This window comes from Arvicanthis niloticus, chromosome 5 (assembly GCF_011762505.2).
Source record: "Arvicanthis niloticus isolate mArvNil1 chromosome 5, mArvNil1.pat.X, whole genome shotgun sequence".
Taxonomy (NCBI): domain Eukaryota; kingdom Metazoa; phylum Chordata; class Mammalia; order Rodentia; family Muridae; genus Arvicanthis; species Arvicanthis niloticus.
This window is the reverse complement of record NC_047662.1, coordinates 11,496,684-11,567,968: the sequence shown is the minus strand read 5'-3', so window position 1 is coordinate 11,567,968 and position 71,285 is coordinate 11,496,684. Positions and strand designations below refer to the sequence as shown.

The 71,285-nt window shown below is 47.3% G+C and overlaps 2 protein-coding genes and 1 long non-coding RNA gene across 3 annotated transcripts in view; 2 read left to right on the top strand and 1 right to left on the bottom strand.

The window, feature by feature from the left end:
* Window positions 1–17,018: 17,018 nt before the first annotated feature.
* Window positions 17,019–23,117, bottom strand: LOC143442290 (uncharacterized). The gene is made up of 3 exons (XR_013110332.1): window positions 22,426–23,117; window positions 20,713–20,967; window positions 17,019–18,187 (listed from the first exon to the last, which is right to left on the bottom strand). It is a non-coding gene; the product is annotated as an uncharacterized LOC143442290 (long non-coding RNA).
* A 307-nt stretch (window positions 23,118–23,424) lies between these two features.
* On the top strand, window positions 23,425–48,137 carry Lrrc38 (leucine rich repeat containing 38). The gene is made up of 2 exons (XM_034501672.2): window positions 23,425–24,067; window positions 46,951–48,137. The coding sequence occupies exons 1-2, from the start codon at window positions 23,425–23,427 to the stop codon at window positions 47,202–47,204; spliced, it is 897 nt and encodes a 298-aa protein (XP_034357563.1). The 3' UTR covers window positions 47,205–48,137.
* A 22,428-nt stretch (window positions 48,138–70,565) lies between these two features.
* Window positions 70,566–71,285, top strand: part of LOC117709474 (preferentially expressed antigen in melanoma-like protein 1) — a 2,496-nt gene continuing 1,776 nt past the window's right edge. Inside the window, exons 1-2 of the mRNA XM_034503875.2 lie at window positions 70,566–70,858; window positions 71,156–71,285. The exon at window positions 71,156–71,285 is cut by the window's right edge and continues 437 nt beyond it. Coding sequence (XP_034359766.1) covers window positions 70,566–70,858; window positions 71,156–71,285 — 423 coding nt within the window. The remainder of the gene's footprint in view (window positions 70,859–71,155) is intronic.

Sequence of the window (71,285 nt, the reverse complement as noted above, 5' to 3'; positions counted from 1 at the left end):
ATATATATATAAAGTAAATAAATCTTTTTAAAAAATCTCTTTTCATCATAAGATAAAATTGTATACATTTGATCATGTTAAGACACAGAAATCATGGGCTAGAGAGATGGCTCAGTAGCTGAGAGCACTGACTGCTCTTCCAGAGGATTTCAGAGTACCTGGGTTTAAATCCCAGCACCCACACTCCAGCTCGTAACTGTAACTCAGTACCAGGGGATACGATATTCTCTTCTGGTCTCCTTGAGCGCTATATGATATACGTGTGAAAATAGTAAAATAATTTGTTAAAAGACACGAAACACCGTCAATCTAATAAAATTTTCTGCAGCTTTTTTACTTGTTTGCTTGTTTACTCATTTATTTATTTGTGTGTATTGCTGTCCACGTACCTCAGCATGCCTGTGGAGGTCAAAGGACATCATTCCAAAGCCTGTTCTGTTCTTCCACCATGGGGTCCTGGGGATTGGACTCAGGTTGGTCAGGCTTGGCAGCAAGTGCCTTTAACTCCCCCCAACCCCTCAGCCATCTTGCCTGCCCCTTGGGGAGGGCTCCATTGTTTATCTTTTTTGTTTGTTTGTTTTTGTGTGTTTGTTCGAAGCAGAGAAGGCTGCGTACCTCAAGTTGGACTTGAACTCTTGCCCTTCACACATACCTGGTGTTCTGAACTGGTTTTCATCCTGTGCTGTGGGTGGCTAGCATTAGAACACAAGAAAGCCACTCGGAGACAGGTTAGCCCTTTGTCAGTAACACGGCAGGGTGACAGCTTTACCCCAGTTACATTTCTTACAGTTACATATCCCAGCTACAGTTACGGCTCGGTGAGTGTGTTTATTGCTGTCTGAAGCTTCTCATTCCTCTGCTGGACAAAATAACTGGCAATTTCTCTTCATCTCTCTATCTTTGCCCCTCCTCCTCCCTCTCTCCCTCTCTCTCTCCCTCCCTCTCCCTCCCCCTCTTCCTCAGCCACTTTCCTTCCCTCCTTTCCTTTTTCTTTCTCCTTGATTTTTTTTTCCCAAACAAGTCTCTCATGTAACCCACATAGCTAAGAATGACTTTGAACTTCTGATCCTCCTGCCTCCGTCTCTGGAGTACTGGGATTAGAGTGCAACTCATAAAGTCTATTTCCTGCAGTGTCGGGGACTGAACACAGGGTTATATGCATGTTCGGCGAGCATTCTGCCATTTCTTCTGAGATAGGTGCATGCATGCATGCATAAATATGAGTGTGCGTGTGTGGTTAGCTCTGGAATTCACTATTTAGCCCAAGCTGGACTAGGACTCCTGGCAATCCTCCTATCTCATCACTTCTAAGTCCTAGAATTATAGATTTGAGCTTAATACCTGCCGTCTTCATCTTCTCTCCATCCCTGCTTCCCTCTCTTCCTCCCCTCCTCCCTTCCTTCCTCTTTTCCTCTCTCCCTTCCTTTCTCTTTCTTCTCCTTTCTCAGTCCCTCTCTTTCTAGGTTTATTTCTGAGACATGTCCTTGTTTTTTGGCCCAGGTTCGAGTGACCCTCTCCCAGTGTCTGGAGCTGCAGACAAGCCCAGCTTTTCCCTTTAGCCCAGCACTGGCTAGTAATCCAGGCAGGCCAGCTCTCTCATGTCAGTATTGCTCCATCTGTGTCCCATTACAGGGCTTAGACCTTCCTGGCACTGAAGGCTGTGAAATTCTAGACCTGAACCAGCCGGAGTAATTTGTCTCTGACGTCAGCAGTTGATCCTCCAAAGCCCTGAAACTGGGGAGGAAGCAACTGACATTTTCTCTCTCAGTTGGAGGTGACGAGAGACATGGTTCTGGGAGCAAAGAGAGAGGGAATGCTGTCCAGGCAGGGTGCCCGTGGCATGCTGCCGGGGAGGTTGCTTGTCCCTCAGTATTTGCAGGTCCACACACCTCCAGATGAGCACAGTCCTCTGTGGAGTTTTGAACTGCACAACTGATGTCCTTATTTGTATTTTGCTAATGAGTTAAGACCTCCTCCTCCTCCTCCTCCTCCTCCTCCTCCTCCTCCTCCTCCTCCTCCTCCTCCTCCTCTTCCTCCTCCTCCTCCTCCTCCTCCTCCTCTTCTTCTTCTTCTTCTTCTTCTTCTTCTTCTTCTTCTTCTTCTTCTTCTTCTTCTTCTTCTTCTTCTTCTTCTTCTTCTTCTTTTTGGTGGAGAGTGGAGAAACACTGCCACCAACAACTTAAGGCTGCTTCTGAGACAGAATTCAAATCTTATTGCTTTTCAATTAAAAATGGCACACGTCTATAATCTTAGCACTCAGGAGACTCCGCCAGGAGGGTCTAGGATTCAAGCTATCTGAATTTCATTTCTGCTGTTGTGGTAAAACCTTCAGACAAAAGCAACTTAGGGGAGAAAGAGTTTACTTCAGCTCACAATTCGAGGGTACAGTCCATCCTTGTGGGCAAGTAAGGAATTTCAAACAGCTAGTCATATTGAAGGGATGACATAAGCCCCATTTGTCTCCATTTAAGGACCAGGCCTGATTTCGAAAAGAAGGTCATAAGGCACCAGCCTCAGGAACAGACCACAAGTCCCAGGAACTAGGCTATAAGGAACCAGCTCCAGGAACAGATCATAAAATCCAGAATCAAGGTCATAAAACCCCCTCCCAAAGAACAGCCTGAGGATAACCACAAAAATGGGGAAATATCTTATCTCAGAATGGGCCGTGGGCATTGGGCAGCCCTGTCTCATCACATGGTTGACCATTCATGACATAGGAATGTAGACCACTGATCACCTGTGACCCTCAGCTCCCCAACCAATGAAAATTTAGATTACCTAATCCTTCTAGAGAGTTCCCCCTGCTTCCTTACAAGAAAGCCTGCATGCCTTTATCTGGGGTGGCCATTTTGGAGAATGGTTGACCCCTTGCGTGCTGGTGGTTTCTGCAGGATAAATGCTCTTTGTCTTTGCATCCTATCTGAGTCTGGGGTCTTCCTTCAGCTGTTTTCAGAACTTTACATCACATCCACAATCAAGAGTAGAAAAAAATTGAATTCATGCACGTATGCATGCATGCTTGCCTGCTTGTAGTCAGCTAATTCTGCCACTCACACAATTCAGGACCCCCTGCCTAGGGAATGCTGCTACCCACAGTGGGTGGGTCCTCCCACACCAAGTAACTTAACTAAGACTATCCCCTGCAGACATACCCTCGTGGACAATTCCTTTTTGAGACTCCTTTCCCAGGTGCTTGTAGGTTGTGTCAACTTAACAGTTAAAGTTAACCAAATACAACACAAGGCCATCCTAGGATATATAGTGAGACCCTGTCTCACAAGGGATAGGGGGAGGGTTATTATCATTGTGACTGTTGATTACAGATTTCTGGAGACACAGGGGCTAGAACTGTATTCCTCTTGGTGACAAATTCTCCTATCCAGCTAATTTGAGACTACCTTATCAAACATTTGCTGAGCCACAGACTCAGCCTGAGCCTCTTAGGAGAACGGAGAGAAATGAACAGTTGCTTTGAATTTGATGTGAAACATTGACTTTTTGTGTGGCATGTATGAGGACCCTCTGTGGGCTCAACAACTCCAAAGAGAGAGAGGCAGGCTTGTTCCCATTTAACAGAAGAAGCATCGAGTCCTGTAGCAGTGGTTCTCAACCTTCCCAATACTGTGACTCTGTAATACGGTTCCTCATGTTGTGGTGACTACTGCATAACTGTAATTTTGCCACTGTAATGAATTCTAATGTAAATTTCTGTGTTTTCCAATGGTCTTAGGTGACCCCTGTGAAAGGGTTATTGACCCTCAAAGGGGTCCCAACCCATAGGTTGAGAATGGCTTAGAGGCTATTTGAGCTATATATTCAGTCCCTCGGTATTGTGGACGCGATACATCCTCCACGGGTGCAGGTGTTGGAGCTTAGCGCTATGGATGGAGTTGAGAGTGTAGCCCAGTTGTAGAATGCCTGAGGCAAGGAGAAGAAAATATGCCACATCTTGAGCAGCCCACACCTAGGTCTGAATTCTCACTTTGCCAATTCTCGATCACCATGAGTGTGGAGAAGTTTCTTACCTCCGTAAATGTGACCATCATATTTAAGATGGAGGTCCTACCTAACTCACAGGACTCACAGGATTGTGTTTACAGTGAAGTTAGATGCCCTGAGGACACACACCCCTGCTGTTCCAAACTTAGAAGCCAGTCAGTCAACACCTATTAACACCGAAACTGTCCTACCACTCAGAGAAACAACTCAGCTATTTTATTTTTTTCATGTGCGATTTTTTTTAATATAAGAAAAGAGATCAGTTTCCACTATAAAAGCAATCATGTTTCAACGTTTGCCGTGGCCCCAGCTGTAATTTTATTCTATTCAAGAACCTGAGAGTATTTTGAGGAGCCATTTGAGGGCAAGGGAAATAATGGAGAAAATGATTTGAACTATAAAAATTCCGATTTTCATCCAAGTGTTTAGGACTCATCCCAGCAGAGAGGGAAAGTCCCCTCATGTCCCCTCAATGTCCCCTCTGTTTGCTCATTCCTTATGTGGCCCATCTTTAGCCATATGATCTCTCAGAAAGAGTTGGCTCGGACTCCTTCCTGGGTTTCATCTGCAGAAGTCTGCTCTTCAAAGACTGGGTCTTGTTTCAAGGCTGCAATTAAGCTTCCTGTGCCCCTGCCTCCAGTGCACATTGTCATTCCACACAGAGGCCCTCCCGGCCCAATCTCCACACTTCAAGGGATTGAAAGTCACCGTGGCTCTGAGGCAAGTGTCACCTGTGGACAGCTCCTGAATAACTAATCAGCAGAAGGAAATGAAGGATCTCAACACACAACTCATCTGCCTCAAACGGGGCTTGTGATTAAGCTGGGGAAGAGACCTGGATTCATGTGTGTGTGAGTGTGTGTGTATATATGTGTGTGCATGTGTGTGTATGTGTGTGAGTGAGTGTGTGTGTATGTATGTATGTATACGTGTGTGAGTGTGTGTATGTGTGTGTATGTGTGTGTGTGTGCATGTGTGCGAGTGTTTGTGCATGTGTGTATGTGTGTGTGTGCATGTGTGTGTGTGAGTGAGTGTGTGTGTATGTATGTGTGTATACGTGTGTGAGTGTGTGTATGTGTGTGCATGTGTGCGTGTGTGTGTGCATGTGTGTATGTGTGTGTGCATGTGTGTTTGTGTGTGTGTATGTGTGTTTGTGTGTGTGTGTATGTGTGTGAGTGTGTGTGTGTGTGAGTGTGTGTGTATGAATGTGTGTGTATATGTGTGTGTGAGTGTGTGTGTGTATACCTGATAAAGCAGTCATTTTTCCTGTTGCTGTGATATTTGACAAAAGTAACTTAAGGAAGGACGGGTTTATTCTGGCTCACAGTTTGAGAGTCCGGTCCATCATGGGTTGGAGAAACCATGACAGAAGTCATGGAAAACACAGCAAGGAGTGTTGGCACTCAGCGCCATCTCTCCATTCATTCAGTCAAAGACCCCAGCCCATGGGATGGTACAGCCCACTTTTTAAGGTGGGTCTTCATATCTCAAGGAACCTAATTAAGAAAAGCCTTCACGGCACGTCCTGATCTAAATTGTCCCACTCAACGCCCCCCTCCCCCCCCCCCCCGTGGGTGTACCTGGCCTGGAAGCTTTCCTTATAGATGATTCGAGATCCTGCCAATACAACAGTCAGTCACAACCAGATATGCTGAAAAATGGGTGTGAAATTGTGTGGCCCCCTTTCCAGGACACTTCACACACCCGATTTGTTTCCACCCTTCACTAGACAAAATCCACCGTCTTTGGAGGTCATTTGCTCCCTGAAAATGAGACAGCAGACTTCCTCTCAGACACAGGCACGTCCAAATGCAGCCTCGCCAAGCTGAGTCACGTGGACCTAGCCGAGCGTTTCCACTTTAAGCACAGTGCCGATTAAGTATAGTTCCGTAGTAATTGCATGCGCGAGCTACTCTTTCGGAGGACCCAAGTTTGGTTCCTATCATCCACGTCAGGCAGTAGCTCTGGTCCCGAGGAATCTGCTATCTTTGGACTCCACGTGCACCTGCAGTGTTGTGCCCATTCTGCCCCGCCCCCTAATTAAAATTAAATATTTAGAGAGGGAGGGCAGTCTATGATAAACTAGCCCGGTCAAATCAGGGCTTAGGGGTGTTGAGAAACATGGACTCACGGCTATGGCTTAGATCTTCTGTTGACTTCTCTCCCGGCAACACCATGTATCTGACCCAGAGCTGGTTCAACGCCTCTGGGCACACAGGACTCAGTAAATGCTTTCTACTAGGCTTGCTTTTTGCAAATGCGAAATTCGCTCCTTTGTTGCACCGAGTTCTTTCTTTGAACGGCCTTTGTCTTTTCTGTGTCCCATTTCCCCTCCCTTTTGCCATCTCTGCTTCCTTCATGAAAACCCAACGGTGCCCCATCTTTCTGGGGCAGGGGATAATGGTGGTGTGGGTTTAGGGAGAGAAGAAAGAGATATCGGCACACAAGAAAAGCTTAATTAGTCCAGTCTTCCTGTTAAAGTTTGGATAGGGTTTGTTCCCCCAAGTCCATGTTATGATGTAGCGAGGGGGCCTCACCAGACAATATTTGGACCCTCTGGCTTCCCAAATTATGAGCCAGACAACTCCCATTATTTTCGAAATTACCCAGCTTCGTGCATCTGACTTTAGCAACACAGGATAGACCAATGCACCTCTCCTTAATGCCCCTTTGAGGAATGCACGGTCTCCTTGGTACTAACGAAGGATTTACCGCAAGGAGGCAGCTTTGCATTAGTCATGTGACTTGGAGGGCCATGGAGAAGAGAAAGCAGATGCAGAGGTGCCTCCTGGGACATCCTTGAATTAAATTTCCAGCACCTCAGACAGAGGTTGTACTCCTGTTCCTTCCCCTGCTTAATTTGACTATGAGTTAGAAGTTAATGAGGGGAGGACTGTAATGAGCTCTTCTCCCGGCCCTCTTCTGTTTTTTTCCATCACCAGCTGGGTGTGTGATTCCGGTACAATATGACATTGCCTGGAAGTAGAGTCACGCCCCACAGGGTCTCAGATGCCAGGTGTGACTCCCAGGCCTCTTGCACTTCGGATCCACTGGTAATAAATCTGAGGTTTCTGTTTCCCCAGGATACAGGTCCTTTAACTATGCATTTCTCAGCCTCCAGCATAGTAATGAATAAACCTCTGTTCTTTATAAACTACTCAGTCTTGGGTATTCTGTTAGAGTAACACAATGTAGCCACTCTGTGGGGTAGTGGCCTGCTGATATGGGTCAATTCATCTGTCCACCCAGCATTATCTATAGCTCTACTTCCAAGGGATCTGACGCCCTCGTCTGGCCTCTGTGGACACTAGGCTCACAAGCAGCACATAGACAAAACACCCATACACATAAAAATAAAGTAAACTTGGAAATAAATAAAAGCTTGAAATGTGCCATCTGGATGGTATTCAAATGATCTGGTTTTGCTAAGCCAAGGCTGAACAACAACTGTAGGTTGGCCCCAGGTCATGACTTCAGCAAAAAATTAAATAAATCCATTCTATGAGGAATAGTTCGGAATACTTAGAATGTGCAATAAGAAATATTATGCAAGTTATGATTATATTGAAATCACATGTTATGTATCTTTCTGATCAGAAAAGCCAACAGTTATGTATGCATGCATAAAAAGAAAAGCCAGGAAACACTTATCATCAGCACATTGCAGGTTCTGACCAGCGTTCAGCCCAGTGAATAATATGCATCCAAGACGTGCTCCCCAGTATGACATTCTCACTAGAACAACCATAAATCATCACTGGGACATAACAGGGTGCCGCAGCCCTAAGAGCCAAGAGGAGCTGGTAGCTTATGGGCAAAGTAGGTTCTATTTATTTCCATCTGCCAGTGAAAATGAATTCATCTCCCCACTCAAGGGACCAGCCTGATATGTGGGTTCCTCCTCAGATCTCCTTGCCTCTCAGAGAGCAGTCTGGGAGCCCAGCTATTTAAGGTTTCAAAGATTAAACAAAACCACTGCTGCTTGCTTCTCTGCCAGAGTAGGTTGCTGGGAATTCAAAGCAAAACAACTCGGCCCCCAAATAACCCATGAGTTGCTTCTCTGAGAGGTACATCATCTTCTGGTGGGAGCAATCTGATTGGATGTTCATGAAAGCATCAGCATAGTGTGTTTTCCCGATCGCACAGAGCAAATCCCGCTCAGAACTTTTTTCTCGGCCAGGCAGTGGTGGCATACTCCTTTAATCTCAGCACTCAGGAGGTAGAGGTAGAAAGATCTGTGAGTTCAAGACCAGCCTGGTCTACAGAGTGAGTTTCAGAATAGCCTACACAGAGAAACCATGTCTTTAAAAACAAGACATATATATATGATTTATTGTGAATGTATGTATTGTGGGCAGGGGTACATGTGCCATGCATGGTGTATGTGTGGATGTCAGACGACAACTTGTTTCTCTATTACCCTGTGGGTTTCCAGGCATCAGAGTTAAGTTACCAGCCTTAGTGGCAGGTTACCTGCTGAGCCATCCCACTGGGTCTGAATTTTTAAAAAAGATTTCTTTATTTAGTGTGTGTATATGTGAGCATGCATGCCGCATGGTGTGAGCATGGAGGTCAGAGGACAAGCTGTGGCAATGGGCTCTCGTCTTCTACCATGTGGATTCTGGGGATCCATCTCAGATCGTCATGATTGTGGGCAACTAAGTGCCTTTACCCACTGAGTCGTGTCACTGGCTAATCGACTATTCCTTTTGAGGCAAGAGTTTTCCTCAGTGGTCTTCCGGTCTCTACCCTCTTTAGAACTGAGCTTACAGGGGTTTTTGGGAATACCTACCTGGCTTGTTACATGCTGGGCACTCATGAGGCCGAGGCAGGCAGAGCTCTGTGAGTTCAAGGCTAGCGTGGTCTACATAGTGAATTTCAGGACAGCCAAGAACATATAGTGAGGCCCTAATTTATAAACAATAAGCTCTTATAGACTAGAGAGGAAGGGGCTGGGTAGGACAGACTCAGTTTCTCCACGTTGTTCTTTTAAGTTGAAAGACCACTGGAAGTCCCTTCACACGGCAGGGATAAAGTCCTGAGAAGCCAAATAGCTTCTCTCTGCAGGTGTGTCCAGCCGTGACCTTGACCCTGGCTGCTATCTGACTTAACATGTTATAAGGAACCATCTAGAATTGAACCCAGAGTCAACCAGTGTCCCTTCATGACCACCGCCTGGAGGCTAAAGTGTGATTGTGTCTTCACCAGTGCAGTGGAGCTGAGCGGTTCTTTTCCCCTTTGAAAGGGAACTCGGCTTTCCATAGCCTGAGTTCTGCCACTTGGGAGAGATCAAACTGGGACAATGAGAAACCAGGGAACAGGACGGGGAAGGACAGAGAAGATGAGAGAGCTGAGGCTTTGGACACTGCCAGGAGGTGGGGTCTGGAACAGGGAACCACTTAGCAGATGCGAGGAAGCTACAGAGTGGGGGCTGGTTACTTGGGTCTATTGTTATTCAAGTGTTAGTGACAAACTGCATATATTTTAATGATTTTAGGCTACAGGATGCTACTTCTAGAGTTTGACACCAGAGACTCCGCCTGAGTTCCCAGACTAAACATATTTTCTCTAAGACAAGGGTCTTCACTGAGCATGCGCAGTAAACCTCACAGAGTTCTTGGTTTGAGGTTGAAGAGCATGCTCGCATGCTCGCTGCTCTGTGAGGCTGGAAGAGCACCAAGCATTTGGAGATGGATGGTGGTGAGCAGGACAGGCAGCAGGATGGGTACAACACACACACATACTGGTGCCCAAGGAAGCCAGAAGAGTCACCTGACTTGGGTGATGGGAACCAAACTTGAGTTCCCTAAAGGAACAACTTTCAGCTGTAGACCGATACCCAGGGTATTGAAGGTTGAGCACAGATGGAGGATCTCTTCCAGACAGAGATGTGCTCCAGAGAGAAGGAAACTTCACTCATAACGGCAAAGAGGCCCAACAATGTGACTCTTCCTATGGGCGGATCACTAACCTGTAAAATCAGTGCTGAGAAATGACCCAGGCTTCCCCCTTCCCCGCCCTTGTTAGCGTTTCATGTCTACGTCTGTTATAGGAACCAGTGCTATGAAGTGAATGTGTTCTCCCAATAAAGCCTTATTCCTGACTCTCTCTGGCTTGATTCTGTCATCTCTTCCTGTTTACTGTTATCCTGACATGATGCCATGTGCCATACGTGTCACAGGCAAAGGGACCCTACTGTCACCAGGGACTGAAACAATGGGGCTGGCCAGCTGCTCTGGGAACTAGATATGGCCACAGAGCATTTACAGAAAGCAAAGGGATGGCAGGCTTGGCTTTGATGCCTGGGTGCAGCTCTTTTAATTTCTTTTGTCTCTTCTGCCCCACTGAAGCTAGTCCTAAGCCTAAGCCGCCTTTTCTCCTAGCTCCGAGCCCACAGAGGTTCAGTAAATTGTATCCAAATGTTTCCAATTCCTGAATTACCTTAATATCAAAAGGGGCCGGAAGGCCCAGGTTTTGAGTCCCAGGACCCACAAGTCAACTTAGAACTTTCCTCAACTCCAGTTCCAGGATATCCAGCGCTCTCTTCTGGCATCTGTGGGCATTGCATGAATGCGATCCACAGACAAAAGCAAAAACAAAAACAACAAACAAACAAACAAAACACAAAAACTGTGCAGTGCAGTCAAAACACACAGTTATAAACTAAAAATGAATAAATTCGAAAAATTTAATAATAAGATGACAACAACTTCTCTAGGAGTTTAAAAATAAACAAAACCCACGCACGGTGGCGTGTGCCTTTAGTCCCAGCACTTAGAGGCAGGGACAAGTAGATCTCTGTGAGTTATTGGAGGCCAGCCTGGCTAAAGGGTGAATCCCAGACCAGCCAGAACTACATAGTGAGACCATGAGTCAAAATAAAATAAAATAAAATAAAATAAAATAAAATAAAATAAAATAAAATGAGAGAAAGAACAGAAGAATGGATATACAGTGTAACACTAAAAGGCTTGAGGGCTCAGTGGGGCTCATAAAGCCTTGTTTAGAGAAAGCACCAGGATAGTCAGCCGGATGCAAGATGACCTAACTGGGTGCAGGAAGCACAGAGCTCCCCAAAGCCGCAGTGTACATGCATGTGACTGGGTGAGGTAAGGACGTAAGAAGAGCTGAGGACTTGGTCCACAAGTTCAACCCCATGTCATCTCCAGCCCCTCCCTGTTCCTTTCCCTCAGTTCATGGTTTACCTGGACATCATCTACCTGAAAGCTATCTCTTCACTCTGAACCTGTCATCTCTAGCAAAGGCTACTGGCTGCCTAAGTCAACCGTGTCTTCCTCCTCAGGTCCTTGGCCTGCCCCTTTCCCTAGTTCCTCTCAAATCAAACATGGCCACAGGCCACCAACAGAAAGAGAAGAGAGCAGGCCGGCTTGGGCTTTGGTGCCTCGGGTGGCCCCTTCGGTTTTTCTCATCTCTTCTTCCTGCTGTATGAGCAGGTGCAGCCCAGCCTCATCCAGAAGGTGAAGAAAACATCTGAGGAGATTTACAGAGATGGGTGGGTGGATTCTGTGTCCTGTGTGAATGGCAAAGGTTGTAAGGCTGCCCAAGTCTGGAGCTTATCTCCAAGGGTCTTGTAGAGTGAAAAATTATAAAGGCCTTTTTATGAAATATGTGTAAATTCTTTCGCCTTAGACCTTGGGCAGAAAAGCACCTGCCAGCAGGTTTGGGTCCATCTAATTAGTTACAGAGGAGGGGGAGTTACAGGACAAAGGCCTGTTAAGAACATCCCAGAAACTGACTGGCCAAGAGAGGAACTACACCCTGCCCCCATGGTATGGCCTGCTAGTGTTCAAAAAAAAAAAAAAAAAAAAAAAAAAAAAAAAAGTAAAACAACAAATCCTGTGCACCCACGTGAAAGTTCGTTTTTTCCCCACCCCGCCCATATATAAGTGCTAGACCACTGAGCCACGAGGTCAGTCCCTCTATCCCCTATGTGAGATATGGGGATATGGGCTGGCCCAGAGCTCTGATTTAATAAACCACCTCATGTGCTTTACAGCAAGACGGTCTCTCGTGTGTCCTTTGGGTGCGTGCTATCCTGTGACTTAAGTGGACCCCCTTTCTGGAGAGTCCCGGACCTTTCAGTCTCTCAAGAGCAGTCCACATCTGAGTCTCTCTCTCTCTCTCTCTCTCTCTCTCGGAGGCATCCCCTTTCCCCACACCTGAGTACACCTGAGAGAGAGAGAGAGTATGGAAGCCCAAGAACAACCTCAGCTCTCTTCTTCAATAGCCATCCAGCTGACCAGGAAGCTCTAGGCATGCCCCTGTCTTTACGTGCCTCCCCATCTCTGAGATTAAAAGTGTACACCACTGTGTGTGGCTTCCCCGACCCCTCGACATGAGACAGGGTTTCATCGTGTAGCCCTGGCTGACCTGGAACTCAATATGTAGACCAGGCTGGCTTGAAACTCAAACTCACAGAGATCCACACTTGCCTTTGCCTTCCCGGTGCTAGGGTTAAAAGTCGGTGAGACTTTCCAAACAAACAAACAAACAAACAAACATGCTTGGCAACCAGACTTCAGCATCACTGAGTGAACCGTTTCTCCCAAGCTCTCATTTCTGACTTCCCTAGTAAACGAGCTCTCTTTATTATAGCAATCCAACCTTACCCTTAATAATGTCTGTTAGCATTCTGTCTAGGCTCCGCCCCACAGTTACCTGGCAACAGCCAGGTGTGCCTGACTCACTATAAAAGGGGCTGGCTTGCCCCCTCCTCTCTCTTTGCTCTCTCTCTCTCTCTCTCTCTCTCTCTCTCTCTCTCTCTCTCTCTCTCTCCCTTACCCTCTCAACTCCCCTCCCCATGCCCTGAATAAACTCTATTCTATATTATACCATTGTGTGGCTGGTCCCTCAGGGGGAAGGGATGCCTCAGCAAGGGCCCTTGGAGGCATCCCCTTTCCCCACGGAGGCATCCCCTTTCCCCACACCTGAGTACACCTCCATAAAACATATCCCCTCTCTCTTTTTCTTTTAAAAAACACATCAATGTCAAAAGTGCTTGGTAATGATCCTGGCTTGGTCTTTTTTTATCCACTGCAATGTACTTACTGTCTGAGGGAGTAGCTGACTCTTGTGCCAATAAGTAGAGAGTCTGAACGCCTGCATTAGACTTGTGCATTAGGCTGTGTGGCCTTGACCATGTGGGCCTCAGTCTCCTCACCTGTAAAATAGGGAGAACAGCTGGACCTGCTTTGAGATGACTGCACTTAAAGCACTATATACTGAAAACCCATAGAGCCACACCCAATATTTTAAAAGTGCTCAGTTAAATGATAAAAATGATATTTTCCTGATCAAAATGACTGTTTTTGTTTGTTTGTTTGTTTTGTTTTTCGAGAAAGATTTTCTCTGTGTGCTCTGCCTGGTCCTGTAGCTGTATGTAGACCAAGCTGGCCTTGAACTCACAGAGGTGCTCCTGCCTCTGCCTCTCGAGTGCTGGGATTAAATGCCACCACCACCTGGCTGATGGCTATCTTATTTAACCTTCATTTTTGTTTTATATGTATGGGTGTTTTGCTTGCATTTGTGTTTACCATGTGCATGTAGTACCTGCAGAGGCCAGAAGAGGACGCCAGATGCCTCGGAACTGGAATTAAAGATAGTTGTGAGTGCTGTATAAATGCTGGAAATTGAATGTGGGTCCTTTGGAAGAGCAGCCAGTGCTCTTAACCACTGAGCCATCTCTCAAGTTCCATGATGACTATTTTATAAAGGAAGTATCATGTTTTCCGAAGCCTCAGGGGTCTTCATGAATACAGAAAGGATGTCATATGAAATTAAAGCGTCAGGTAAGGTGTCCTTTACAGAGCAATTTTCTGTTCTGTGAACTCAGTGGGATGGCTTTGGAAAATGCATGCAAATGTATGCAAATCACACACGGATTCACATAAAGTAGTCTGTGGGTACCACCTCCGCATTTACTAGAAAGAAATCTGGTGGCTTTGTACCATGCCACTCTGTGTTCTGTCAGGTGTCTAATCTGTCCTCTCTGAAAAAATGCACCTGGGAGGGAGAGGCGTTCGTGTGGATGTGCGTGGGTCTGAGGCAGAGGGGTTGATGACAGCAGCTTCAGAGCTGCTTAGCAGTGAGATGGAGCGGCAGGTCCACGACTGTAGACTTCAGTATTTGTGCTGGCAAGATGGCTCAGTGGGTTAAGGTTCCTGATGACCTTAGTTTTAGTCTCTGGGACTTACATGGTAGAAGGACAGGATTGACTCCTACGGGCTTTCTTCTGACTTCCACATTCCCACAGTGATACCAGTGTGCCCCCACACTGACACGTGCACACATCCATACAAAATAAATACGTAAAATAAAATTTAAATTATTCATCGGGATGTTAGAGTGAGCTGGTTTTGGCAGCTGCCACCTTATAATCACCAGGGTTGATTTGGCTGATCTGGTTAATTAGGTGGGTATCAGTGCTCCCCGAATGTCCCTCCTCCCAAAGGTGAGTGCTCCATGGAAGAGAACATCCCTTCTCAATAAAGGAGGGTGGCTTCTTTTTTTTTCTTTTGAAGATTTACTTACTTATTTTGAGTATGTATGTTGCTCTCTTCAGACACACCAGAAGAGGGCATCGGATCCCGTTACAGATGGTTGTGAGCCACCATGTGGTTGCTGGGAATTGAACTCAGGACCTCTGGAAGAACAGTCAGTGCTCTTAACCACTGAGCCATCTTGCCAGCCCTGAGGCAGGTGGCTTTTTGGTGCAGGGTATTCAAGTAGCTGTGCTCCCCAGCTACCGCCAGCAAACAAGCTCTCAAGATCCAATATTTAAAACCTTCAGCCAGACAGGGTGGTATACAGCTTTAATCCCAGCACTCAGAAGGCAAAGACAGGTGGATCTCTGTGAATCTGAGGCCAACCTGGTCTACATAGTGAGTTCTAGGACAGCCAGGGCTACAACATCAAAAGACCATGACTCAACAACAAAACAAAGAAGGGAACAAAATTACTAATAGTTTTTTCATATAAATGTATATCTCAAGTGTGTGTTTGTGTATGCCTTTACGTGTGTGTGTGTGTGTGTGTGTGTGTGTGTGTGTCTGTGCATGCATGGAAGCCAGAGGTCAGCATCAAGTGTCTTCCTCAGTTTTGTTTGTTTTTTGTTTTTTTCCAGACAAGGTTTCTCTGTGTAGTCCTGGCTGTCCTGGAACTCACTCTGTAGACCAGGCTGGTCTTGAACTCAGAAATCCGCCTGCCTCTGCCTCCCAAGTGCTGGGATTAAAGGCGTGCGCCACCACTGCCCAGCTCTTCCTCAGTTTTTACAACCTTACTTTGTGAGTCAGGGTCTCTCACTGAACCTGGAGCACACCAAATGTCTAGGCTATGTGGCCAGTGAACTCCGGGAACATGCATGTCTCTTCATCTCCAGCGGTAGAGTTACAAGCACGTGCCACCGAGCTCGGCTTTTAAGTGGTGCTAGGGATTTGAACTTAGGTCTTCCTACCTGCACAGCAAGCACTTCACCCACTGAACCATTTCCACGGCCCTAGCTGGGCAGCCTTATGGAAGGTGAAGGTGAAGGAAGGTGGTAAGAGACAGGGTTAGCACAGAGCCGTGCTGCAGTCTGGGCAGCAGGAACTTTCAAAAGTAATTCAGTCTTCAAGTACTTTGTCCAATTATCATTCCAGACAGCAGGCTCATTTGTTCCAGCAAGCATGCACCGGTTCATTCATTTGACAAAGATTCAGAGAGCAAGGGCTCCCCATCAGCTCTCTGCAGGGTTCCAGGACATAAGGGCAGAGAGGACACCGTTGTCATTTTTTTTTTTTTTTTTTTTTTTTTTTTTTTTTTTGTTCACACTAAAAGGAATCGTTTCTTACTGCCCTTGCTCACAGGGACTTCTTTTTTATCTCAGAGCTTAACCACCCAGAGCAGGAGACAAATGTATCACCCAGAAACACCATGCACAAGTCAGGCTTGGCAGCCTAGACAACAAGAGATACAGAGGTCTGGCTGTACTTAGGAAGGTCAAAGCCACACAGAGGAATGCATTGAGTCTCAAGGATGCTCAGGAGCCTGCCAGGTGGGCTGGCAGAAGGGATGCTGTGTACCGGGGCACGGAAGCATGAAGCTACACGGCTGTGTGTTCCAGTTGGGAAGGCTGGTCAACGGTGTCAAGATGTACCTTTCCCTGGCACCCCTGGCTCTTACAAATGCTGGTGACATTTATGGGGCCCAGGTGCTTGCTCCTCAATTATGGTAAACAGCAACTCTGTGTCGTTTGTCCTCTGCTTCTGCCTATGCTTCGTCGCTTCAAGGAGACTGAGTCACTGGGAACTGGGGCTATCTGTATCATCTTTGTGCCCCTGCCTGACAGAGATCCAGGACAGTGCCTTCCCTTGAACTCTGGAGTTTGCAGAACATGTAGCAGAGGATAAACATCCTCCCACCTTCATGATGACCTTCTTCACTGAGCAGCCCCCCAGTGACCAGCAGTTGAGTCTGTATATTAGTATCTCACTTAAACCATCACCTGTGAGGCACATACTGAGTCCCCACTTTACAGAGGAACTGAGGAAGATCTAGAAGCAGCTTGGGAATGCTGACTTTGGGACTGGGATGATGACTCAAAGGGTAAAATGCTTGCTCTGCAATCACACGTACCCAAATTTGTATTTTCAGTACCTACATAATAACCAGATATGACAGTGCATCCCTGTACCCCTAGGATGAGGGGTGGGGGAGCAGAAGTGTGGAGAGAGGACGTGATGGCCAGCTAGTTCAATGGGATGATGACCTCCAGCTTAGGGAAGAGACCATCTCTCAAAAACCTGTAGTGGAGAGTGAAGGAGGAAGATACAGAAGGCAGCCTCCAGCCTCAACACTGTCATGCATGGGTCAATGCATGTTTGCACATGAGTAGCACGCTTGCAGACAAACGCTGGCTTTGAATGCAGGGCCGAGGCTTTGGGCTCTGCTTTACCCAAGCTTACCATTCTCATTTCAGTTTACTTTGTAAAACTGTATGGACTTGATTTATTTGTGTGTGTGTGTGTGTGTGTGTGTGTGTGTGTGTGTGTGTGTGTGTGTTTGTGTGTGTTTTACCTGCATGTATGTTTTACCTGCGTGCATGTTTATACATGGTGTGCATTCAGTGTCTGTGGAAGCCATAAGAGAGTATCAGATTTCCTGGACCTGGAGTTGGGGGTGATTGTGAGCCACCACGTGGATGCTGAAAATTGAACCCAGGTTCAACTACTGAGCTACCTTGTGGCTCCTTTCCTAAACCCCAGAACCCTTTAGGATAGGGCTGTGTCTGCTCCATCCTTGTACCCCACACCTCGTAGAACACTCGTTCTTCTAAGAAGGAAAATCCAAAAGGTCTGGGTGAATTTGGAAAGTCAAGTTTTCTAAAGTTAAGTGCAGGTTAGGTGAAAGACAGACTGGGAGGAGACTTTGAAGGTTTGTGGAGGGTGGAGTAACCTGTGGTGTGCTGCCTGCTTGCGATGGAACTCTTAAGTGTATTTGGAGGAACCCTAAATTCCCAGGCTACTGCTGGGGTACAACTCGGTGTTCTGTCACACACACACACACACACACACACACACACACACACACACACACCACTACCTGACGTCTCAGGATCAGATCAGAGGCTGTGTTTGGAGAGACAATGCCTTTGCTCTATCCCAGAAGACTAAGCAAGTGTCTTATCTAGGTGGGGTTGCCATAGAAATGACTGTGAAACCTGGAGAAGAAGCATCATTTGCAGGAGACAGCCAGTTAATGCTTTAAACATTTCTTGAGTGTCGAGGTGGATTCTAGGAACTGAGACCAAGCATCTGTGATGGTTAATGGCGATTGTCAACTATATGGGATATGGAGTCATTGAAGAGGCACCCTTCTGGGTGTGTTCTTGAGGATGCCCTCACTTTCCAGTGGCCCAGATATAAAAACATCCCAGGAGAAATCAGTACTTACCACCTGACTTGGCTTCTTTCTGGTGAGGGAGTTGGTACTGTTGCTGCTGCCCCACCACCGTCCACTGCCATTAGAATCCAGTTTCTTTGGCTTCCTAACCTGGACGGACACCAGCAGCTCTCCAGGAATCCTCCAGACCTCTAGCACCAGACTGGAATTGCTGAGACATCCTGCCACCGAAGGTAGCGATCAGCTCCCAGGTTCCCGGTTTTTCCAGTGTGCAAGCCAGCCATTTCTGGACCATGAGACCACATTGTGTAAGCCAGCCTGATTAATTCCCTTTGTGATATATGTTCATTCCATTGGTTCTGTTTCTCTAGAGAACCCTGACTGATACAGTGTCCCATTTCCATTTTAATGAGGGACAATGGAGTGAGTAAGGAAAGAAACCGGCAAGTGAGCCCGGCTGGTGATAATAGGCATTTTGACAAGAAGACAGGGATGTTTAGACTGATGGAGAAGCTGGGAAGTAGAGGCAGGCCTGTAGTCCTGAGATGATATTTGGACTGAGAAAACCCAAAGGACAGAATGGTACCAATCAAGCCAGAAGCTGTGGGCATGGTGGGGGCAGGGTGAGGGGGTGGGGTGTTTATACAGAGGATACAACTAGAGCAATGACCTTGGGGCAGAAACCGATAAGAAGTAACAAAAACAGAAGGTTGGGCTAGCCAGAGGCTAGTAAACTATATGCAAAGAAAGGGTCACAAGCCCCAGTGGAAAAGATACATAGAGCCAGGCCTAGTGAGATTTTATTCCAAGTGACTGTATTAGTTAGCTACCACTGTATAACAAATCGCACCCCCCCCATTCCCATTTAATAGTTTAAAGCTAACCATGGTTTTATATCAACTTCTCTGGGTAAGAAAAAACTTTAGGTTGGCCTGTGGACAGCTTCAAGTTCAACTCGGAAGGCTCTGCTTTAAGCTTCTGTGGATGTCAGCCAGGCTCAGTTCTTCATGGGCCATTGCTCTGAGGTCACTATCCAATCATTGCCATGTGGGCCACTCCAAGCTGGCAGCTTGCTCCATCAAACTATGCAAGCCAAGAAGGTGACAATCTGCTGGCAACGTGGAAAGGAACCACTGTCCTTTGTCACCCAGTCTCAAATGTGACATCCCTCTCCATTTCTGTAATCCGTCTTGCAGAGACAAGTCACAGATTCCACCCTCACTCAGGGAACACCTGGAGGTGATCCCGAGATCTAAGAGAGCTTTCTGTCTCACACACAGGAACCCATCGGCAGCATCTGAGCAGGGGGTGACATATTCTGATGCATATTTTCAATAGCCATCTTGACGTCCTTGACTCTTGGAATCCTGAGTTGGGGGTTGGGCAGGAGTAGACTTCTGGTGAGAGTTAGAGAGCTCCATGGCTTGGGTAAGGAGATAATGGGGAAGGGGTTTTGCCAGTGTATAGGAGATGAGAGGTGGAGAGGAAGTGTGTGTGTGTGTGTGTGTGTGTGTGTGTGTGTGTGTGTGTGTGTAGAAGAAACGCCTGCCTCCATTTCCCTCTTGGAACCTGTGTGAGCAGCACATAGCACCCCCTGGTGGTGGTGGTGCAGAAGGATCAGGAGTTGAGTTGAAGGCTTTAGTGAGGGACACAGACATCTGCATCAAGCTGCTTCAGGGTTGGGGGAGAAAAGGGATAGAGTATGCTCTCATCCCCAGGGGACGTCCAAGGGGATGTCCTCATGCCTCCTGCCCTGGCAGCCAGGCACTGATCAAAAAGTGATTCACACCAGTAATCCAAATGACATCACCAAACACCAGCCACAATTGTTATGATTCCAACATAGCCTTTGACATACTGGCATCATCTTACTTAGGAGTCAAGGCCTGGGATTTTGGTTAATTTAGAAGTCAGTCTGGCAACAAAAAGGGAGAGCCTGTCTGTTGGATTGGTTTTTACTCTCAGGATCCTGGCCCTTCTGGGGGATTTCCAGAGGACTTCAATGCACACAGCTCTCCTGGACCTTACCTCCTGGCTAATTGAGAAAGTTGGGAAAAGGATAAGACAGAAAGATCTCTGGATGAAGATTAGGAAGTAAAAGGAGGTTTAAGGATTGAGGGGTGGTAGAAGGGAGGAGGGGAAAGGCAGAATAAGACCTTATATTAATTACATATATAATATACATATATATATATATATATATATATATATATATATTAGCTGAAGAGATAGCTCAGCAGGTAAGAGCACTCTCCACTCTTCTGGAGGAGCTAGGTTTGATTTCCAGCATCCACACAATGGCTCACAATCATCTGTAATTCCATTTCCCAGAGACCCAAGTCCTCTTCTGACCTCCTTGGCACACAAGTAGTGCACAGACATACATGCAGGCAAAAACATGCATACATGTGAAATAAAAGTGTTAATGCAAACAATTAGGCGTTTTTAGAAATGAAATGAAATCGCATTCCTGTGTGTATGTGCACAGGTATATGTGTAGGCACGCAAGTACCACAGAGTACCTGTGTACGTCAGAGGACAACTTGTAGGGGTTGGTCCTCTCTCTTTCCATCATCTAAATCCCAGGGATCGAACTCAGTTCATCCGACTTGATAGAAAGCACCTCTATCCACTGAGCTATCTCAAATGATCTGAGTGTTAGGTTTTTTTTTTAGAAACATCCACCAGAATGCCTTCGGCCTTTTATACCTCATCTAGAGTCTCTTGAGTAGGAATCTTGGTATGTTTATTACCTCCAAGAGTGAACACAGGACAAACAGACACTCTGGAAGTTTCCCCAGGCCTCTTTACCTGCATTTTGTCCTCTTCCTAAGAGGTTTGTCCCATGTGGGTCCGGGGAAAGTGGGTGAGCCCCAAAGTGGGGACCCACAATCCTGGCATCCTATGTCCAGCTCCTGTCCTTGACTCATGACCTTGCTCAGATCTCGGCTCTGTTTCTTGCAAGAGGAAGAAATATCAGAGGTGGCAAAGCTGATTTTCCCAAGGAATGGGAGTTCTACAGCATGGGGGTGGTGCCTCCTGATTCTCTTGAGCCTCAATCTTGCCCTGTTGATGTTAATTAATAAAAGAAAACAAGTCAGATTAGGATCCACGGGATCACTTTGGGAGACACTTAAAGCCAAAAGCAAGGAGTTCCCGACAGGGAGATTTGTGGCCACTTTGTAGAAGCCACTCGTGGCTTCTACAACATTTTCCAAGTCACGTTTCCGCACAAATAATTTCCCTCATGCCCTCACACTGTCTGTGCAAGGGCAGAGGAAACATTTCCTCTTTATTTCAGGACAAGGGAGTTACAGCCAAGGAGAGGCATTTCTCAGCTGTTTTGTTCCCAGAAGCCCCTTGTGTTATTTTGCTATCAAAGCATGGCCCTGTTTTGTGAGTTATTATTGGCTAAATACTGTGCATGTACTAGATAGAAAGGGGCTGTTGATGTTGATCAACGTCACCTGTGAGTGAGCGCCATGTTTACTCTGGTGTCTTCTTCCTAGATAAAAGGCCACCTCTCACCAGGGTAGTAAATTTTAACAGACAAGGTCTGGGATATCTTCAAAAAGATGGAGGAACTGACTCTATGATTCTGTAGTCAGTGATAGCACCAGGTACAGACACCAGCGGAAAGACTGGAGATCTGACTCACAGTGCAGAGCTGAAGCTAACCAGACCCCTTGACAGGAAGACACCTATTACACACTTAGACCTACAGCTCCGACAGGGGCTACTCAGCCCAGAACAGAACCCTAGGCTGAAAGACAAGAGCTCTCTTTTCAGGATGCTTTTGCAGAGTTTAGAGTGGTGGTACATGCTCTCTCTGGCTGCCTTCCTGCATCCTTAACAGCATCAATGCGGCTAAGATACCTTCACCCACCCTGATCCTTTCCACACTATACTTCCGTTTCAAAAGGCAGAACCCCTGAAACTGGGACTTGCAAGACATTGTGCGGACCCGGGGAGAGAATTGGAATACAAGACAGGGACTGCAGGTCTAGCTTGGTGGCCAGGATGTGTTCAAAGGAGGCGCGATTGGGGGGGGGGGGTAGGGTGGGCAACACCCAGCCCCTCCTGGAACTCATGCAAGTTCTTGGGTCTTTGGCTCTGCCCCAAAGGCTCAACTGCCCGATCCCTGGCTCAGAGGCACCAACTGGCTTACAAACTGGAAAAAGAGGTAGTCCAACTTCTTTCCAAACTGGGGAAAATACCCAGACTTAGCTCTGAGGCATCGGAATAGCTGGCTCCACCAATCCCCAGCAGTGCCAGGGGTTGGGGCAGGGTCAATGGGGGCCAGAAACTGACAGCTGTTCCGTGGGTTATTTTGGGCCAGGGGCTGAGCTTTTCAGTTCCAGAGTGTTGGGATTAAAATAGCCACCTGCAGGGCAACTTCCCTGTAGCACTGTAGGGGCTTTTCCAGACGGAAAACATTCAGAGCAGGGGTGGGGGAGTAGAACACGGGGTTGGCTTGAAAAGTGGCAAGGAAGGGAAGGAATTCTATCACCGTCTAAGACCTACCTCACCTCTGTGGAGCTGGGTTCTAAGCGTTGTTGGCATATCTCTGACCAGATCACTTTCCCGGGCCATCAAAATGAAGGGTTGATGGGGACAGAAGAGTTGGTAACTCCCAAACACTGCTTCTGGTCTTCCTCAGTCCTCAAAGGGAGTGGTGAGATGTCCCTACCCTTGCCTTTTCACAGAGGGTATCTCAGAAGCTCAGGGGGCGCTAGGAGGCTCTGGTTCCAGGACACTCACCTCCAAACTGCCCCAATGCCTCTTGCTTTGGCTTTGCTCTGAGCCACCGAAGATCCGTGCTGGGAGGATAATCAGTTTCATCTCCAAGCTCAGGACCAGCATGGAAAACGCTGACTGGCCCTGGCCATCCTTCCAGTCACAGCGGGACTTTGGCAGCCACCCGCCTGGCTCACAACCTCCTCCTGCAGAAGGTGGGACGAAAGCAGGTGGGAGGAAGGAGGGGGTCAAAGGGAAGCCCAGCCATCTTGGAGCCTAGCCAATTCTCAGCTTTGCAGCCCCAGGCGGGGACTTGGAAGCCTGCGGGCTTTGTCCCGGACTTGGAGCTAGAGTGACCTGGGCCCCTTTGGCAGAGACAAGGGTGGCGCTCCGGGCGCATGCCCCAGACACGCCCCATGGAAATCGCTCCAGGGATCCGTCACTGAACTTAGTCTTGAGCACCACTGGCCAGGTCTGTGCGACAGGTCCCACTTTCCCGCCCGAGTGGGGTCGCACTGGGCTCCCTCTGCCTGTGCTTTGGAATGTTCCAGAGGGTCAGTTTCCTGTGCGGGTGAATTCTGCGCCCAGCGCCTCTCCTCTGCCTTCTCCCTCCTCGCCACCCGGACACCCCGGGCTGTTCTGTCCCCGCCGCACTCTCATCGCCCCCGCGCGCCCCGGCGCAGCCTCCCCGCCCCGCGCTGCTGCCCTGGGGCTCTGGCGTCCGGGAGCCAGGGCCCCACTGCGTCCTCCTCGCCGCGAGCCTAGTCCTCCAGAGTCCCTGGGGCCATGAGTCTCTGCACTGCCCCCCGCCGCCCCACGGGCGCCGCTGCGGCTCTGGGACTCGGTAGCCTCCTGGTGCTGCTCGGGCCGGGACGCGCGTGCCCCGCGGGCTGTGCCTGCACCGACCCCCACACCGTGGACTGTCGCGATCGCGGGCTGCCCAGCGTGCCGGATCCCTTCCCCCTGGACGTGCGCAAGCTGCTAGTGGCCGGCAACCGCATCCAGCAGATCCCCGAGGACTTCTTCATCTTCCATGGAGATCTGGTGTATCTGGATTTCAGGAACAACTCGCTGCGCTCTCTGGAGGAGGGTACGTTCAGCGGCTCGGCCAAGCTGGCCTTCCTGGACCTGAGCTACAACAACCTCACCCAGTTGGGTGCCGGCGCCTTCCGCTCGGCGGGGAGGCTGGTCAAGCTGAGCCTGGCCAACAACCACCTGGCCGGTGTACATGAGGCCGCCTTCGAGAGCCTGGAGTCCCTGCAGGTGCTGGAACTCAACGACAACAACCTGCGCAGCCTCAACGTGGCGGCTTTGGATGCGCTGCCGGCGCTGCGCACTGTGCGCCTGGACGGGAACCCTTGGCTGTGTGACTGTGACTTCGCTCACCTCTTCTCCTGGATTCAGGAGAACGCATCCAAACTGCCTAAAGGTGAGCCAGGGGGTGGCTGGAAGCCAGGGCTGGGTGGAGTAGGGAAGGAGCGGGAAGAGTCCAGCACAGTCTGGATGTGTGAGGCCTCGCTTTGGGGCTCACCAGAAAGTCCCCTGAACGAGAATCCCTGTGGTGTAACTCCGTAAGATCAGCTGCCTGAAGGTTTCGGATATGTTGGCAAAGAGTGTTAAAGAACGCACCCGGAACTCTCCCAAGTTTCTCCCTTTCTTCACTTCCTACCCAAGTTTAGAACCCGCTTTTTCTCCATCATCGTGGTCCACATCCTCTCTGGGAGCTTTTAGGTCCTAGGACAGGTGGGTGTGAGCAATGTCCCGGTCCCTCTTAGTGGGAAAACCCCACGCTCTCTGGGACACCGTACCATTTCCAGACCCCAGAGGTGGAGAGAAGCTGACCAGTCCTGAACATGATGACCTTGCTGCCAGAGATTCGAAACCAGTCCCTCTGTTCCCATCTCTCTTTGACTCTTCAGTCCACCCCCGGTGAGGAAAATTGCTGGTGAGGACAAAGGCAATTGGGACAGAAATGTGGGACAGAAACCTTCCGGGTGGGCACCTCCCCTGTTTTTCTGCTGCCCCTCCTGATGACCCATACACACATCCAGTTGGCTGATGGGAACACAAGGGCACCGGGAAACGCAACGCCAAGGAAGTAAAGGCAGAACTGAGAAGGCAGGGACTCCAACCCTCATGGGTTGCGTGCCAGGACTGAAGGGAGGTGACATCTTTCCCTTCAGTGGAGCCTACCCTTCTACTCGTGAGATTTCGAGCACTGGCCCAAATTGATCTCTCAGAAAAAGCCCCTTTGGTGAAATTGGCTGCAGTTCAGTTATAGCACACATTATAAAAGGTGGCAGAGCTGTGAAGTTATCTTTATTTCTCCCACTGAGAACTCAGGAACACTGTTTCTCTGTGTATGGAATTCCTGTGTCTGCCTGTTCGTCCCACAGGGTCACAGGAACACACCCTGAGCCCTGCTGTCACCTCTGAGTGGGTATGTGGGCACTTTCTCTAATGGCTCTTCGATGTAACAGTTCCTAAAAGATTTGGCTTTCAGGTGCAGTCTCCAGGTTTGAAAGATACCCTTGTTCTCCTGCCTGCCTCCCCAGATCTGCCAGGAGATTCTGAGTGACAGAAATGTCCTATGAAAGCCCTCGCTGGAGAGAGGGTCACCTTGTCTTTGATTGCCCCTGTCTTAGTGGACTGCTTCTCAGTTACCTGACTGTGTATCTACTATGGGGCTCCAGTTTTCCATTTGGGGGCAGGAGCTTAGGTTCTGTTTTCACAGCTCCCTTAGGTAACTGGACCTTTCAGTGGGCCCTTAATGCTTCTGTACCTTGGCTTCTTGTCTCTTGAGCACTTGGGTTGACCTCTACCGCCTCCACAGAGCCTTAGGTCAGAGTTGGAAGTCATGGCTTTTGCATTTTGCTTTAAGGTCCTGGGCACTTAAGGTTTTTGAGGCTAGCCTTTTTTTATTCATTGTCAAGATCAAAACACAGCCATGACCCCAGAGCTAAGGGAGGGATTACTCTCCCTGTGTCCGTCATCCATGGGAGAAAATAGACAGGAGGTGGACATACAAGACTGGGGGAGGATGAACAGACACTAACCAGAGACAGTGTAAGGGTCTTGGGAATAGGGCAAGGGTGAGAGAAAGACTGGTTTCATCCAGCTGGAAAAGAAGGGTGACAGCTGGAAGGTACCTCCCGGGGCACAGAGCCAAAGGCAGCTCCGGTCTTGATCCAGCTGCTTACACAGTGTGGCCAGGGCAGTGTCCCCAAAGTGAACCAGAAGCAGGGAGGGTGAAGGGACTGGCTCAGGCTGAGATAATTCTGGATAAGCCCCTGACCTCCCCAAGCCTCAGTTTCCCTGCTTCTGAATTAAAAATGTGGACATTGTCCTTCCACCTGCCGGGAGGGTTAAAAGCAATCTCCTGATGAAAGGCAAGGTGGTGTCCAGTGTGCAGTGGATGCTGCAGGGGAGCGTTAATTCCCATGACCTCCTGCATCATGCTTGACAGTTCTTCAAACTGTAATTGGTAAGTGGTAATCGTGCATGTTAATGGGGGCACGTAACCCAATAATTTAATGTATGTATATGATGTGTAACTATTAAATAAGAGGAATTTATAATTTATTTCCTATTAACCTTTGATATTTTTTTTTTATTCTGGCCTCTTTGAGGCTCTTCCTGGCCTTAATAAATTATATGTACGTTGATATGGGGACTAGAGATGGCTCAGTCTGTAAAGAGCTTGCCACACAAGCATGCAGAGCAGTCCCCAAGCACCCACGTAAACATCAGATGTGACGATGTGATGGTGTGTGTCCGTAATCTTCCGGCTAGTGTGGAATGGGTGGAGACAAATGAATCCCAGGAGCCCACTGGCCAGCCAATCCAGCTGTTTCAGGAATCTCCAGGCTCAGTGAGAGACCTTCTCTCAAAAGCGATGGTGGAGGGGACTAAAGAGGTGGCTGCTCTTGCAGAAGAGACCTTACTGCTCTTGCAGAAGATCAGAGTTCAGTTTCCAGCACTCAGGATGTCACCCCTCCTCCAGGGGCTCCAAAGACCTCTTCTTGCCTCTCTGTCTACTACACTCCTATGGTGCACAGAGCATCCCCACAGCAGGCCTCTATACACATAATTAAAAATAAAAACAAAAAACTTTAAAGGTTGCTTGAAAAATTAGGCGGAAAGCAACTGAGGTAGAGACCTGACTTCTGGCCTCCGTCCACATGCACACACGTCTATGTGTATCTGGGTATACATATGCATCACACATAAACGCATGATAGATAATAGATAATTAAATGAATGATTTAATTAGTTAAATAATTAAATATAGGCAGGTGCTGTCGAACGCTAAGGTTCATTCCTCCTTGGTATCCATTACGAGGGCTCGCTCCCCCTCCTCCCCTTCCCAGTCTGTCTTTCATGAAGGTCAAGGCCAAAAATCTTTAAGGCCCAGCTGGGGTACTGAAGTATGTTTGCTTGTTTGTGGTTTGCAGTGCCACATACTCTACCACTGTGTGACATCCCCAGTCTTACATGGCCTTTCTTCAACTCACTTACCTCATCTGCAAATGAAGGTGGCACAGTACCCGCTAGGTGGGCTTCCTGGGAGGCTGAGAGGAAACAGTAGCAGGGGGCTTCATGGGATTTTAAGTGGTGGTGGTGTTAAGACTGCCCCCATTGCGTTGAAGGCATGTGTGCAGAGAAGCCATGCTCACTGCAAAGCAAGACTGGATGGCTTGCCAGGACTATCTGGATCCCAGCTCATTAGCTATGAGGACCACCCACTTGCTGCCAGGCTGCACTGGGATACCAGCTCCAGGCTCTCTAAGCCCAAACCCTGCCTCTTCCTAGGCAGGGAGCCCCCAGGCCTGAGTAGAGGACAGGTCCCTGCTCTCTGTACCTTTGCACCCTCCTCTATCGGGACAGAGCAGAACTATCTCCTTGTGACCTTGACTGCCTCAGCCAGTAGCAAAAATGTGTTGTCTGCCAGGTGAGCACACCTCCTCCCACCCGCTTGGGGCCACACAGGCATGGAGAGTATTCAAGCTTCAAAGCTAGTCTCCTAGAAAGGATTCAGAAGCTCTTTCACTGGGGCTGAGGCCTGACAAGAAACTGCCCTACTGGAGGAGGGAGGACCAGGAAAGCCAGGACCTCCATTGGCCAGTTAGCAGAAAGTAAAACCAACCAGCAAACAAGCCGACCAGAAATCCTAGGGTGTCCAATTAGTGTTGAATTGCAGATACACGAGAAATCCCACTTTAATATAAGTATGTCATTCCTAAAGCTTTGAAGACCAAACATGCAGTGCTTATTTAATGCGGGTTTTTTAGTATTTCCATGAAACGTTATTTGTCTTTTATATGAAATGCAGGCCTAATTGGGCATCCTATATGTGTGTTTTAATTTATACTTTGATATGTAAATGTCCGTATAAATGACAAGGTCTTTTCAGAGGTTGTTCTCTCCTTCCACTATGTGGGTCGTGGGGGTAGAACTCATGTTATCAAGCTTGGTGACAGTGGCTTTATCTACCAGGGCATCTTACCAGCCTATGTTTATTTTGTTAGTTTCTGTGATAGGGTTTTGCTGTGCAGCCTAGGTTGGCCTGGAACTCTTCATCCTCCTGCCCCAGCCTCCCATGTTCTAGGGCCACCAGCATTAACTTTCATGCCCAGCTGTCTGGCAGCCCTACCCTGCCGTCTATCGTTACAGAGCACTTTGTCACATCTAAGTCACTTTCACTTGGCTTCTGTGCTTTGCGGACACCCTCCCCAACAATTTTCCCAATAAGAAACAAAAGCAGTACCAGACAGAGTTCTTACATAGGGATGAACACTTAGTTAATGGCTTAGATAACCTTGCTCACTGGGATGCATCACCTCATGCTCTTCTGAGAGATGTGGGAAGGAACAGCGTCTTTCCCCTTAAGTCCTCAGTTCCTGGGTGACATCAGGTTGCTTCCTCCTTCCAGTCCCAGGTTCTGTACCTACTCTGGTGGTTTTCCATGAGATACCAGGCTCTTAGGTAGTGAGGGACAGTGGGTGGCCAAGGCAAAGAGCTAATATCTTTTTAATTGGAAAGTACTCTGGACCTGGAAGCCAGATAGACTCTGAAAATCACCCAAGTGACCAGCCAAGGTAGATCGAGGTGGGGGATGTCAGGAGGAGACCAGATAACATCTTTGTTACAGATGCTGTGCTCCTTAAGACTTCCCTTTGTCATTGTGTCCTTCCCATCAGCTTGGGAGACGGACAGCATCATCTGAGAGCCACCCAGGAGCCTCCTGTGGATCTCTAGGTCCCCATGCCTCTTGAGTGAGCACCAGGGGAGAAGTCTATGAACTGTATTGTATGAACTCCATCTGGAGCTTTCTTGTACACAGAAGCTTGCTAAGTGCTTCTGAAGAAGCCTTGGCTCTCTGGCTCTGCACCTTGCAGGTGGATGATTGTCTTAGTTATGTTACTATTGCTGTAATGAAACACCATGACCAAAAGCAAAGTGGGGAGGGGAGGGCTTATTTGGCTTATACTTCATCATCCAAGAAAGTCAGGGCAGGAACCCAGAGGCAAGAACTGATTCGGAGGTCATGGAGGGGTGTAGCTGACTGGCTTGATCCTCTTGGCTTGTTCAGCTGCTTTCTTATAGAACCCAGGATCACCAGCCCAGGGATGACACCATCCGAAATGGGCTGGGCCCTCCCACATCAATCATGAATTAAGAAAATGCCCTACAGGCTTGCCTATAGCCTGATTTCATAGATGCATTTTCTTAATGGAGGATCCCTCCTCTCAGATGATTTTAGCTTGTGTCAAGTTGACATAAAACTATCCAGCACAGTGATATTACCTAAATTGCTGACAGTCTCTAGGCCTAAGACTTCTTCTGAAATCAAGAGAGTGTAAGTGTGAGACCTGGAAAGCTATCTTCAAGTAAAAATTTGTGGGTTAAAAAAATGTTCATGCTAGGCAGTGGTGGCGCACGCCTTTGATCCCAGCACTTGGGAGGCAGAGGCAGGCGGATTTCTGAGTTCGAGGCCAGCCTGGTCTACAGAGTGAGTTCCAGGACAGCCAGGGCTACACAGAGAAACCCTGTCTTGAAAAAACAAACAAACAAACAAACAAACAAACAAAAATGTTTGTATTTATATATTTTCTCCTTTCTTTCTTTCTTTCTTCCTTCCTTTCTTCCTTCCTTTCTTCCTTCCTTTCTTCCTTCCTTCCTTCCTTCCTTCCTTCCTTCCTTCCTTCCTTCCTCCCTTCCTTTCTTATTACTTCTCTTTTAAGACAAGATTCACCATGTAACTCTGGCTAGCTTGGAACTTGCTATATAGCTTGCTAGGTAAACCAGGCTGGCCTTGAACTCACAGAAATCCATTTGTCTCTGCCTCTTTGTACACCACTACACCTGGCTGTGCAAATATTCTCATAAGGGTGTGTGCACACTGTGTGAACATGTGCTCAGTAGTTTGAGATGTCATCATCACAGAAAGCCTCTTCATAAGCGGTCTCCAGCCTTGTCCTGGAGCCACAGCGGAAGACGCTCGCAGGGATTGAGAGCTGGCAGGGGCAAGACTGTATGCTTGGCTTTGGTGGTGCATGGAGCAGGTAACACAGTCTACACCAGGCCTGAGAGCACAGATGTCAGAAAGGTGCGGATGGGTCTTGTCAGGGATGCTGGTTTGGCCAGGCCTCTTCTTATGCCTTCCCTTTCTAGCCATGGTCTTGGTGTCCTCCACAGTCACAGCCCTCAGTACCAGAGAGGACGTACTTGACTCTGTTGTCCTATGACCTTGATACTTGGAGATGTAGGCTGTGGGGCTGGGAGGAGGGTGGATATGGCTGAACTAAGTAGGAGTGCCTGGTCTCTGTCTGGATCCTAGAAACGACCTAACAGATCTGAAGGGAGTGTCCTGGCCCTTGGGAGCTGGGAGCCCGAGTGGGCATTTCTGTGGACAGAGTCCTTCCACGATGCAGTGCTGTGGCAGACAGGGTGCCTATCCAGATCCTGTGTCATACAGATCACTTAACCCTATTAACTCAGGGCCGGTGGGGGAGCCCATCCTGAGACCCAGAAACTGCTTCAATTTTCTGATGACAGCAGGCTTGCCTCGGGCAAATGAATGGGGATTACTGTCATCCAGATTGGAGGAAAAAAAAAAAAAAAAGCTAAAGCTTGCCTGAAGTCACATGGTTACTTTCTTTTAGACAACTCCAAGGTGACTTTTTTTTTTTTTTCTAAAAATAAAATAAAAGCAGTTTTGTTTTCCTGATTATAAAAGTAACAAGCTTCAGTTATTAGACTGTCGAGAAGTAGATACCTGTTACTTGGCCGCAATAAAAGTTAAAGACAAACAAACAAACCAAAGCAAGCAACAATAACAAAACCAAAAACAAACCAAACAGACTAACAGACAAAAGACCCAGAGGATGGAGAGATGGTTCAGCAGCTGAGAGCATTGGCTGCTCTTGCAGAGGACCTGGGTTCAGCTCCCAATACCAACATGGTGGCTCACAACCATATGTAATTCCAGTTCCAGTGGATCTGATGCCTTCTTCTGATCCCCAAGTCCACCGCATATGCACCATGCACTTGCATACATGTAGGCAAAAACTCATATACATATTTAAAAAAAGACAATATCCACCACTACAACAAAACAACAAGAATCCTTTTACTATTAAAGTTCTATGTTTAAAAAAAAAGTTTAGCTGGGTGTGGTGGTGCAGACCTTTAATCCCAGCAATCAAGAGGCAGAGACAGGCTGATGTCTGAGTTAGAGTCCATGCTGGTCTACAAAGTGAGTTCCAGGACAGCTAGAGCTACACAGAGAAACCCCATCTCAAGCAAATAAACAAACAACCAATATATATATGCATATATATAAATGTATGTATATATATATATATTTGGGGGGGCCATTGTGGTATACCCCTTTAATCCCAGAACTCAGGAGGGGGCATATCACACAGACTTTTTTTTTTTCTAAAAATAAAATAAAAGCAGTTTTGTTTTCCTGATTATAAAAGTAACAAGCTTTACTGATTATAAAAGTAACAAGCTTTTAACAAGGCAGGCATATCTCTGTGAGATCAAGGCCAGCCTGGTCTACATAGTGAGTTCCAGAACAGCCAGAACTATATAGTGAGACCCTGTCTCAAAACTCCAAAACAAACAAAGAAGAAATAAATTAGGCACAAAACAATAAGTTCTGTGTTGGCTAGTTTGATTTCAATTGATACAAGGTAGAATCATCTAAAAGGAGGGAACCTCAGGTGAGAAAATGCTTTCATAAGATCAGGCTGGATGGGGAAGGAGCCAACCCATTGGGGATGGTGCTTCCCCTGGGTTGGGGGTCCTGGGTTTCTATAAGAAGGCAGGCCGAGGAAGCCATGAGAAGGAAGCCAGGGAGCAGCACTCTTCCATGGCCTCTGCATCAGCTCCTGCCTCCAGGTTCCTGCCTTGTTTGAGTTCCTGTCCTGACTTCCTTCAATTATAAACAGTGATGTGGCAGTGTAAATCAGATTAACCCTTTCCTCCCCAAGGTGCTTTGATCATGGCATTTCATTACCGCAACAGTAACCGGAACTAAAGCAAGTATTATGCAGTTGGCCTCATATCTGTGGAGGACCAGTGTGATGAAATTCACAGAAAAGGAAGGAGAATGGGGCTTGCCAGGGCCCCGGGGGTGGACATTTAATGGAGCACAATTTCTATTTGATAGGAGAAGCTCTGGCTGCATGGTGCCAGGATGAGCCCTTGACCCAACACCATGCATGCATCCTTCTCTCCATGAAATCAGCTTATTATTTAATCAGACAGAGTGTCTGCCAGCCGAGACAGGGAGGATAATTGGGAATTTTCCCTTGTGTGATGGTGGATATTTAATGAAACTGGCAGTAGGAAACAAAGGTTAGCACTATAAGAAATTAGAGCCCTTGCTCCTTGGCACCCGAGAGCAGGAGCAAGCCTCACGGGGCTCCTGGCATAACTCCTGATGCAGTGTTCCTCTCTGCACAAAACAGTTCCAGCTGAGGCCACGGCACATACATCTTCTCCAGATGTTCAGAGTGATGAAGAAAAGGTATCTGGAAAAACACCAAACAGGGTGTCAGAAGACTTGGGGTCCAGGCCAGAATCTAGGTGACTGTCCTAGTTAGCTTTTTATTGCTGTGATAAACATCGTGAAGCCAACTTGGGGACAAAAAGGGTTTATTTCATCTTATAGGTCAAAGGCAAAGGAACTCCTCTTACAGTTGCAGACTGTTGGGAGCCGACTTTAGTAAAAAGCGGCTAGATCAACTTTGCAGCCATCTGGAGTGATTCTGAGTTATATAGTTATATTTTTCTGGATAAAAACTCAATGTAAAGGTTTTTCTGGTTACTGGCTTAAGGAAAGGCTAATTTGGAAAAGGTTTTTCTGTGAGTTTTCTGATGAGGTCATTAAGGTAGTAGTTATGTCTTCCGGAATTATATGGATCAGACATGACAGAGGTAGGCCTCCAGAAGACTAGATTTCAGAGGGAGACTTGAGAAAATAGAAGAGACTGAATCACACCCTGTCTTGTCTCCATTCTTTGCGTCTCTTGCCCCAAGAGCCACACTCTCTCTTGACCAGAGCACTAAGCCCCCAAAGCGTTGAGGCAAAAGTGTTGAGGCAGAATGTGGGCCTCAACATTAGTGGCGCCTGAACAGGGACTCCAGTAAGCGGGATACAGTGGAAGACACCCTGCGCTGGAGAACCAGTCCAACTGACAGAGCCTCAACGTTTGAACTCCAGTAAGCGGGATACAGTGGAAGACACCCTGCGCTGGAGAACCAGTCGACTGACGGAGCTGGCTGAATTCGGAAGTGAAACAAAGGTGATTGCATAGTAACAAAAACGGGGCAAGAAATAAGTAAATAGAAACAGATGAAAAAGGATTTAAAGATGCAAGGAGTAAATTGCAGGCTGCTCTGAGTCAAGAGAGCCAAACAGATAGATAAAGGTTATAGTAACAAAAACGGGGCAAGAAATAAGTAAGCAGAAACAGATGAAAAAGGTTTTAAAGATGCAAGGAGTAAATTACAGGCTGCTCTGAGTCAAGAGAGCCAAACAGATAAATAAAGGTTATAGTAACGAAAATGGGGCAAGAAATAAGTGAGTAAAAACAGATGAAAAAGGCTTTAAAGACGCGAGGAATAAATAGAAGGCTGCTCTAGACAGAGAGCTAAGCAGAATGATAATGTTAATTGATTTAACTTTCAAAATGGGTGTGATTCTGAGTTGTATAATATTTTTCTGGATAAAAACTCAATGTAAAGGTTTTTCTGGTTACTGGCTTAAGGAAAGGCTAATTTGGAAAAGGTTTTTTCTGTGAGTTTTCTGATGAGGTCATTAAAGTAGTAGTTACGTCTTCCAGAATTATATGGATCAGACATGACAGAGGTAGGCCTCCAGAAGACTAGATTTCAGAGGGAGACTTGAGAAAATAGAAGAGACTGAATCACACCCTGTCTTGTCTCCATTCTTTGCGTCTCTTGCCCCAAGAGCCACACTCTCTCTTGACCAGAGCACTTAGCCCCAAAAGTGTTGAGGCAAAGTGTTGAGGCAGAATGTGGGCCTCAACAGCAGACCATTGTTGAAGGAAGTCAGAGTAATAACTCAAGCAGGATAGGACTCAACACAAAAACCATGGAGGAAAGCTACTTACTAGCTTGCTCTCAGGCCCACCTGCATAGGGACAGTACCGCCCATAGTGGGCTGGGTCTTTTATGCCTGTAGGCCAGAAGGGGGCACCAGATCTCATTATAGACGGTTATAAGCCACTATGTGGTTGCTGGGAATTGAACTTAGGACCTCTGGAAGAGCAGTCAGTGCTCTTAATCTCTGAGCCACCTCTCAACGCCCCTGGGCTGGGTCTTTTTTACACCAATTAGCAATGGAGAAAATGGTCCTCCACCTAAGTCCACACTGAGCAATCTGATGGAGGCAAATTCTTCAGTTGCACAGACTGTCCTCATGATTAGCAGTCACAGTGACCTTAGGCAAGTTGTCTGAGTCCCTTTCACCTCGAATCTCTGCTACAAAGGGGAGCTGGCGAAGGAGGGATGTTCAGCATTGAACGTGTCTTTTCACACATCTAACCTTCCACCGTGTGCTGCATGTGAATAAACAGGGCAGCTGAGAGCCTGGCAGTTGCGAGAAAGGCCTCAAAGCATTATTTGTCCAACCTTTTTTTCTTTTTTTTGACCTGAACATTTCGAATGGAGGGCAGAGAAAAGCAAGGAAGGGGTGAGTGGGTTGGGCTGGCATCACCACACCCCTTTCCTCAAGCCTACCCTGTCACTAAGGCCTCTGACACATCTGGAAGACTGACAAAAGCCACATCACAGGTCTTGGTCCCCGAATACACGATAGAGAATGCAGCTCAACAGGTGACCGGAGAAATACGAAATCTATTGGCGACATTCTTCTCTACAGACTGTCAGGTTGATGGTGACGAGTGGGTGACTAGCCAGAGCTGGGGAGATGGCACAGCTGGTAAGGACAATTGCTGCCAATTCTGATGACCTGAGTTTGATCCCTGGGTCCTACGTAGTAGAAGAGAACTGATTCCTGCCTGCTGTCCTCTGATCGCTGCAAGGGCTCTGTGGCACACGCCCTCTACAGAAATACAAAAATGAAAGGTAATACAAATTCTAATCGGAGAGAAAACAATCCTCTCCTATGAGTGAAATGAGTGAGAAGACCATGACTTCTCTACCATAGAGTAGCCTGCAGCCATTAAATGTGTATTTTTGCGTGTGTCTTCATGTGGTATATATACATGTGTGTTATATACTCACAGCTCATGAGACATTGTGAAAAAGTACCTTCAGAGGTCAGAGTACACCTGATATTATGGTTTACCTACTTCCTTTAGATAGAGTCCCTCACAGAACCTAGGCTGTGTAGCCAGCAAGTCCCAGCCATTCGCCTGACTCTGCCTCCGACAGCACTGTGTTTACAGGTGCGCATGTGTCACGTCTGTCTAAAATATTGGTGCTGGGATTACAGGTACGTTAACGACCTCACCTACCTTTTAATATATATCTTCTGGAGACTCCAGCTTTGGTGGTCATTCTTTCACAGCAAGCTCATTTAACCATTCCATCACCTTTCTAGTTTCCAGAGTGTATTTTATTCTACAGTACCAAGACTCAGGAGTCTGGAGTGGGAGGATGTCTTGATCCCAGGAGCTTAATACCAGCCTGGGAAACATCGTGAGACAAATGGTATGTTACATTTGGCGAATGGAAAGATATTCCTCATGGGGTTATCAAACATGGTGCCAGAGGTATTTCTACCAGACAGATCTGTCTTAGGAGATTTCCTATGTCCACTTAGGAGAGGACCTAGAAAGGTCTAAACTATTGTGCAAACTGTATTTATAAGTTTTTCCATCTGCCTTCCGCTAGTTTATTGCGGGTGTCTCGGTGCGTATGCAGGATTTGCCTACTAAGCAGAATTAAGAGAGCAGAAAGCTATCTTTAACAACACAAGTGCTTAGGAGAGCCTGTGGCCAATTGCACTGAGGAGCTCTCTTGAGGCCAGAGCCTGAGAAAGGCCCCCTGACAGATTTGGGCCCAGCCTGTTCCTTGGCGAGGGGCCGGGCCAGGCTTGAGAGATTAATCTCAATCCACCATCTGCTGTGTCACAGTCTATTTCTAGGATGGCAGTTTGTCACCCTCGCCACTCAGGTGTCAGTTGTGGGGAGAAGTCATCATTCAGGGGATGGAGCCTGGGGGAGGGGCTGGGGGGCCTGAGGGGGTGCGGGCAGGGAGCAGGACCCCAGCCATTCACGGGAGTGAGGCACCCATCCCAAGAGAAGCTGGGCCAGAACAAGGTTGAGCTGGTTGGTGTGATGAACGGATAGAAGGAAGAGTTACTACAGGGTGGAAACCAGGGGGACACTTAAGCTGCCCACTGGGAAGTCACCCCAAGGGGAGGTGATCTGCATGGACACCTTTTCTATAGTCCTCCAGGATGCATAAGCCTCCAAGCTGGTGGGTTTGCAGGAAATCTGGGCAGCCACAGATAATGTGTGGTCGTGGGTCGTGGGGCGGTAGCTTCGAGGACAGGGAGTAACTCGTGTGCGATTTCCACTTTTCACGACCCATCCATCTCCAGGACCACTGAGCACAGGCAAGAGAACCCAACCCTGGCTGAGTAAAGGAAGGCTATTAATGGAAGGATGCCAGCTGATTCTCAGAGCTGAAGAAGCAGGCTCAGAAAAGGACAGGGATGCAGCTCAGCTGGTCGAGTCCTCCCATGGCACGCAGGAAACCCTGGTGCCGACTCTGGCCCTGAAAACTGGGTGTGACTGACACAGGCCATGTAGGTTGAGGCAGGAGGACTACCTGTTGGAGGTCAACTTTGGCTACATAGTAAAACGCTATCTCAACAAAACAAAACAACAACAACAACAACAACAACAACAACAAAAAACCCAAAACCCTCAAACAATAATCAGGAGGGGGAGATAGTTTTGGGGGTTTGGGGAGCAGGGGCCCACTGGGAGGGGCAGCAGGAAGCTGGGCTAAGTGGGCTCTGCTTTCTTTTGAGGTATCGAACCTTAGTGTTTGTGCTGGCACAGAGAGCTATTAAACCCATCGTGGTCATTCCCTGGGCTGTTTGTGCTCGTGTGTGTGTGTGTGTGTGTGTGTGTGTGTGTGTGTGTGTGTTTAAGCCTAAGGATGGATGACCTTGGCTATCACTTCATAGATGACATCTGTCCTAGTTTGGTTTCTCTTGCTGTGATAAAACCCTGAATAAGACCAGTTTGGGGAAGAAAGGATTTATTTGGCCGACAGGTTAGTCTGTCATCAGCGAAAGCCGAGGCAGGAACTGAAGCAGAGGTTTCAGAGGACACTGCTTGCTGGCTTGCTCCCCATGACTTGCTCAGCCGGCTTTCTTATACAACCCAGGACCACCTGCCCAGAGGTAGCACCATCCAGAGTGTGCTGGGCCCTCCCCCATCAATCACCAATCAAGAAAATGTTCCACAGATATGCCTCAGGTCAATCTGATGGAGACAATACCTCAGCTGAGGTTCCCTTCTTCCAGGTGACTCCAGCCTGTGTCAAGTTGACAGAAACCAACCAGCACACCACCCATCCCGTCTTCTAAGACAGACTCTTTCACCAGCTTGGGACTCACCAAGTCGGGCTGTGGTTGCAAGCACATAGCACGATACATGGCTTTAAAAAAGTGGACTCTGGGTATTGAGATCAGGTTCTCATGCTTTCTAACTCCTCAGCCTGAAAGCAGTTTTAAGGAGTTGTGCTAAAACACACTGTCTTAGTCAGGGTTTACTGCTGTGAACAGACACCGTGACCAAGGCAACTCCTGTAAGGACAACATTTAATTGTGGCAGGCTTACTGGTTCAGAGGTTCAGACCATTACTATCAAGGCAGAAGGAGGCAGCATCCAGGCAGACAAGGTACAGGCAGAGCTGGGAGTTCTACATCTTCATCTGAAGGCTGCTAGTGGAAGACTTGCTCCCAGGCAGCTAGGACAAGAGTATTAAAACCCACACCCACAAGGCCACACCTACTCCAACAAGGGTACACATTCCAACAGTGCCACTCCCTGGGCCAAACAAATACAAACCATCACACACACTCAGTGGTAAGAGTTGATTGGCCCCAAAGAAACTTGGAGAGATTGTGAAACTGGCAGAGAGTGGGGGTGAAGACAATAGGAAGTGGGGGACTGTTACACAGATGCTACAGGTAGGGGACTGAACTGTGAGCCCCAAAGGTCATGGAGTCAGACTCTGCTGTCATGGTGACCTTACTTAGAAAGAATCTTTACAGCTGTGATTAGGTTTAAGAATCTAAGGATGAGACCATCCTTGGTTGAGGGCAGGAATCCGAGTCGGGGTGAGGGTGGCGGTGGGGGTTGGGAATGACTGACTCACTCTAATGACAATTGTCCTTGTAGAAGAGAGGCTGAGAGATATCTGAGTGACAGGGACACAGAGCAGAAGATCCTGGGAAGATAGGCTAGAGAATGAAGTGAGACAGGCACAAGCCAAGGAATATTAAAGCTGGAAGAGACAGGGCACCCCTCCCCTAGTCTCCCCAGTCTCCCCTAGTGTCTTCAGAGGTAGCCCTGATTTTGACCTCCATAGCTGTCTCTCTCTCTCTCTCTCTCTCTCTCTCTCTCTCTCTCTCTCTCTCTCTGTTGGGACTAGGTCTTATATCTAGGTCTTATATTTTGTAGCTCAGGTTAGCCTCAATCCCTTAGTCTGTTGCCTCACCTCGTCCTCTAGAGTGCTGTGCTGTGATCACAGGCATGTGCCATGATACTCCGTGCTCTACTGTGTTCTAGATGGAAGTTCTTGGTTTGTTATGTGTATTGTCCTGGGGATCGAAAGCAGGGACTTGTGCATGCCAGGCAGGGAGTGTTCTGCTTTTGAGCATAACCCTAGCCTTTTTTTTGTGTTTAAATTCTGTTCTGTGACATGGTCTTTCTGTGTAGCTCAGGCTAGCCGCTAACTTTTGATTCTTTTGCCTTAGCTTCCTGAGTACCCTGGGGTTACAGATATGAGGCACCATAACCAACTACAATTAGTTTGGATAACCCAGTTTGTGGGTAGTTATTGAGGCAGCTATAATGAAATAATGCAGGTCCATGCCCTGTGGAGTTGTCACAGTCCTCTCAACCCAACCCCCATTGTGACTTTAGCTAACTGAGGACATTCTCCCCAGCTTGTAGGGATTCCCAGTCATGCAAAACCAGGATTTTCGATTCAACACAGAAAAGAATTTTAGGACTGGCCAGTTTATGAAGCTGAATTTATTAAAGATGTTTTAATATAGATTTAAATGTGAGAGTTAGAAGAGAAAGGGACTCAGAAGGACAGACAGACACACCTGAGAACACATGTACTCAAGGAGTCCTGGAAAGTGTACCCAAGTATGTGTGGGCTCCCTAAGGAAGAGTGGTGGGTACAACTAGTAATTATATGTCCTGGTTAGTTGTCTGTTAATTTGACACAAGCCAGAGCTATCTAGGAAAAGAGAAATCTCAATCTAGAAAATGTTTCCATCATATTGGCCTTTGGGCTTGTCTTTGGAGGCATTTTCTTAATTGATGATTGGTGCCAGAGGGCCCAGCCTACTGTGGGCTGGTGTCCTAGGCTGCATGAGAAAGCAGGCTGAGCAAGCCAAGGGGAGTAAGCCTGTAAACAGCACTCCTCCATGGCCTCTGGCTCAGATTTTGCCTTCATGCTCATGCCTTGAGCTCCTGTCTGGCGTCTCTGATGATGAACCGTAATCTGAAAGCAAACAAAGCCCCCCCCCCCCCATGTTAGTTTTGCTTAGTGTTTTATTACAGCAATAGAGACCAATCTAGATGGGGCTGGAGAGATGGTTTAGTGGTTGAGGGCACTGACTGCCCTTGCAGAGAACCTAGGTCTAGTTCCCAGCACCCACATGTTAGCTCACAACCACCATAGCTCCAGTTCCAAGAGATTTGATGCCCTCTTATGGACTCTGTGGGGACTGCATATAATGATGCACAGGCAAAACACACAAAATAAAATTAAAAAAAAAAAACAAACCTAAGACATACTATTATATTAAAGTGGTTGCTTAAATGAGATACTTTTCTGTTTGTTTGCTTGAGGCAAAATGTCATATAACCCTCAGCATACAGCTGAGACTGGCCTTGAACTTCGGATCCTCAGGACTCCACTTTCAAGTGTGCTGAGGCTACAAACACACCTGGTTTCTGAGGACACTATGAACTGTCCCATTAGCTGGGGTCCTGCTGGCATTTTCTGTCAAGAGGACAGGATTTTAATATCCTAAATCACATGGATGGCACAAGCCAAGGAAGAGAGTCCTGTCCCACATGGCAACAGTCCTGGGTTTGGGGTTAGGAGGCAGCTCATTGGTAGAGTGTTTGTCTAGCATTCAGGAAGCCCTGGGTTCAATGCCCAGCACCACATAAACCAGGCATGGTGGATTATGCTCATAATCCCAGCACTTCCAGAGGTGGAAGCAGGTGCGTTTGAATGGCAAGGCCATATTTGGCTACATATGAGTTTAAGGTTAGTCTGGGGTACATGGACCTCTATCTCCGAAACAAAACCCTGGGGCTGGACAAACAGTTCAGTGGTTAGGAAAGTGTGCTGCTTCCAGGGGACAGGAGTTTGATTCCCAACACCCACACCAGACAGCTCACAACTGCCTGTAATTCCAGCTCCAGGAAATCTGACGTGTCTGGCCGTTTTTTCTGATGTGTATGCACATGCGTGACAAACACACACACACACACACACACACACACACACACACTTAAGTCAATCTATCAATCAATAAATAAACCATGATTCTAATGAACTCAGTGGACCACACACAATACATGGATGCCCAGGTGATGGTGATGAATGGCTTTAATCCCAGCACTTGGGAGGCAGAGGCAGGTAGATCTCTGTTAGTTTGAGGCCAGACACTGGAGGTGGGGATGAGATCGCGGAAAAGGTGTGTGTGTGTGTGTAAATGACTAAATGCGTTATATACATATAGAAAACTTTCAAACAAACAACAGCGATAAAACTCAAACCAAGACAGTACCAAATTGAGAAATCCAGTCTAGGATAAGATACTGTTAAAGAGAGTAGGGAACCCTGAAGTCGCAGACCTCACCATTGAAGCCCTGCACCAGTCATGGGTACTGCTGCAGATGGCTCCAAGGAGAGAGCTCCACCCTCTTCTGCCTGGTCCCGCCCACCTAGCTGATTGTCTTTGTCCAGCCCCTCTTGTTTGTCTGCCCTCTGTGAGCTCCGGAGAGCCATTAAGTCAGGATGTCTTATCACAACTGAGCGCGCAATCCCAGCCTCTATCCTGGTGGGTTGCACAGCGGTTTCCCAAATAAGCCCTTTTCTTCCAGCTGCAGAGAAATGTGAAATGACATTTTCTAAAAACGCCGCTTTGTAAAAATGCCAAGGCTAATCTCGAGGCACACAGAGCATTGTGGAAATCGGAATTGACTCAGGGAGCTGCAGCCTGGGAAGAGGACTGGGCTTAAAGGTTCGCGCTATGGATGTGCATGGCTACAGACTCAGAAAGCTGAGCTGAGACCTGCTACGAGCTGGAGGGCTGCGTGTCGCCTGCGGCTGTTAGAACCCTACTCATGCTCAGGCTGGACTCCTCTTTCTTGTTTTTAGGGCATTTGGCTAGAGGCTAGCGTAGCATCAAGAAGACTGATTTTAGCACTGAAGAAAGACATGTCTGTTAGGAAGTCCCACTAGGGAAATCTTAGAACTTCTCTGCTGCCCGAAGTTGGAGTTTGATTTTTTTTTTTTTTTTAAAGTATGCTTAACTTTAATTTTCCCGTGTGTGTGTGTGTGTGTGTGTGTGTGTGTGTGTGTGTAGGCCAGAAGTGGGCATCAGATCCCCTGGAGCTGGAATTATAGGCAGTTGTGAGCCATCTGATATGGGTGCTAGGACCCTAACTTGAGCTGGCCCAATCTTCCTGCTTGCAAGTTTCAATGTTGTAGGTATGCATTATGCCATATGGCGATAGAAACCAAGGCTCTGTGCACATTAGGCAAACACTCTGCCAGCAGAGCCACATCCCATCCCAGCTGTGGAGTTTTATCTTCTTAAGAACCAGTCAAAGGCTTGGGATGTAGCTCAATGGTACTATGCTTGCCTATGATGAGTAAGGCCCACGCTCCCTCCTATCCTCAGCACCACCAAGAAGAGAGAGAGAGAGAGTGCGAAAAGGAAAGACGGGGAGGGGAAAGGTGAAAGGAGAGAAGAGAACAGGGAGGGAGAAAAGGGGGAAGTGTAAAAGAAAGAAAAGAAGAAAAAAAATCCATGATAAAGATGGACATGGTGTCCTACCTACAAGAAGTGCAGGGACAAAGATGGAGCAGACTCTGAAGGAATGGCCAACCGGTGACTAGCCCAACTGAATTCATGGGCAAGAACCAGTCCCTGACATTATTAACAAAACTCTGTTATGCTTGTGAACAGGAGCCTAGCATAACTGTCCTCTTAGAGGCTCCACCCAACAGCCAACGGAAACAGAAACAGAGACCCACAGCCAAACATTAGATAGAGCTCGGGGAGTCTTGTGGAGAAGTTGGGGGAAGGATTGAGGGACCTGGAGTGCATAGGGATTCCACAGGAAGACCAACAGTCAATTAGCCTGGATTCTTGGGGTTCCAAGAGACTGAACCACCAACCAAAGAGCATACATGGGTTGGACTTACCTCCCCCACCCCCACACATATGTAGATATGCAGCTTGGTCTTCATGCCAGTTCCCAACAACTGAAGCAGGGACTATCCCTGACTCTGTTGTCTGCCTGTGGACCCTATTCCCCTTGAAGCAGCCTTCCCAGGCTGCTTGTCTGGCCCCAGTGGGTGAGGATGTACCTGGTCCTGTAGTGACTTGATGTGCCAGTGTTGGAATCTAGTGGGGCTTCCCGCTTTAGAGGATAAGGGAATAGGGGGATGGGGAGAGGAACTGTGTCAGGGGACTGGGAGGAGGAGGGCTGAGATCAGGAAGTAAAGTGAATAAATAAATTAGTGGGGAAAAAAGGATGGGCATGGTGGCTCACTCCTCTAATCCCAGCACTTGGAACGCCGAGGCCTGGCCTTACATAATGAGTTCCATACCAGCCTGAAGTATAAAATGAGCTTCTGTTTCAAAAATTAAACAAATGGGCAGTGGTAGTCCGTTGCCTTTAATCTCAGCAAGTGGGAGGCAGAGGCAGGTGGATTCCTGTGGGTTTGAGACCAGCCTGGTCTACAGAGTGAGCTCCATGACTGCCAGAGCTGTTACACAGAAACCTTGTCTCAAACAAACAAAAACCAAAACAAACAAACAAAAGAAAGAAAAGAAAAGAGAAGAAGAGAAAAGAAAATAAAAGAAGAGAAAAAGGTTAACTAAATGGGGCTGGAGAGATGCTCAAGCAATTAAAAAAGCACATACTACTTGCTCTTTCAGAGGATCTGAATTCTTGACCCAGTCCTACGGGTCAGTCAACAGGGTCTGCAAGAGAGAGAATGGGGATGGAGGAGCAAGAGATGTGAAGAATGGAGACAAGACAGGATGTGTGATCAAGTCCCATTTATTGAAAGGAAATCATGGGTATTTATAAGCACAAGCAGGGGAACACAGCTGAAGACAGTTTACCACATGCGCCTTGCAGCTGGGGGCACTAAACAACAAAACGAGATATGTAAGAAAAACAAGATGTTTATCAGAGTGTGCTCAGCTGTTGTGGGCTGTTGGAAACACAAGTCTCTTATCAGGGTATATGGCCCGAGATGGTTGCAAAGATAATAGCCGCTTTCTGCTAGGAGTTGGCTCCCAACAAATTCTGTTTCTAGCAACCTATGTCAAGCAATTCTAGATGATCCAATGCCTCTGGCTTCCATGTAAACACACATGTAAACACATGTAAACACATGTAAACACACACATAGACACACAAACAGACACATACATCTAGACTCTCATGCACGCATACACACACACACACAGACATACACTACACATACACACATGCACACATATTAAAGTTAATATTTAGATCAGCGTTTTCTTTTCTTTTCTTTTTTTTAAAGCTTCATTTATTTCATGTATGTGAGTACACTGTAGCTGTCTTCAGACATACCAGAAGAGAGTATCAGATCTGACTGCAGATGCTTGTGAGCCACCATGTAGTTGCTGGGATTTGAACTCAGGACTCCTGGAAGAGCAATTAGTGCTCTTAACCACTGAGCCATCTCTCCAACCCCCTAGATCAGCGTTTTCTTGGGCTGACTATCTAAGCTTATCTATGCTTAGCTCTGCTGCCATATTCTGTGGCCAGAGGCCACACGCGCACCACAGCTAGAAATGGCCAGCCAGAAACACCAGCCCTGGCACCCACGAGATGCAAGCATGGGAGATGCCTCTGCCAATCTACCACGCTGTCTCCACAAGGTTGGGCTGAGCCCAGATCATCCCTCCATCCATGCGGTACCTGGTAGAAATGAGACTCCAATGCTTAAAGATTATCCAAAGCCTTTATGCAGGAATGATCAGCTCATGTGTGGTTGTGGGCGTGGGATCTTGAATCTTGTTGGGCTGTTGTGATTCCCATGTCTCCAAGGAGACTGAAGCGCGGGAATCTTGACTGAGTTCACTCCGCATGCAGCACTGGGTGGGCAGAGCTCTTGGAGTGGAGATCCCTGGGCTAGGAGGCAGCCGGGGATCGACTGGTCTCAAGCCCTTGGGCTCTCAGATGCTGTTGAGAGGCTGTGGAAGGACCGAGACTGGGGGCATGCGGGCATGCAACCGGCCGGCCCACAGCCGAGAGAAATGAGGGGTGGGGGAGAAGAAAGAGGCCCCAGCAGCACCCCTTGGGAGATACTCGGTTACTGTACTTGCTTAGCAGACTTGGTGACCGGCTTGAAGAGGTGGTCCCGTGGCTGGAATGCAGAAAGGTCCTCCAGGCGGCTACAGCTACAGCTACAGCTACAGCTACAGCTACAGCTACAGCTACAGCTACAGCTACAGCTACAGCTACAGCTACAGCTACAGCTACAGCTACAGCTACAGCGGCTCATTAAAGGCCTTCTCTGCATTTTCCCACAGTGGGCCCCAAAAGACAAGTGAAAGTCCGTAGGTTTCCAAACCTTTATTTTCATGGTGGATGCTAGGTGGTCTGGATGCATCCCCACTTAAGCCAGGGTGGGTCTGACTTAAATAGGGAGGGAGAAGAAAGGAGGGTCTGGGAAAAGGAATAGGTAATTGGCTATACCCTCTGGCCTTTAGGTAACTCATTAATATGGAACTCTCTCTAGGGCTGAGGCCTGTAGTCACGCCCTCTACCTGTGCTCTTTGGGAGGGGCTGCATTGTCCTACATGACTGAATGGTGCAGGTTAATGGAGGTCTTCACCTCGTGTCAGGAGCCTGAATTCTGGGAGCACGGTGGAATAGATGCCTGTCTCTCACAGGCAATGGACACCTGCTGGGTCTCCGGGCTACCTCCAGCCAGCGCTTCTACCAAAACCCAAGTCATCCTATCATGGTCCCACAGCTTTATATGTTTGGTGATGCTCAATTAACAAGATACCCACACAATTAGAGGTGTGTCCCAATATCTAACCTTATAAGTTGTTACCCAGGACTGCTCTTGATATGTGCTTGGTCGGTTCTCCAAGGCTCCTACATCCTGCCTCTTCCTAGCTCCTCCTCTTCCTCTCCTTACTCCTCCCACATTAGCTCCTCCCAAATTACCGAGTTTATGGTAAATGTTGCAGGGAAAATATCCCACTACATATACACACACAGACATACACGTACAGACACACGTGCACACACACTGTGAATAGAAGCAGTAGGATGAACAGAATCAATGTACAGCAATGCATATATAGAAATAGAAAGTCAATTCCATTAATTTATACATTTAATGTGTCAGTAATTGTAAGAAAGCCAGGCGTGGTGAACACAGGCCTTTAATCCCAGAACCTGGGAAGCAGAGACAGGCAGATCTCTGTGATTTTGAAGCCAGCCTGGTCAACATAGTGAGTTCTGGGTCATCCAGGGCTACCCTACCTCAATATATATATATATATATATATATATATATATATATATATATATATGGAAAATCAAAGCCAAGTATAAACCAAAGAGCTCTGGTTGTCCAAATCTTTGGCTCTATAAAGCAGCTACATTGATTTAGGGAGAGGCCAGAGTTGCTAGGCAACTGTTCCCTTGGGAGGGATACATGCATGGGGCGGCTGGGGACTGAAGGAGGGAGGAAGCTCAAATATTCTTCTGTTTCTGAGCTAGAGGAGATGAGGCACACTGGTAAGAACCTCAAGTATGATTGGGGGTGCTGGGATTGGGGGTGCTGGGATTGGGGTGCTGGGCAGTGAGTGAGAATGTTCTTTGCTGGGCACAACAGGTCTCATTAAGAAGGTTGGAAGAACACATCTTTACTCTCAGACAATGTTGGGAAAGGGTTGGGGGTGAGTTCTTTGCAGCTTGGGAACAGAGAAACAGAGAACAAGAGAGGCTTTCCTGAGTATTTGAAGGCACCAAAGGTAAGCAAGGGCTAACGGTTGCTAAGCTTCCTGTCAAAAATGGTGTCTTCCATTTTCTCCCTGGAAAAAAGCGCACCTTATAACTCTCTCCACAGGTAACAGGAAGTCTCCAGAGCTGAAGCCTGGGCTCTCAAGCCTAGATGTGATCCTGCGAAGCTCTGTTACCAAAGCAAGTGTTGAGAGAACTCCTCTTCTGAGGTACTTCTGAGCAGTCATGGGCTGCAGTCTAACCCTCTCTCATCTCACCCATCTCTCCCCAGGCCTTGATGCCATCCAGTGCTCACTGCCCATGGAGGATCGGAGGGTGGCCCTGAGGGAGCTCTCTGAGGCCAGTTTCAGCGAGTGTAAGTTCAGCCTGTCTCTCACAGACCTATTCATCATCATCTTCTCTGGGGTGGCTGTGTCCATTGCTGCCATAATCTCCAGCTTCTTCCTGGCCACTGTGGTGCAGTGTTTCCAGAGGTGCGCCCCTAACAAGGACACGGAGGATGAAGATGATGATGAAGATGACTGAGCTGTCTCCTCCTGCTCTTTGCTTTCCCACACTCAGCCAGTGGCACCTCTCCATAGGAGACAGATGCTGAAGACAGAAGAATCGCATCACTCCAGGCGGTAAACGGGATGGAGCTTGCCTAGATGCATCTGCTGGGACAGCTGATCCCAGAGTATAGAATCCGCAGAGTAGAGATACAGGAAGGATGGAGAGAGTCACTTTTAAGCTGAGCCCACCTCCCAGGCTTGGGGGACTCATGTGTGTGAAGACAATCAAGTTAGGCTTCATGGCTTACAGCTTTACAACCCTCCCAAGCTGAAGTGAGAGTTCAGAGCTTCTGACCTCAGAGGTGTTTGTGCCGTACTTATTACAAGCTGCACTATGGACCATGAACCATCTTCCCCCTAAAAGACAGTAGTGTTCTCAGTGTAGATTCAAATTGAGCTCCTTCTCCAGGGGAGCAGGAATCCTTCTCTTCTATAGAAGATCCCAGCAGCCTTGGGATGTTAGACCAAGAACAAATGTATTTACAATAGACAGTGTCTGTCTCCCCTGTGTTGCTGTGTTGATACCTCACACCTAATGTGATGAACGGGGGTTGATGCGAGATGACCTGAGCCAGTAGCACTGAGCTGGTGGGCTGGGGGCCGAGGCCTGAGGTGGAGGCCCACAACAAGTCTCTGGGGGTATTTTAAGGACCCGCTCCTTCAGGGTGTTTTGAACAGGACCCTTTGGCTATAATTCGGTCATGATAATGAAGTCATTCTCAGTGCATTTAGTGCCCTTATAATTCAGACTTTGGAGGCCTCCCTGTCCCTTTTACTAGTTGAGGACCCAGTGAGAGGGTCTATGAGCCAGTAAGGGGTCTCTCACAGGAACTCAACCATACTGGTGTCCCAGCCTCCACCTTTGAGCCTCCCAAACTGGGAGGAATAAATGTTTGTTATTTATAAATCCTCATGTCTGTGGTTTCTTTGTTTGTTTGTTTGTCTTGTTTTGTTTTTTGGAGGGTGGGCAGGGAGGAATAGCAGCTCAAGGACACTAGGACACCATCTTTAGCTGAAATGTTACCGAAAACTAAACGCTTAGGCTTTGTCTGTAGTCTGTTGGTAAATAGGCTGGGAAGCATGTATCATCATCGTCCCCAGGACTCCAGTCCTTATCCTAAGAGGTAGCACCTTGCAGAGGACTGACAACCATGGTGTCGAGTTGTGACATCCACTTTGCTTGTCAGTCTTCTCTCTGTAGTGTACCAACAGGGTGTTCCCCCTGAGAATCTCACCTCAGCCAACAGTTGAGCCTTCCTCTGTGTTGGAGTGGTCTCAGACCTATCAGCTGTAGAAGTTTTCTAGAAGTTGGGAGGTAAATAAGGAAGTTGCATTGGGTCAGCAAAGTGTTCATGAAGCAAAGCAAACCAAACCAAACCAAAACCAACCCCACTGGATGTGATGCCACACACCATTAATCCCAGCACACCTACGAGGCAGAAATAGAGCTCTATGAACCTGGTTCATCTGGGATGTCTTCTATGAGTTATTCTGTGTCCTGGGACTTCATTTATGTCCTTCTTGGAGTCTGCTACTGCTTCCCAAGTGACAGTTTTGTTTCCTTGTATAAACCTTGTATAACCAGTCAGGGATACATGCTACACAATAAAACCCCGTCTTAAAAAAAAGAAAAAAAAAAAAGCTGGCATGATAACACATGCCTGTTATCCCAGCCAGCACTCAGGAGGTGCAGGCAGGAGGATTGCCTCAAGCTTGAGGCTTGGCTGGGCTATGTAGTACAAGTAAGACCCTGTCTCAAAAACAAAACAAATGATCAAAAACTTACACGACTTGGCCTCTGAACAACCTCCATCAGTGTCATCAGTGGCCTCAGGGTGTGCGTGACACTTCCTTGGAACATAGGCTGTGACAGTGTTTTCTGGAGTGAGGGAGACAGCACTTTGCTTCAGAGACAGTATGAAGCAGATGTGTCATGAGGCCCAGTGGATTAATGCAAGATGACATGTGCTGGCTACAGTGAGTGAGTGAGTGAGTGAGGCTGAGGCCTGGGAGCTGGACCAGAAGCTCCCTAGAAACTGCCAGGATGGTTGAGGGTACTCCTTTGTTGTTCATAATGTGCACCTTAAAGGTCAGGTGCAGCGGTACACCCCTATAATCCCAGCACTTGGGAGGTAGAGGCAGGAGGGTCAGTTGTTCATGATCAGTCTGGGTATTATGCAATCCTGTCTTAATAGGAAAAAAAGTTGGGGGCTGGAGAGATGGCTCAGCAGTTCGGATCAGTTGTTTCTCCTGCAGAGGAACCTGGTTTGGTTCCTAGCACCCACATGGCAGCTCACAACCCTCTATAACTCTCTTCCTAGAGGAGCCCATGTCTCCTCCTGACCTCCAGGGGCTCCTACATGCACACAGTACATAAAGCTCACACACATACAAAGAAAGAAAGAACGAAATTTTGTTTCGTGATTATTACTGAGAACTTACTGACTTCCAGGTTCTGGGTTGTATTGGATCACACGGGCACATCACATTAGAAACATAGCCTTTTCTTTAAAGTACAAGGAAACAAAACTATCACTTGGGAAGCAGTAGCAGACTTTTAAGGAAATAAGTGAAGTCCCACGACAGACAATAACTCATAGGAGGCATGCCAGAGTGGCTGGAGGTTGTGTGCATCAGGGATCTCTAGAGAAACACGGCATACAAAAGACACCATATCAAGAGCTGTACTGAAGGAACCGGTTCACATAAGTGGGTGAGGACAAGTACCATGTTCTGCAGTTGGCAAGCTGCAGTCAGGAGAGTTGATGCTGCAGTCCCAGGCCAGGGCAGTGGAAAGCTCAGTTCAGCAGTCAGGGAGAAGGATTTCCCCTCTGCTGCCTTTGTGATTTGCTCAGGCCCTGAATGGATTGGATGATGCCAACAGCATGTTACCAATCCCTCGATTCAAGTGTTGATTCTGACTAGAAATAGCTGAAGTAGACACACTCGGGAGTAAGCACACATCCGAGCACCTTACAGTCCAGTCAGCTCAACACATGAAGCTAACCATAATCCTCCACAGGCTTCTGATTGGATGGTTTCAAGCTGAACCCCACTTTCCGTCTTCTCTTTCTTTCCCAGCCTCCCTCTCTCCTCTCTTTTCTTCTAGTCTTTCTCTCCTCTTCTCTATCCCCAGAAATCTTGGTGAGACTCTCAATCACCCCTCTACTTGCCAGCATCATGGGCTGACTTTTTATCTCATTTCCAAGACAACCTCTGCACCTTGGTGAGCTCTGACCCTTGAAGGAAGGTAGCCTTCTGCTGAGCAGACCACATAGGCAAACCAAAGTTGATCGTCACATGAAATTAGGTGTTGTTTGAACTCTTGTTTGTACGTCACAGTTAGCAATGAGTCCTTGACTGGGGAGAGTAAGCCTGAAGGGGCTTTGCTGCATTCAGGCATAAATAATATTGTAATAATCTCTGTGTAGTCTAGGGGACATCCTGCTGGTCCTTAAGCCCGTGGTGACTCTCTGAGAGAAGATCTGTTTCCTAGGAGATATGTAAATAATGTTTACCAATGACAAACTCAGGTAGGAGGTACAATTCCACCAAAGGTCATCCGGAGAAGAGTTCATTCGGCTTCCTTACAGAGTAATGGGTGAGTGGTAACTTGTGGGAGCATGGGTGACCTTAAAGCAGCCACAATGGGAAAGTCTATGCCCAGCATGGATGACATCTTCCCATGGCTGTACAGATGGAGTTCTGCCCCTGGTCCTTTCCTACTTATATTCTCCAGTGCCTCCCCCAAAACTTGCGGCTACCTGCAATTAGAGCAGAATTGCATGCAATGGGTTGGGAGGGCAGCTGGGTACTCAGGTGAGGCTCCCATGACCCTCTCGGCCCTCCACCTCCTCAGGTCCCTTTGCACAAAACCAGCGTGCCCCAGCGGATGTCGAGGCCATTCTACCTGACTCCCTCTGTATGCTCTTTCTCTAGATCATCGTTCCCACTTGGCATCTGAGTCTCACCTCAATATTACCTCATCAGAAGGGCCTCTCCTGCCCAACCCAGGAACCCCTGACTGGTCACCCTCTGTAATGACTAAACTTGAGTGTCTACTTTCCTGGGCTAAAGGACACCCAGGTATGTGATATAGCATCTTTTCTGGTATGTCTGAAAGGGCCTGTCTGGGTGGAGTCAGTGCATGGTTACCTACTACTTACTTGAGGTGTGGACCAGCCCAGGCCATAGCTGAGGGCAAAAAAAAAAAAAAAAAAAAAAAAAAAAAGGAGAGAGAGAAGATACATCCATCTTTGTCTTACTCCCTTTGTAAATCCCTCTGATACATCTTCATACACACATATATGTGTATCTGTCTGTCTGTCTGTCTATCTATCTATCTTCCTGCCTGCTTGTCTGTCTGTCTGTCCTGTTTTTCTGAAGAGCTGTAATCCCCTCTTACCCCATGTCTTAGTTAGGGTTTTAGTGCTGTGAACAGACACCACGACCAAGGCAACTCTTATAAGGATAACATTTAATTGGGGCTGGTTTACAGGTTTTGAGGTTCAGTCCATTATCATCAAGGCAGGCGTGGTGCAGGCAGAGCTGAGAGTTCTACATCTTCATCTGAAGGCTGCTAGCAGAATACTGACTTCCAGGCAGCTAGGATGAGGATCTTAAAGCCCACATCCACAGTGACACACCTACTCCAACAGGGCCACACCTACTCCAATAAGGTCACACCTACTCTAACAGAGCCACACCTACTCCAACAGGGCCACACCCACTCCAACAGGGCCACACCTACTCCAACAAGGCCACACCTTCTAATGGTGCCACTCCCTGGGCCAGGCATATACAAACCATAACATCCTGTTTGGTTCTCATGGTTGTCAGCTGGGATGTTGCTTGCTTGTGCACAATCTTTCTGGATTATATCCTAAACTGCAGGAACAAAGTCTATGATTTTTCTTCTTACTACATGCCCAGTGAAGACTTGCCTTGAATTTGGCATGATCCTAATAAATATTTGTGAAATCGGTGGGTGGAGGGGATGAACTGATAGATGGGTGGGTGGGTGAAGTATGGGTACTTGCACACTGATTCATGAAAATAGCTGGCTGGGTGGGTGAGTGGAAGAGTGCTCCATCTGGTGGATGAGTAGGATAGGTAGGATGAGTGGCTGGAAGGATAGGTAGATGGGTGGGTTGCACATATGGGTGAATAGATATGAAGCTACATGGCCAGGCAGATGGATGAGTAGATGGGCTAGGCTGGTTGTATATGGATGAGTAAATACACGGATGTGTGGGTGAAAGGATGGAAGAATACGTGGGTCAGTGTCATCAGATGTCCGTCCAGGTGGATGTATAGGTAGCAGGAGTGTTATGGGAAAATAGATGGGTGGGTAGGAAACTGGTGGGCTGAATGCATATGGTAAATATATATAAGGGTGCATGGCCAGTTGAGTGGATTGTAGATGGGATTGCTGTGAGTAGGTGGGTTGGCTGAATGGACAGGTGGGTGGATGGGTGACATGTAACTAAGCAGATAGAGAAGCGACTGATTTCCTTCCATTTTCAAAGATCTGAAAGCCACCCATATCCTGTGAGGAATGCGGCCAAGAAGAACGGTAAAGAAAAAGCCCTCTTTGTCTTGCAAAGACGCACAGGGCACATCTCTGAGCTCAGGGCTACCGTGATGTCAGGAGCTGTGTCCGGGCTCCTGGCCTGAGAAGTTGCACATCTCTAGTGCAGCTTGGACTGCTGATTATGAACGTAACCCCCTGACCTCACCAGGGCTTTTCCCCTCAAAGCAGGGACAGCAAGGTTTTGGGTCACACCACTGGGACACATCAGGGCAGCTCCGTCCACCTGGCACAAACAGTCTTGGCATCTGACTTCATGCTGAGTGGTTTTCATTTGTGACCATCTGACCCCTAATTACTTCTGTTAATTACTTGGACAGACTTTCTGTGCAAAAAAAAAGAGCTTAAAATCCAGGGAAGTAGGAAGGGGTGTCCTTCATCTGTCCTTGTCCACCACCTGCTCCCAAAGGAGACTACTGGTTCAGGTTCTTTGGTTTCCCAGGGATTTATTCTCTCATTGACTCTGTGCTGAAACCGAGGTCAGCCTGTCATTTTGATGGGTCCTCTCAGGAGCCAATTCTTTAGCTAATCCCATGTCTTCTAAAGTGACTGATTGCTTACTGGGGGACACGTGTGACAGTGGGAAAGGGAGGGGAGGAAAGGGACAAAGCTCCTGGTCATCTGTGTAGTGCAGCATCGACCTCTTCAGATCTTTGTGCTCCCCTTCCCATTTCCCATCCAAGGAAAGGCCAGTGTGGGGCGGCCCTGTCTGTGGACAGGTCAGCACTTCACTGGGTGCTGGTGGGGGTGGGGGGGAGGGTTCAAACTTATAGTCCCAGCTTTTGGAAGGATGAAGAAAGATGATTGTCATGAGTTCTAGGCCAGCCTAAGCTACAGAGTGACACTCTGTCTGAGAAAGAAAGGAAGGAAGAAAGAAAGAAAGAAAGAAAGAAAGAAAGGAAGGAAGAAAGGAAGGAAGGAAAAAAGAAAGAAAGGAAGGAAGGTTGGAAGGAAGAAAGGAAAAAAGAAAGAAAGGAAGGAAGGAAGGTTGGAAGGAAGAAAGGAAAAAGAAAGAAAGAAAGAAAGAAAGAAAGAAAGAAAGAAAGAAAGAGAGAGAGAGAGAGAAAGAAAGAAGAGAAAGCATCTCAAACAACAACATATGCACAAAGAGGTTGTCAAGATGGGTCAGCAGCAAAAGGTACTTGTTGCCAAGATTGATGACTTGAATTCAATCCCTACAGCCTGCATGGTGGAAGGAGGAAGTTGACTCTTGAAAATTGTCCTCTACCTTGTGCTCAAGTGCTACACACACACTCACACACACCAACATCAGAAGTTTAAACAAACACAACCTCGCTAAGTATAATGCCCGTACTAGAAAACCTGTAGCATTTAGAAGACAAAGGACTGAAAACTCAGGGCCAGCCTGGGCTGTTGCTCCACAAGGGTTAAGAAACTCAAAACCATCCTGGACAAGGCTGGAAAGATGGCTCAGCAGTTAGGAACACTTGTTGCTATTTCAGAAGACTCAGGTTTGATTCTTACCATCCACATGGCAGATCCTAACCACCTGTAACTCCATTTTCAGAGGATCTGAGAGGCCCGCTTCTGGCTTTTTAGGATACCAGGCACACATGTGGTATACTCTCATTTGCCTAAAAAGATTATTATTATTATTTTTTTTTCAAGACAGGGTTTCTCTATGTAGTTCTGGCTGTCCTAGAACTCTCTTTCTAGACCATGCTGGTCTCGAACTCACAGAGATCTACCTGCTTCTATCTCCTGAGTGCTGGGATTAAAGACATGTACCACCACTCTCTGACTTACCTAAAATCTTTTTAAAAAGTTGTTCTAGCTGTGTGTAGTGGCACATGCCTTTAATGCTGCCACTGACTCAGGGGGCAGAGGATGACAGATCACTGTGAGTGTGAGACTAGCCTGGTCTACATAGCGAGTTTCAGGCTAGCCAGGGCTACACAAAGAAACCCTGTCTCAAAAACAAGAACAACAAAAAGGCATCCTGGACAAGAATGAAATCCTGACATAGAAACAAATACATAAAAATAAATTAAAAAATAATCTTTATCTTAATAAGCCCCAACTTTTGCTTCATATGAGTAACTAGTTACCAGCCAGGTGAGGTTACATAACTGAGAAAAGTAACTGACACAAGCCAGAGGCCATGCTGGAGTCTGGCTACCCCCTTATAGAGTGGGAAAGGTCCTCAGTCCTGAGCATTCTGCAGCTCCTACCAGAAATCCTTCCTCAAGTCCTATCCTGACATGGCTCTGCTCTGGGTTCCATGTCCTAATTTGTCCTATCATCCTGAATGTTGATCTGTTCTCCTCTCTGTTGGGAAACTGCTGTTGGATGGATGGATGGATGGATGGATGGATGGATGGATGGATGGACGGATAGCTGGGTGGATAAATGGATGGGTAGGTGGGTAGATGGGTGGATGGGTGGGTGGATGGATAGGTGGATAAATGGGTAGGTGGTGGGTGGATGGATAGGTGGATAAATGGGTAGGTGGTGGGTGGTGGAAAGAGCTCCTTAACGGCCTTTGCAACCCCACAGTGCTTGTGGGCACCTGTCTCCCAGCATGTACTTGCTGGGGAGTTGCACGGAGATCTGCCGGAAGTGGTCCTGCCCTGTCTAATGGAACACAGGGAACGGATGAGTGAATGAATGAACGATGTGATTGCCTATGGTGGTTCTCTGGGCTTAGCGTCCTCCCCTATGACCTGCACTGTGACAAGAGCAAAGGCTGTAGAGCAGGATGCTCGGAGTGAGTGTGAGCCTCAGCTCTCCTCTTACTGTGAAACTCGGGCCGAGCTACTCAGTCTCCCTGACCTTGGTTTTCTCTTCTATAAAATGGACGAGGTGTATCACTAACCTCATGCGGCTGCTGTGGGGACTTGGTGGGACCTCAGATGCAGGGCATGATGCATGGGGTACTCCTCTGAGGTCCATTTTGATTTCAGATGGAAGGCTGTGGAAGATGCCAGGGACCTGCAGGGCCTGGCTTTCCTTCCTTCTGCACAGAATGAGGAACACCCCTCAGGCAACTCCTGCCTGCTTCCCCTTTGTCTCCTTTCTCCACTTCTGCCCTTTGAATCCTATTGAGATTCTTCTGTTGAATTCTCTCCGCACCAGGAAAGGAGACAGAGGACTCGTGACTCTCCCCAAGGCAGAGTCTTTACCTAGCTCTGACTGGTTCAGGCTTAAGAAACTTCAGAGCTTTCTGTTTTTGCTGTTTTTTCTTTGTTTTGAGTTAAGGTCTTATGGAGCCCAGGCTAGGCTCAAACTGAAGGTGACCTTGAACATGTGATTTTCCTGCTCTTAAAACCCAACTGCTGGAATGACAGACATGTGTTGCCACTCCTGACTCTGGATCTATTGAACTGAAAAAAACAAAACAAAACAAACCATAGAGCATCCTGTATTTAGCTATTTAGTCAGAGTTGACTAGGATGGGCTTGAAGAAAAGTGGGATTCACTTGCCCCCTACTGCTCAGGTACCCTAGAGGATGTTGGCACCCCCAGCCCCAACAGTACTTTTCTAGTTTCTTTTTTCCTCTCCTTCATGACCTCTGTCCTCCCATTCCCAAAGCTGGATGGGGAGTTCAGTGAAGAAGGAGACTCAGAAATTCTGTTCAGCTTCAGATCCATTCCCATCCCATCCTGTTGTCATGGTAATAAGGATGATCAGGGAATCTAGAGCTGCTGGACCCCTGTGTGTCCTTACAACTTGATCTGAATGCAGAACTGATCGGCTGTGTTCACTGAGCCTCAAGGGAAGCAGCACTTCAGGGTCTGCTCAGATGAAGATGACTGAGCTCTGCCTCCTGGAGCCAGCCACCTGCAAGAAACCAGAACATTCAGGATGCCGCTGGCACCCTCTCCTAGAGAAGAGACCAATAAATAGCATGAGAGATGGGAACGGTGGTTAGGTATTCAGAGGTCAGAGGTAGGGCTTCTCTGAGAAAATAAGACCTGGAGGGCCTAGTCACAGAGGACATGAAAGTGGACACAGAGACAGCAAAGGGGAGAGACCCCCCCACTCCCCGGACCTTTGCTTTTCTCTCTGTCTACCCCCAGCCAAACTCAAGGCAGCCGGCTGCTGTTCCACGTCAGCTGCCACTCCAGCCTGGGCAGTCTGTGACTTGCAATGGGGGGGTGGGGGGAGGCCCTCTCTGTGTGGCCTGAAGGCAACTCAATGTCCCCTGCAATGTGCAGCTGGGATTTATCTCTCTCTGACACTCCTCCCAGCCGGCTAGCAGGCTGCAGCTTCAATAGATCCCAAGTGCTCTGGGATGAGCCAGAGTTCATTCAAGAGACAGAAGCCACTCAGGGAGAGAAAGGAGCTGTTGATACCAAAAAAGAAAGGCTGAGCCACTGAAAGACTTGGGGATAAATCCAGACACAAGAACAGCATCTGGGAGATGGGAGGAGGGGAGCTGCCCGAATAATGAATTTATTTATCGCTCAGACCAGACTGTCTTCAAGGCAGGCAGGGACATTGTGGACACTCGGGAGAATCCAGTTTGAGGTCCCGAGAACAAAACCCAACTTTTGGATCACGCTCCTGGATGAAGCCACAGAATAGATTTAAACTTCCAAGGGCATCTGAATAAAGCTAAAGAAAGTTAAGGAGGAAGGGGCGTTGTGCGTGGAGAGATGGCTCAGAGGTTAATGTGTGTACTGCGCTCTTAGAGGATACAAGTGAGTCTTAGCACCCATGTCAGATGTCTGTGAGCTGCCTGTAACTCTAGCTCCAGGTCTGGCATCTCCTCCTGACCCGAATATGTACCAGCACTCACACAAAAATACACATAATTTAGGAGGGGAAAAAAAAATTAAGGACAGAGTGAGCGCGCCCACGTGTGGCTGTATAGAGTATTGCATTCTGAAGTGTCTGACCTTGGAAACGGCATTTTTATTTTTCAGAATTAGCTTTTTCTTTCCATTCCCATCCTCACTCACTCCCAGGTTCCATCCCTAGCAGTGCATAAAACCTGTCGTGGTGATCTGGTAAGACGGCTTAGCGGGTAAAGATTCCAGCCACCAAGCCTGATGATTTGAATATGATCCCTGAGACCAACAAGGTAAGAGACTCAGAACGACTGGGAAAGTTGTCCTCTGCCTTTCACACCTACCCTGCGTCTCGCACACACCCACACATAAAACACACACACACACACACACACACACACACACACACACACACCACACACACACAAACACACACACACACACACACACACACAAAACACACACATGTGAATACGCACAGGCACATACATACACAATGTGATAATAACATGACAACAACAACAATAATAAAACAATTAAAAAAAAACCCCACCCTGGTTGCCTGGTATGATGGTGCACACCTGTAATCCTAGCACTTGGAAAACGGAGGTAGGTGGATTGAGGCCAGCCTGCTCTACATAGCCAGTAAGACCCCATCTCAAACAAACTGAGGTAGGTGGATTGAGGCTAGCCTGCTCTACATAGCCAGTAAGACCCCATCTCAAGCAAACAGACAAACGAACAAACGATCCCCTACCCCCAAACCCTGTCATTGTCTATAATCCCAGCCCTGGGAGGAGAAGGTAGACAGATGACTCAAGGTTACCCTTGGCTGCCTTGAAAGCTCAGGCCTTCCTGTGCTACATTAAAGGAATCAGAGCTGTCAGGGCGGATAGATGTGTAGATTAGGCCGCAAGCTTCCCGGGAGATGAATGAGAATACCTATTTCCTCTGTTGCTGACAGAAGCAACACAGGTGAAAAACAGCAAGGTTTCATTTTTTAAAGACTCGGGTTTTTGGGGGGCTGGAGAAGGGGCTTAAAAGCATTGGTAGCTCTTCCAGAGGGCCTGGGGTTTGATTCCTGGGACCCATGTGGTGGCTCACAATTGTCTGTAACTCCAGTTCCAGGGCATCCAGTGTCCCCCTTCTATCCACCATGGGCACGTGGGCACATACATATGTACAGAAAAAGATGCCCATACACATAAAATAAAAATAATTAATCCCTTTTTATTTATGTGTACACGTGTATGTCTGTGGGAGTATGTGCCACACATGTATGGGTGTCAACGGAGACATCTGCCAACAATCCCCCCCTTCTCTGAAATTAGCCTCCTTCCTTTTTCCCTCCTTCCTTCTCCTACCCTCTCTTTTTCCCTGGGGGCGGGGGGATTGGGGAACAACTAATTTTATTTTATATTTTGTGAACCTGGGGTCTGGAGCCAGGACTTTGCACACTCTAGACAGGTGCTCTTTGCTTGAGCCCCATCCCCCAAGCCCCTTTTGCTTGCTCTCTCTCTTTCTCTCTCTCTCTTTCTTTTCTGGGCAATTAGATGCTGAAAACTATTCAGGATAACAAAGTGGGTAGGGCCTCTGCACCAGGGCAGCATCTATGGTTTCTCTCCAGAGGAAAGATGGATTTGAATTTCTAACAAGGTTGAGTCTTCTCTCTGTGTCCACATCAAAGTAGGTCATGAATCTGCTCCCACAGATTTCCCTGTCAGAAAGAGAGCTGGCACCCAGCCTGGCTCTTGATGGGAAGTTAATAGATTATTTCTTACCCAGAAGCCTTTGAACTGTGTGGAGATGCTGAGGATAGAGAGTCAGATCACAATGTTAAGTGCGGGGGGGGGGGGGGGAGGAGAATAGCCTGTTTTGACAGCAAGTTAACTTTCAGACAAGCTCGCTGGAGCCCTCTCATGAATATGGATGTGTTTAAAGAAAGATGGAACGAGAAGCAATTACTGCCCAGTGCACGGTTTTCTTAAAGTGTCTCTTTCCTGTGATGCACAGGATGGAGGCCAGGACCTTGTGGATGATAGCAAATGTTCTATACCCTTGGCCCTTCCAAATGTTATTTTTGGTGATTTAGTTTTTTAATTGACTGAATATATATATATATATGAGTGTGTGCCCGTGTGCCTGCCTGTTTGTGAACTACATGTGTTCACTGTCTCCAGAGGGCAAAAGATGGTGGCAGATTCTCTGAGATGAATCACTGGAGGTTGCAAGCCACCCAGTGTGGGTGCTAAAAATTGAACTCAAGTCTGCAAGAGCAACTTATGCTCTAGTGCTGAGCCATCTCTCTAGTCTGTCTATCCACCCACCCACCTATCCAACCACCCACCCACCTATCCAACCACCCACCCACCTATCTACCCACCCATCCATCCACCCATCCACCCACCCACCCACCCACCTATCCATCCACCCACCCACCTATCCAACCACCTATCTATCTATCTATCTATCTATCTATCTATCTATCTATCTATCATCTATCTATCTATCTTTCTATCTAAGGCAGGATCTCAGAAAGGGCTCAAACCCTGCTACCACAATCTGCAGACTGGGTCAGTGTTCTCATGTCCTTGAATATAAATCGGGGCCTTGCCAGGACTCATACAGGTAATCCTATATCTGCTGGGGCTGCAACTCTAAGAAAATTGAGAAACTAAGAAAATTGAGACTGAGGCGTGTAGCTCAGTGGTAGAGCTCTTGCCCAGCACCTGCGAGGCCCTGAGTTGCTGCTCTCAGCATCACAAAATATAGAAGAAGTAGAGTTGGAACTCATTATCAGGTCACAATACTTGGTTGTGCCCAGTACAGAGGATTTAGATGAGACACTGACAGTCCAATTAATCAAACCAAGGGGAATACTCTGTAGGTCCTACATAGTAACCAGAACGCCGGGCACTCGGGGCAAACAGAAATGCCAACAGACTAAGTGACTCCACCCTCAGGCCTGGATACCTACCGCATTGAACAAAGCTATGAAGCGCAGAAGCAAATGTCAGTTTGAAGATGACATTTTTGAGCTGGGGCAGGGCGATCGTCTAGTATGCACTAAGTACTGGATTCAATCCCCAGCAAGAACGTCAGTGTGTGTCTGTGATCCAGTCCTGGGGAGGGGAAAGCAGGAAGATCCGGCAGATTCTAGTAGCAGGATTCATGTGCCAGAGATTGCTGCAGGATTAACGGAAGCTGGCTCTGCTCTGCTACAGCCCCTGATGAGTTGTCTCTTTTCATGGCCCTTATTTTCTCCTTTTAAGAACTCCTTTCCAGAATTGGAATGCTCTTACAGAGAACTCGAGTCTAGTTCCCAGAATCCACTTGGCTGGTCATAGCCATCTGTAACTTCAGTTCCAGGGGAATCTGGCGCCCTCGCCTGGCCTCGGTAGGTACTGCATGCCCAGGATGCACTTGCATACATGCAAGCGGACTTCATATATACTCATCATATATAACAAAAAAAAATTAAAAATTTACCATTTACATTATTTTTGTTTGTTATTTGCTTGTAGTGCTGTAGATGGAACGCGGGGTCTCAGGAACACACAATGCACATGCCAACTCATGTCTTTCTTACTCCTAAAAATGGCAGCATGACTATTTATACTCAAACATTTCCTTTTTTTTGTTTGTTTTGGGGTTTTTTTTTTTTTTTTTTTTGGAGACAGGGTTTCTCTGTATAGCCTTGGCTATCTTGGAACTCACTCTGTAGACCAGGCTGGCCTCCAGCTCAGAAATCCGCCTGCCTCTGCCTCCCAAGTGCTGGGATTAAAGGCGTGCGCCACCACTGCCCGGCTACTCAAACATTTCCTAATAGCAATTGTTTAAAACTGGTGAATTCAAGGCCAGCCAGGACTACATAGAGAAACCGTTTTAAACAAACAAACAAACAAACAAACAAACAAACAAACACCCCTGCCTTACAGCAGTAGTTACGGGCCTCAGCATGGCCGACTCACAAGAAAGCTTGCTTTTCTGAGTTACTTAGAAAGTCTGGCTTCTCTTATGTCTACTTCTGCTCTAAGCATGTTCTTCCGGGCACTCTCAGGCTTCCTTACCCCTTTTTAAAGCCCTTCTTCCTGCCCCATAGATGCCTACTGTCCTGTGGCAGAACTCAAAGGATGTGGGATTCTCTCTTTTCCCCTCCACACTTCTTTTCTAGAAATTGCTGCGGTTTGCAGCTTGTCTGCCCTTGAATTTCCTTTTAAAACTCAAATTATCCCTGAAGTTTAAAACCTAAGCCACGAACACAATAAAAGCTACCATGCAAAATAATGGTGCCAGTAAAAACTCGGGCCCTGTGCTCTGAGTGTCCAGCAGGTGGCGAGTGAAGTCAATAACTTAGATTTTTTTTTTTTTTTAGATCTTGTCTTCGCTGGAGGTAAATATAGAGTTGAGTCAGATTTGAATCAGTCAGCTTGGAGTGGAGTTTGAGCAGAACAGCTGAGTTAAACCAGTCAGCCAGAGTTCAGAGAGAAGAAAGGGTAAGCTAATTATTGAGGAGTAAGCCAAAAACATTTTAGGCCTGGGTGAGATTGTTATAGAGGCTAGAAGCTTCCAGGATTAGGCCTAGATTAGCAGCCAGAGGCAACAATTGCTACAGGAGAATAAAAATTACTTTTACGTACAAGTCAGATTAGCAGGCTAGATAGTACAGGCTTGACCAAAAGCCTGCTAGCAACTTGGGAGGCTGGGGAAAGAGGGCTGCATGTTCCTTGGGCTACACACAGGGTAAGTTCAGGGTACCCTAGAAAACATGACGAGATTCTGTCTCCTGTTCACTTCTTTAGATATAAAGAGGGTGTGGCATCACCTGGAACTGGAGTTGCAGTAATCAAACCTGGGTCCTCCGGAAGAACAGCCAGTGCTCTCAATCACGGAGGCCCTTCTCCATCCTCACATCTTCCCTTCTCAACTACTGGCTTCCAGTCCCAGGGGATGACTGACTATACTCCGGAATCCCCACCCGGCTCATCCTCAGCAGGTCCTGGATGATTCAAGGAACTGATTGCATCAAATATGCCATCCCGAAGTGGCAGGAATTAGGGAATGGGTGATACCAGGAGCTCATTCACTACCTACTCCATGACCATTGCTGGTGACATCACCCTAGGGCTTGGGGGACTGCCACCACCACTGACCTCTGCCTCACTTCAGCCTTTGTCCCTAATTCATAATGCTCGGTGTCATTCATTTCTCGGGAGCTCACCCCCAGAGAACCAGGCTGGCCAGTGCCTATTCAAGCGACCACTGAGCCCCCTCTTCTTTTCCTTCCCATTCTTCAGCTCAGACACACTTCCTATGGAGGGAATCATAACCCACCCTCCCTAGCTCTGGCCCACCCACCTGGCCTTATAGTGTGGTAGCTCTGTGTTCATTTCCTACCCCAGTTCATCTCTCAGCTTCCCGAGTGAACTTCTGGGACCGCAGTTCAGGGAGAGCGGACAGAAGTTCCTGCACGCAGAACAAACATATGGGAAGGGCAATTCTGACCTGGAGATGCTGCTGCGCATGCGTGCGTGTGCGGCAGGGGAGGATTTCCCCGAGCTTAAAGAAGAGATGAGGAAAACTGTGGCTTTAGTTTCCAGTTATTTGTTTTTTTGAGATGAAGTCTTGCCTATGGAAAACACCAAAATAAATTCATGAATAGATAAAAATAAATAGATTAAAAATGAATGAATGAATGAATGAATAATGACAACAACAAAACCTTTCCTTTCCCAGGAAACTTTCACCAGGGGGCTGGAGAGATGGCTCAGTGGTTAAGAGCACTTGCTCCTCTTCCAGAGGACCTGGGTTTGAATCCCATTACCCACATGGTGATGCACAAGTGTCTGTAACTCCAGTCCTAAGGTATCCTATGGGTGGCCTCTCCTGGCCTTTCCTGGTGCACACACATATATGCAGGCCAGACACTCATACGTTTTAAAAAAGAAAAAGGTGGGTGTACCTAAGTGTGGTTGCACAGATCTTTAGACTCAGAAATTGAGAGACAGAGGGAGGTAGCTCTCAGGGAGCCTGCCAGGACTACATAGTAAAAGCCTGTCTAAAAAAGAAGGAAAGAAAAAAAAAAAAAAAAAAAAAAAGGAAAGTTAAAGCCTGGGGCTGGGAATGTAGCACAATTGGTACAGTGGTTTTCTTCCATGTATGAATCCTAGGTATGGATCCCAGCACCATACAATCCAGGCATGGTGGGACAGGCCTTCAGTCCCCATCTTGGGAGGGAAAGGCAAGAGAATCCGGCATGCAAGTCATTCTTGGCTAAATATGCAATTCTAGGTCAACTTGTTCTAGATGAGACTCTGTTTCCAAAAACTAAAAGGCAAACACACACACACACACACACACACACACACACACACAGAGGCACACACTTACACACCACTATCACTACCTTAACAAAATAAATTTTTAGCTGAGAATTGTGGTGCACTCCTTGAACCCCAGCACTCAGAGGCAGAAGCAGACAGATCTCTGTGAATTTGAAGCCAGTCTGGTCTACATAGTGAGTTCCAGGACAGACAGAACTAAGTAGTGAGACCCTGGCTCAAAACAAATAAACTACATAAACTTAAAAAAGAAGAAGAAGAAGAAGAAGAAGAAGAAGAAGAAGAAGAAGAAGAAAATAAAATTTTAAATTTAAACTGAAGATGTGACTCGGTGACTCACAGTACTTGTTCTCTTGTAGAGGATCTGGGTTCAATTCCCAGCACTTATGTGGCAGGGGCTCACAACCCCCTGTGACTATAGTTCCAGGGGGTATGGCATCCATAGGGATTACACACACAGGGAATGCTTATAGGCAAACACCATAAACATAAGATAAAAATAAACATACAAAAAAAGAATTGAAAAAATCCTATTTATTTATTTATTTATTTATTTATTTATTAAGGGTAGGGTCTCACTTGTTTAGCCCCGGCTGGCCTGGAACTCACTGAGATTTGCCTCTCAAGGGTTGTGATTACAGACGTGTGCCACCCACCACACCTAAGAACAAAATTTTAAACTAAGCTTTGCCTAGTGTTGGCGGAGCAGTGAGTAGCTCAGTCTTTTACTTTTTCACTGTCAGGAAGGGGAGGCAGATGGATCCTGGCACACACTTAGCAAACCACATATCATCAGCACTGCAGGAGACCCAGCCTCCAACAAAGACATGGCTGGGGACTGGATGGCTTAGGCTTGTAATCCCAACAGGCAGGAAGAAGAGGCAGAGGTAGACAGATTTCTAGGCTTTCAAGCCTAGCTTGGTCTGTATGTCTAGTTCTTAGAGCACTGGCTCATCTGTTAAAAACCCTTGTTCTTGTAGAGGACCTAAGTTTGAGTCCCAGCACCCACAATCATTTCCAAGTTCAGTTCCAGGGCATCTGACACATTCTTCTGACCTTCAAGGGCACCAGGCAAGCATGGGGTGCACATACATACATACATACATACATACACACGTACTACATACTTACAGGTAAAACATCATATGCATAAAATAACATAGTTTTATTTTTAAATTTTTATTTATTTTTTTCTATGTATAGATGTTTTTGTCTGGGTGTCCATAGAGACTATAACAGGACTTGGAACTGATATTACATATGATTATAAGCTGCTATATGGGTGCTGGGAATTGAATTTGGTTCCTCTGGAAGAACAGCCAAGTGCTCTTAGAGACCCGCCCCCCTTTTTGAAACAAGGTCTTACTATGTAGCCCTGGCTGTCCTGGAACTAAGTATGTAGACCAGGCTGTCCTTGAACTCACAGAGATTCACCTGCCTCTGCCTCAAGGTAATCGTATTAAAGCGAAACTTTATAGATAATTGTTTTCTATTTCCCTTCCTTTTCCTTTGTAGTTCTAGGGACCCACTTAAGGCCTCTACCACTAAGACACATCTCCAGTTGCTCACTGATGTATTCAAAGTGAGCTCTCTACCGTTCAGCTACACCTCAGCCCCAAACACTTTTTTGAGTTGGCTTTTATATTTTCCACCTATGTGTGTCTGTCCTGGTTCCTGAACTGCTGGGTACTCTATCTGTAGACCAGGCTAATCCCCAACTCAGAGACTCAGACATTTGCCTCCCACTGCCTCCCAAGCACTTTGATGCCCATGTACCCCTGTGAGGTGAGGCTCTTACAGAGGCCCCAGGTCTGAGGGCGCTGACTTGGGCTCTGGGTTGCCTGGGAAGAGCCCTTAATGTGAAGGCACACACAGATCAACACCACAGGACAGGTGAAGGGACACAGGCTCTATTGCCTGACTCTACCATATTGAGAAGGTGCAGCTTGTACCCTCAGTGACTTTAAGACTTGGACAGGAAAAACAAAAACCAAACCAACCAACCAACCAACCAACCAACCAACCAACCAACCAAAAACCAAAAGGAAACAAAAGTGAATACCATCATGCCCCGACCCTGTTGCTGCCCACATCTTTAATGCTAGCATGTCTTTAATTCTCAGAGAGGCAGAGAGAGGCAGAGAGAGAGAGAGAGGCAGAGAGAGAGGCAGAGAGAGGCAGAGAGAGGCAGAGAGAGGCAGAGAGAGAGGCAGAGAGAGAGAGAGGCAGAGAGAGGAGAGAGGCAGAGAGGCAGACAGATCTCCATGAGTTTGAGGCCAGTCTGATCTACAAAGCTAGTTCCAGTACAGCCAAAGCTGTTAGCTTAGTGTCTCAAAAAACCAAACTAAACAAAGACACACCTGAACCCCCAGGTCTGGCCCTTAGGGACATTCTTTATCTAGCCTTGGTGACTTGTTCTCTGTTCCCCCATCTCCCAAGCCTGTGATTGAGCCGATCTCACCTAAAACACCCCTACCTTTTGGAGAAACCAAGGCATTATCTCCCTGCAAGGATCAAGTTGGATTTAAGCTGCCCCTTCACAACTACTAAGACTTCTAATATCTTTGTGCAGATTTCGCCTTACACCTCGTTTCTCCATGAAGCCCTACATCCTAAGGCTGGGGGTGTACCTCAGTTGGTAGAGTACCTAGCGTGGGGGAAGCCCTGAGTTTGACACCCAGCATCTCAAAGCCAGGCATGGTGATGTGTGTCTCCTAAACTTTGGCTTGCCAGCTGTGATGTTTTGCTCTGGAAGCTAACACTGGATAGCCTGAAACAACAGGATCACCTCTCTGGGCTAGCCTGGTCTATATGGCAAGTTCTAGACCAACCTGGGTTACATATACCAAAGCCTTGTTTCAGGAAGACAAAACAAAAGAGAAAAACCCCCACAGGTGACACTGGGCATGCGAGTTGCTAATGTTTTTCAGAGAGAACCTGGTTTTTATCCTTATTATTTTAATGTGGTTAAAGAATCCTGAAAGAATAATGCCATGTATCAATTGTTTTTTGAGACTGGGTCTCATGTAGCCCAGGCTGGACTGTTACTATTGTAGCTTGGCTTGTCCTGGAACTCCAGATTTTCTTCCCTCTATGTAGCAGAGTGGTCTGTGCCACTAAGCCCGGCTGCTTTTTATTTTTCTGTGAAATAGACTAACCCTTGGCTATCTTTTTTCCCGGTTACATCTAACATATTGAAAAATCTGTTTGTGGAGTGAATCCATGACTGAGCCTTGACTTTAACCCTATCTTAATTCTTTCCCTGTGGGGAGAACAAAGATCAGATTCAAATACTGTGTGTTTGTGTGTGTGCCTGCGCGCGCGTGTATCAGAGTGTCTTTATATTGTCCTGGAGCTTGCTGTGTAGAGACCCGGATTGCCTCGAATTCACCAACCCTCCTGCCTCTGCCGCCAGAGTGCACCGCCACAGCCCCATCTTGTCTTTTTCTTTCTTTTTTTTTTTTTAGGTAGGGTCTCATCAACTAGTCTAGGCTGGAGCCTGGAAGTCAATACTTAGTTAGCTTAAAGTCACAGAGATCCTCCTGCCTCTGCCTCCTGAGTGCTGGAATTAAAGGTGGGCACTACCACAGTTCCCGCCTTTTGTGTGTGGTTTTTTTGTTTTTTGTTTTTTGTTTTTTGTTTTTTGTTTTTTGGCCAGGTCTCCTCCAGTAGTCTTGGTCGGAGCCTGGAAACCGATATTTAGTTAGCTGAGGCTGGGCCGAAAGTCACGAAGATGCATCTGCCTCAGCCTCCTGGCCACCGGTGTTAAAGTTTCCCGTCACACCAGGCTCTAGAATAAAAACAAACAAACAAACAAACAACAACAACAAAAAACGTTGGAGGAGAAAAAAATCCCGTGAAAGTGGGCGGAGCCTGGAACATCCAATCAAGTGGCGGCTTGTGTGGGAGGGCGGGGTCCGGCCTTACTTAAGCGGCGTGGGAGCCGAACGTTGTGTAAAAGCTTCGGGCGGGCTAAGAGCGTGGCGTCTTCCTGTTAGGTCTCTGTGAATTTGAGGTCAGGCAGGGAAACAGAGGAGCCGGGGAGACAGCTTCCTACTGTCCATGTCTGGTAAGCCACTTTGTTCCGTAAAGACCCTGACTAGACCTCAGTGGCAGCAGCGGACGATGGTTTCCGCTTCCCCGTGAGGCCAAGGCCGGAGCATCACTTCAGGCCCTAGAGAGACAGAAGCCATCCCGTAGCCATCTAGAGACCTCGTGCAGACCTGACGAGCGCATGCGCTGACAGGACAGGGCCGGTTCTTTCTCCCTCTTGTTTTTGAAGTCGGCCTTCGTCTGCGCCCTCCCCCTTACCCCCCCACCCCAGGCCAGCCAGGAAATCAGTGCGTCGTCGAGGGACTCGGGCCTCAAACACTTCCGGCATGCTAGGATTAAGTGCTGAGTCATCGAGCCCGTGTAACCGAAGAAGGACTTGAGTTTAGCTTGCCCTTCCCAGTTGCTAGAATTAGACGTGTGTGCCAGCACACCCTGTTTAGCCATGCATTTTGTCACCCAAGTTGTTTTCCCCAAAGATTGCTTCTTTTGAGCTTTGTCCCCTCAGACTAACAACCGTTTTAATTTGAAGTTCTTCATTAGATGGGGCCTTGTGTGCGGATGAGGGTAGGCTAGGCCCTTAGGCCATCATCTGGGCATCTGGCCCCGCCCAGATGTGTGTAGTTCTGCCTGGCAGTTAGTGATCTCAAGGTGCATTACATTAATGAAGTAGCAGTGAAATGATTTTATGGCTGGTGGTGTGTGTGTGTGGGGGGCAGATCACAGGGTTAGCAAGGTTGAGAATCAGTGTGCTAGTCATACGGTGGTATCCAGCACTCAAGGCAAAAGGCCAGCCTGGTCTACCGTAGAGTCATGCATGATTTTGGTTTCTTGTTGTTCTGTCTGCGATGAGTAGATATTTGTTCATATTTTTCCAAATTACTAGGTAGGCCAGGTTAGATGGCATTGGGCTTTAATGAGGAGTGGTAGGCAGATTTTTTTTTTTTTTTTTAAAGTGGGTATAGTGCCAAATGCCTTTTGGGGAGGTGGGTGGAGATTGGTTTTGGGTTTTTTGAGGCAGGGTTTCTATGCATAACCGCCCTGGCTATCCTGTGCCAACACACAGGGCAGCCTGAAACTTATGAAGATCCCTCTACCTTAGGTTTGAGTGTTCTGATGGTAATGTGAGTCACCATTCTAGACTTAAAAGAAACTTTTCTCCTACAGAAACCCAACCCTTGGCATTTAAAGTTTTAGTCAGGTGTGATGGTGAATACCTTTAATCCTAGTGATTGGGAAACAGAGGCAGGAGGATCTCTTGAATTCAAGGCCAGCTTAGTGGACTACAGAGTGAGTTCCAGGTCAGATAGGGAAACCATGTCTCCAAACAAACAAGCAAACAAACAAAAAACAAAAAAAAAAAAAATAAAAAAACATAAATAACAAATTATAAAATGTTTAGTTTAAAATTTGGTGATAGTACGTCACTAGTAAAAATGCCCTAACATGTATGAACCTCAGGTTCAGTGCTAAGTGCTACAAAAAATAAACATCTACTCAAATATTATAATAAACATTCAGTTCAGCTGTTAGTGCATGCCAATAATCCAGTCCTCCAAGGCTGAAGTAGGAGGATTGCCTTTTTATGTATAATACTGAATTTGTGACAATAGAATTTACCAAAGGCAAAGATTGGATTAAAATATTCCCTTTAATCCCAAAGGCAGCCCCTTGAGGCTACATAGTAAAAACCCTTCCTTAAAAAAAAAAAAAAAAGGTTGGCAGCCAGACCACAAGACACCTACCTGAGTGAAGGCACTGGAGAAGGGGCTGCAGCTTTCCTCTTCATTGTGCCTGAAACTGGCTATGGGTTCATAATGTCTTCTATTTATGAGTTGAGATAAGGAAGATATTTGTGGTTTTTTTTTTTTTTTTTTTTTTTTTTTTTTTTGAGACAGAGTGTTATTATATAGCCCTGGTTGTCTTCAAACTCATAAGATCCCTCTGACTCTGAGTTCTGTGGTTTGTATGTCTTAAAATTGTAAGAACTCTCTGGCTTGGAGACATAGAAAATTATAATTTCATGTTTAAGACAGGCTAACACTTAGTTTGCTATGTAGCTGAGGGTGGTCTTGAACCCCGGACCAAGTGCTGGCCTATGAAGCACTCTCAGCATAATTTCCTTTTTCCTAATAGCTATTGCTATTCCACCCAACACCATACCCCCAACGCTGACCCCCAATTGAATGTACATCTCTGCCTCCTGGGTGCTGGGATGGCATCTGCCGTCCCCACCCCCTGCTGCTATACAGGGTCTTGAGTGATGCTTTTCCTTCAGGGAGCTGTGGTTTAACATGTAGAGTACACAGGATTCACTTTCTGCTGGGAGTGGAATCCATTGCCTAAACTGGAAGTGGATGGTAAGAAGATGTATTGTGGCTATGGATGTGTCAGACCATAGTTCTGGGGCCAACAGGGGGTGGAATGGTGTTGTGGTCAGTGTAGCACTGAGTGGAAGGAACAAAATTGAGGTCTCTGCCACTCTTGGAACAGTGACTGTGGCCCTGACCTAGCTCCTGTTCTGGGTGAGGAGCGTCTCAGCACTTACATCTTTTTCTAAATGTTGCCTCAGGAATCCTCTTCCTGAAGATCTATCAGGATGAGCTGCAAGACCCCACCCACACTCCAGGAGCTGGCAGAGGACAGCCTTCTGAAGAACCAGAACTTGGCTATCTCTGCTCTGGATGACATACCCTCCCTTTTCTTCCCATCACTGTTCAAAAAGGCCTGCAGAAATAGATATGATGAGATCATAAAGGCTATGGTGCAGGCCTGGCCCTTCCCCCGTCTTCCACTGGGGGCCATGATCAGTAAGAAGACTGCCTACAGGAGAATCTTAGAGATTATCCTGCATGGGTTTGATGCCTTGCTTTTCCAGAAAGTTCCCCACAGGTGAGTGATACCGAGAAGGGAATAAAAGCAGAGACAGTTGGGGTCAGGTAAAATGGGGGAGAGAAGGTAGACAGAGGATGGAATGGAGGCTTTTGATGGCCCCAGCTTGGAAAGCTGCAGGGCCTTTGGCCATTGGTGAGCCATCTGGGAAAGGGCTGCCAGGATTTGTACATCAGCAGTGGCTGAAGGACTCTGCCCCTGCTTCCCACAGGGACTGGACTGGATTCATGGACAAGGACAAGGGAGCCAGAGCGTGGTTAATGCCTAGGTGCTGAGACTCTTTTTCTTTACCCACAGGAGGTGCAAGCTGAAAGTGCTGGATTTACGGGTTATGCCTTTGAAACTGTGGAACAGGTTGCCTGTGTTTGGGACTGCTGGTTGCAGTGAGAATCCAGCAGTGGTGGGCCATTCGGGAACAGAGGTGAAA

Bases quoted from the DNA above. Each gene is read 5' to 3' on its own strand.
- Lrrc38 (XM_034501672.2), top strand. From the start codon at position 23,425: ATGAGTCTCTGCACTGCCCCCCGCCGCCCCACGGGCGCCGCTGCGGCT. The intron at 24,068-46,950 runs GTGAGCCAGGGG...ATCTCTCCCCAG, and splicing joins CGCATCCAAACTGCCTAAAG to GCCTTGATGCCATCCAGTGC.